The sequence below is a fragment of the Carassius auratus genome, chromosome 8 (genome assembly GCF_003368295.1).
Source record: "Carassius auratus strain Wakin chromosome 8, ASM336829v1, whole genome shotgun sequence".
NCBI lineage: Eukaryota > Metazoa > Chordata > Actinopteri > Cypriniformes > Cyprinidae > Carassius > Carassius auratus.
In genome coordinates this window covers 20,551,825-20,623,913 of record NC_039250.1, presented here as the reverse complement: position 1 = coordinate 20,623,913, position 72,089 = coordinate 20,551,825, and the positions used below count along the sequence as shown (strand labels likewise).

Sequence of the window (72,089 nt, the reverse complement as noted above, 5' to 3'; positions counted from 1 at the left end):
AATATGTGCATAACGGTCTCTAGCTATGTTTGTTTAATATAGCAAAATGTATGAGACGTAATGAAATAATTACATAACATTAAAATTTAAATATCAATTTAATTCTACTAAATGGAATCACTCACAAAAATAGAGTCTAGTACCCACAAAAAACAAAATTATTTTACTTGTAAGTTTATATTATTAAGGGGACTTCTTAGGGCAGAAAGGAAGGATCTAATCTAATAAAAGGTTCACTCAAAATGAATTACATTTTTATAAAATCAGTTTTATAAAAAAATAAATAAATAAATAAATAAATAAAATATGGCTTTGGTATGCTGATAAAATGTAATTATACAACCGTAATCAGTACTGGTTTAAGCAGCGGCTCAGGGTTTGAATTTATGAGTTGATGTTAAGGTAAATGTTTACTAAATGTGTTAATGGATGGATCATTTTGTACTAACTAAGTGTAACAGTTTGTAACCAAAATAATCCTAATCAATGTTTATGGAATTTATGACTCTGCCGAACAAGAACCGAACATATCCTATATTTAAATTTTTAGAAGCACCAGTTAATAAATATAGCAATGTCATCCATTAAATCAATTAGTCAGGCAGAAACCAAAGCTGTACTAAAACACTGTAGGACAGTAAAGGACATCATGGTCAACTCGAGTTTCCGGTTTCTTGGACATCAGTCGTCCTCTGTCCTGATGACAGTCTCTCTCCCCCTCAGCATCAGTAATCGCTCTCATTCAACTCGTGAGTGCTGCATCTTGGTAAGGCCAGAGTGTAACATAAAATCAATGTTTCATTAACATTTAATGACTTGGACTGCCTTAACAGCACCAGGACCGATGCATGTGCGCCAGGTTTCACAGTGACTTTAGCTGCTGACTTGATTACAGTTTGAATGTTCTTCCGATGATAGTTGCAGCACTGATCCTTGTAGAAAAAGCTGATCCCAGTTCAACAGCGCTATTGCTGAGATGTGTTGGCATTGTCAGGGAGGAACACAGGACCGAGTCGCTTATTCATTCTGATTTGTGACTCTGTAGTCTTGTGTTTGTGATCAGAATTTAACAGTATCTGTCTAACAGTAAGAGGAACAGACTACAGCACCATTCTGCTAATGCAGGGGTTTTAAGCTGGGGTCAGGGTCTTGTGAGTAGGATCTAAAGCTCTAAAAGCATCTAAAAGCACTTTCAGTGTACGTTTCATACGTTTCATTTGAGAGAAGGTAAACATCTAGCCAAATAAAAAAGAGGCAACAGACTGCTTGTGCTATTGATTTTATTGTGTTCATAAACATCACTATTGGCCTTTACCCTTACATAACAGGCAAAATGTAATATCAGAACTGGAAAATCTGTACGTTTTACACAGGGAGGCAGGAAGATAGAGAGAGAAGGCAAGGGAAAAGAAGAGAGACAATCTGAAATCTCTCAAGGACCATATGGAGGGCTGTGAGTTGCCTACCATATGCTGAAGGCGCCTTAACAGCACCAGGACCGATGCATGTGCGCAGGTTTCACAGTGACTTTAGCTGCTGACTTGATTACAGTTTGAATGTTCTTCCGATGATAGTTGCAGCACTGATGCTTGTCGAAAAAGCTGATCCCAGTTCAACAGCGCTATTGCTGAGATGTGTTGGCATTGTCAGGGAGGAACTCAGGACCGAGTCGCTTATTCATTCTGATTTGTGACTCTGTAGTCTTGTGTTTGTGATCAGAATTTAAAAGGTTTCTGTCTAACAGTAAGAGGAACAGACTACAAGCACCATTCTGCTAATGCAGGGGTTTTAAGCTGGGGTCAGGGGTCTGTGAGTAGGATCTAAAAGCTCTAAAAGCATTTAAAAGCATCTAAAAGCACTTTCAGTGTACGTTTCATACGTTTCATTTGAGAGAAGGTAAATCTAGCCAAATAAAAAAAAGAGGCAACAGACTGCTTGTGCTATTGATTTTATTGTTCATAAACATCACTATTGGCTTTACCCTTCATAACAGGCAAAATGTAATATCAGAACTTGGAAAAATCTGTACGGTTTTACACAGGGAGGAAGAGATAGAGAGAGAGAAGGCAAGGGAAAAGAAGAGAGACAATCTGAAATCTCTCAAGGACCATATGGAGGGCTGTGAGTTGCCTACCATATGCTGAAGGCTTTTGTCATGGAAATAACTCTTTATTTTTTTGGCACTTCATATTATTGTTCAGCCAGGCTGGGCACTTCCACAAAAGAAAAAAAAAAAACAGGAGAGAAAAAAAGTGACCAAGACAAGAAATATTTGTAGATTCCTGGTGAACAGAAAGAGATATGGTTAGCATTGTTAATATTGCTGGTAGCTACAGCAAGTAATGAAGTCCCTGATCCTCCTGTTCAGCCTGTCCGGGGTTAAACGGCTCAGAAAAGGTAAAAGCAAAGGGATCTGCTCGCATGCGGTGTCTCATTATTGCTGAGATCTATATACATACATATTTACACTGTGCTTCAGGAAAAACAGGGCAAAAAGCATTCACTTTCTCATTCTCTTCAGTTATCTCACATATCTGCAATATTTGTGGAAAAATGATTTTCTTAAAACAAAGAGATGGTGGTAGTCCTTTGGAATAGTATTTAAAAGAGCTCATCTACATTACATCAAGCTTTGCATAATTAGAATTGACTCTGAATTCAAGCCTTATTACAGAATGGATATTCATTACTAGTCTGGTGATTCTTCATAGCTGTGGGTGTGTCAGAAATATGAGAGGAATGATTTAGGGAAAAAAGCAGGGTGAATGTCCATTAAGGTCAGAAATATATAGGATTTGTAGCAAGATACCATAAAATGTGCTCGTAGATATTTAAAATAAGAGTGACACATTTGCACAGTGATCGTGTTAGATAAACCATTTGTTAAAGTTTTTTTCAAATACGCTACCATTGAAAAGTACGATTTCTCTTAGTCTCATTATTTGAACAATAAGACTGTAAATTTTTTATTGTGAAATATTTTTACAATTTAAAAGAACTAGCCTATTTTCAATTTAATATAGGCCTATTTTCAAATGTCATTTATGATGGCAAAGCTGAATTTTCAGCAGCCTTATTCCAGTCTTCAGTTTTCACTTATTATCAGTGTTGAAAACAGTTAATATTGCTGCTTAATATTCTTGTTGAAGCCATGATATATATTTTTTCAGTATTCTTTGAAGAATATAATGATTGTTTATTGAAATAGAAATCTTTTGTAAAATTATGAATGTCTTAAGTGTTATCTTTGATCAGTTTAAACCCCACACCTTTGAATGGTAGTGTGTATGTATGTGTGTGTGTGTGTGTGTGTGTGTATATATATATATATATATATATATATATATATATATATATATATATATATATATATATATATATATAATATTCTACTTTATTGGTCTGTCTAGTTTAGAATAAGGTACTATGAAATAAGATGTCATGTTATCTTATGTATTTATAAAATATTTGTAATGTTTATGTATTAACATTTTAAATAGTGATCACCATTTTAATCATTCTACCAGTGATCAAGTATACACCTGAAAATTTCAGTTTCAGCAGGTGCATTTTTTAATAGTTGTTATTATGTTTCTGACACTGATGTCCATCAGCAATGAGTGTGAAAACCAAGAACCTTGCTTGCTAGGACATTTAGAGACACAGCGTGCCAATGTATTAGGTCAGGAATGGGTGGAAAAGAGGCAAAGAAGAGAAGAAAAGTGGGAGGAGAAACTCATTATCCATTCCCCACAGGTTTTGGCCCATTACTGAGATTGTGGCATACTTTTTTTTACAATATGCAAAATGCTGACAGAGCCTTTGCTGCTGGTGCTGCTCGACCTTCCTCACAAGGTTAAACTCAGACTCAGTTATGCTCTCAGACTACTGTCTGTCCAGCAACACCTGTTTACCCTTTAGTGGAGTGGACACAGCTTCTTTTTACTCTGACATGAGCTGCATCATATATGCTGATGCATATTGTCCTATGCGAGGTTTCTCACGATGGTGCTAAATTTAATTTTATTATAAAATAAGCAGTTTTTTTTTCCGCTTTTTCTGCTTCACAGGAGAGACAGCAAGGAGACAGCTGATTTACACTGTCGCATTCTGATTGCACATCTCATCCTTTCATCTCCAAACATCTTTCAGATCTTTATTATGCAGGCAGCGGCACATTGGCGCCATATGCTCAGCTATTTCCATCAATGCTGCCATTAAGCCTCTATTTTGTTTCATCTCTGTCCTGAACCCAGCACTCTTTTCTCCCAAACAATGAATAATCCATCCTGATTGGCCATTCTGGGGGGTCATTATTTCTGGGTCTAGGATTTGGGACTTCTATTTTACATGTCACTGAAATTCTAATAAAAGCTTATTATAGCTTATGATGGGATTTATTTGGACAGCTAAAGCCAAATACATGAAATATGTCATGCTGTGGGTTAGTCTTTTTATAATTGCATTCAAAACTATTGCTGAGACATAAGACAGTTATATTAAGTCTGTGATAATAGTAAAAAGTCTGTTAGAAAAAGGCTTATTGCTGCTGATTTTCTTATTAAAATGTATTTTTAAATGTTTTACATTTGTAAGTACAAAAAGAACAGTAATTGTATTATCTGTCGAGTTCGATTCATTTATTAATTAGTGCTGTCAAACGATTAATCACGATTAATCGCATCCAGAATAAAAAGAAATTGTTTATGTAATATATGTGTGTGTACTGTGTATATTTATTATGCATATATAAATACAAACATATGCAGTATATATTTTGAAATATTTAACACTTATATATTTATATTATTCAATTTTATGTTAAATATAAATATATATTGACATATTTAACATATTTTGACATATTAAATATATATGACATATTAAATGCATGTGTTTGTATTTATAAACAAATACACACAGTACACACACATATATTACATAAACAAAAAATAATTTTGGATGCGATTAATCACGATTCATCATTTGACAGCACTAATATTAATGTATGTTTTGTTGGTTTTAGCATATAAAAGATTTCTCGATAACTAAATTGTTTAGCATTTGGCAATGAGATGAACTGTGATGTCACAAATGTGGGTGGAGTCACACATCACATCATACTGTATGTAGACATTCTGGATGGTCTTAGCAAGAAATGGAGTTCTAGAAACGACGAAATGGAGAGAATGACCTTTGAGATATTAAGGAGTTTTTTGTTTATTGCCCTACATTGACTGCTAACAGGACAGCTTTGATTATACAAGTTGCTGTTCCTAAGAAAAATTATTGCCCATTAAACAAAGCATCACACCTGAATTCATCTGCTTTCAAACACTGCATACCATCCTCTAAAAAAACAAAAAAAGAATAAAATCCCTCTACAGCTGAATCATGCATATAAAGATTTTCATTAAGAGCAGCATCTTAAAAGGTCAACGGCAGTTCAGTATCCAATAACACAGAGAATAATCAACCAAATAAATAAATAAATAAGTAGATAGATAGGTGCATAAATAAATAAATACACATGAAATAAATAAAAAATGAAAAATAGTGCATTAATAAATACATAAATACTCAACAAACAATACTGGAATGGTAGAAATGAGGTTTGTGTGATGGTGCTTTAAGAGCGTGGACAGAGCAGAGGTTAGAGGTCATACCTGCCTCTGGGTGAGGTATTCATGGAGCAGGAAGACAAGGGGCGGAGCTCCAGGCATCTGAAGCACACGCAGTCTGTTCTAGTGTGAGGAAGCTCAGCAGAGCGAGCAGAGATGTTGTTGAAAGTCCCTGTCGTCTGTATTTTGAATGTTTCGAATGTTTGGAGATCATTGAAATGTTTAGTTTTGAGTGCTGTTTCCTCCGTATGGTAAACACAGAGTGATGGTCGCTCTCCTCACATAGTTACTGGATATGATTGGCAGAATAAATAAATAAACAAATAAATAATGGAACCTAGAAACTGCAGGAACACTGAATATAAAAATAACAATTATAAACAAAATACCAAAAGTGTAACAAAAGTTTTTGTACCTTTTCAGAGGTCTACAATCTTTTTTCTTTTTTTTTTTTGCAAATGCTGTCGTTATTCACATTTTCATAAAAAGTTCGTGTTGGCAGTTGCAAAAGAATTCAAAATAAAAGAGCAGCATAAAAATACAAATTGATATTTCATTTCTCAAAAAGCACAAACCTGTTGCTGTCCTTTTTTTTATGTCTTTTTATGATTTACTATAAAACATCAGGAATCTAAATATATTAATATCATTATTAATAGTATTATGTTCATAAAAATTGCATGCCAGGCCTCATAATTGTACGCGTCTATATGAGAGGGTCTTTTTTTTACCAAAGAAAAAAATCCAGCATCTATTCATTATTGTCTTCTTCTTATTGGATTGGTTTGGTTTTTTTTCTTTGTGAAATATTGCTTCATAAAAAAGGGAGGCTGGGGTCTGTGAAGTTGAGTCTGAGTCTGTGGGGGGTTTTTTGAGAGGCGTTGACTCATCTTCATCTTTCTCTCTTTTGTTAAATCTCGGAGCCAGACTCGTCCTCGTCTCCGGAGCCTCTGAAGCAGGCGGACTCGTAGTGCTTGTTCAGGTAGGACTTCAGCGCGAAGGTCTTATTGCAGCGCTTGCAGCAGTATTTTGGTAGGTTGCGAATGCGAATGCGTCTGCATGTGCGCCCGTAGGTTGGACCGATCAGCGAAGGCTTTCCCACAGTGGGCACAGGCGAAGGGTTTTTTCTCCTGTATGTGATCTCATGTGCCCCTGAAGCAGCCAGGGCCGGCTGAAGGCTTTGCTGCACACATGACATTTGTGCTTGAGGTCATGAGTGAGGATGTGCATGGCCAGAGCCGGCATGGACACGTAAAGCTTGTTGCAGGTGGGACACTTGCGTGCCATCTTGCTGTCAAGGCTGCGGTGGGTCTGCTTGTGTCGGCTCAGGTTGGATGAAGTGGCGTAGGTCTTTCCGCACTCGTTGCAGCTGTGTCGGGGACCTCCGTTGTTCACCGCCGCCACTTCTTTCTCGTCATCGGCAACTTTACTTGCTTCCGCGACCTCTCCCTTCCTCCTTGAACGGCCGTCAGATATGAAGAATGCATCCATGGTGTAGCCCTCGCTGAGAGATTCGCTCTCACTACTGAAGTATTCGCGGGCCGTGAGGCCAGATTGGGGGCTGTCCGGGTGCTCCAGGTCCGGTTGGCAGTACTCCCCTCCTCCGCTGCTGACTGGGGAGTACAGTGGATCTGAGCTTAGCTTCATGTCGGCCTGCTTCTCCTCTGTGTATTCAGAAGAGCTGATATAATCCTGGATGTAGCCTGCAGCAGAGCAGAGAACATGAATAGGTTATTAACTCATTGACCTAGGGTGTAAAGCAATTTAAGACACAGATGAAGTACATTACAGACACAACGTGAAAGTCAAACACAACAAAGAAGTGCAATGAGATAGACTGTTAAAAATAAAGGTTCTTTAATGGCAACTGTTTCCATGAAGAACCTTTAACATCCATAGAACATTTCCATTCCAAGAAAGGAAGACAAACGGTTTCTTTTGATTATTAAAATGTTCTTCACACAAAGGAAAAAATGGTTCTCTTAAGCACCAGTCACTGAGAGGATCTTTCAGGAGCCCAAAATAAAGTGGCATTGCTGCGAATGTTTTCCCTTTTGGAACTTTATTATTAAGAGTGTAAATACCTGTTTCAGTGATATAGTTTATTTGGTGGGAACCAATTTTCTCTACAGGTTTTTTTTTATTTATTTACAAATAACATTTTTTTTTTTTAATTCATTTATCCATTAATTTCTTTTTATTAATTTGACATAAAATACTTATTATTTCAACATTGCGATTTTGTTTTCACTCAGACGCATTTTATTGCCATTGGAATTCCACCGACACAAAACACCTTCCAAGGTGCCATGTCTTCAACAAAATGTTTATAATTAAATCTGTGTGCTAAAGGGGAAACCGAAAAGCATTTAATGCAGTGCAGTACCTGTGTAAGCTAGTTATACAGTGAGACTAAAGACAGCAATGAGCAATAAGGACACAGCTGGCCATGAGAAAGATCAGCAATATCAGAGAGACTGAGAGGATGTTATTTGGGATATGTAACTACATTGTCCACACGTTGTCTTAGGGATTTTTCAAAATCATATTTTCTGTCAGAACATCTGACTATAGGTATTGTTACTGTGCTATTAGCAAAGAAAGAAAGATGCTTACACAGTTTAAATAAATAGCATAAATAATCTGAATATAACTATAATCTAGTAATACACTCAATAATATAAAATAAGTAATTCAGTAATGCAATATTCCTAATAAGATAACAGTATCATTATTTTATGATATACAGCACCAAATTGAAATAATAGATATGAACAGAATTAACTAGATAGAATTAAATAATATGAATATAATTATAATTCAACTGATAATATGATAAACTATTCATAATTGAGTAGTATTAATAGAATCAACAATACTTGTAGAAACCATGACATTTTGATGTGACATTTTTTAGGGTTATTATTATTGGCTTGACAGGAAGGTTGGATGTTGTTTGTCCTTTGGTTTGAAAGGGACCTTCAAGGATGATGCAAAAAATGTCTTTATGTATAATATTTATTTAGGAACTGTATTGCAAATATTATACAGAAACCATAAGGGGGAAAATTATTAATATGCCTAAAATAAAGAAATGAAGTGTGTTTCTGATACTTTTTTATTGGCCTATGGAAATACACATGCCAATCCAAATGTAAATAACAGCATATAATGTACATTTTTAATAGGAGCAGCACAGCTTTAAAGTTAATGTAATTTGCAATGGACCCCAAATCAGATTAAACGAGTGCTGAATGGGTTTTTTTTTTTTTTTTTTGTAACAGGTGGGAAGATATCCCTCATGTCTTATCTCATTTATCTGTGAAAAACACTAGGGCAGGACAGAGAGGCCACACATCTGCTGTTGAAATCTGTCTGTGAGGACACAGAACTCTCTGGGACTCCCTTTAGGTCTCTCTAGAATAACCAGTTTAGCTCAGCCTGTCCCATCATGTCCGCTCAGGGATGCTGGCTTTAGTCTGTGTGCATGATGCTATTTGCCCTATTGTGTGTGTGTGTGTGTGTGTGTGCGTGTGTGTGTGCGTGCTGCTGCTGCATCATGTGACAAAGTGAGCACTGCCTCCAGCTTCTCTTTCTTTTTCATCTCCCTCATTCCCTTCTAGCCGATACAGTACATTCCTCGGATGTCTCCAGTGGCGTCAATGATGCTGAAACCCTACCCTCCTCCTCCACCACTTAGATTCGTGTACCCCGGAAGCAGGAGAGTGAAAAAGAGAATAGTGAGATGAGCTGAACAAGGAGGATGGGGGAGGAGAGTGAGAAAAGAGAGAGGTGCTGCTGGGAGGGGGGAGGGTTTGGACCGAAACTCAAGGGCAGTATCAGCTAAGGACAAACACATCAGCCCCACAAAGCATGGTGTTAGCGTTAGCATTAGCTGTTACACACACAACAAACTGGTATCAAACCCGCTTCATATGGCTTCATTCGTATAAGCTGATTGCGCTGCATGACCTGATTTGTGTCGGCATGAGTCAAAAAAACAAAAAATAAACCAAGTCTGGGGGCACAATGAAGGACAGGGCTTGGGGTGAAAGGATGTAGGCTTTTACGGATTAGTTCGCGACAGAAAGGAAAGCTTTATGTAACATCTGTTGGACTCTACGCACAATGTTGGAAACACACTACAGATATTTTTTGTAAGCTAACCATTTGGGAACATCAAACACATGAAGTGAAGCTACTGTATCTGTATTTAAAAATATATTTAGGTATCACACTCACCATTTTCGCAAAGCCGGACGCCCAGGCTGGAGCGAGAGCGTGTGAAGGAATCATTGAGATGATGATGGTTAGACGCTGACACGGGAGACGAGGAGAAATCATCCAGTTTTGATTTTCTTCACCCAGAATGAGCGAGGCATGGTTCACACGGACGCGACGCACCAGAAATCCTTCACATCGCCGCAGACAGAAAAAAAACCTGGTGAAAAATCGTCCTGAATGAAATCCAGTGTATAAAAAAGAATCCACGTCCCAAAAAAAAAAAAAAACACGTGACTACATAAAGAAAAAATGAAGAGCACGCAGGAGAAGAGAGAGATGTCTGATGGTACAATACTGTGTGTGTGTGCCTTCTACTGTACACACACACAACACACGCTTACGCTGCTGAAAAAAAGAAAAAAATTCACTTGTTCAGCACTGGATAGCTCCTGGCCTGCAGTGGAGGCGGCAGAGAGGAGGAAGAGAGAGAGAAGAGAGAGAAGAGAGAGAAGAAGACAGAGAGAGGAGAGACTGAGAGACTAGCTGAGATCAGCAGTCAGGCAGGTTTTATTAGAGGCAGACGGTGGGAGTGAGATCAGGTGGTACATCGCAATGGAGCTGCTCAGCATTAATCCATCAAATATCCCTCGGGACACACATCACATTACTACTGAAGCGTCTGTGCGTTCACACATGCAGACAGACAGACCCCCCTCTGATACGCTCCCTCCCCTTACAAAGCGCCCCCATTCTGTTAGAGAGAGAGAGAAAGGGAGAACGAGAAGGAAAGGCCTGAAATGTCACAGTCTTAAAAGGAGTTGATACAACAACCAGCGTACATTCTGTTCGGTTCCGTTCCGCATCTTCTGTCCCGTCTGTCTCGCTGACAGTCACGTCAAACGCTGGCGAGCTGTACTCACTTCATTTTTCTTCTGTAAATCTGCAGTGTCAACTACCATTTGTTTGTGTTTATGTTTATATGCTTTTGGCAGAAAGCAGTGCATTTATGTGTTTTCTGGGTTTCGAACCCATGACCTTGCCATTACAAACACAATTATTATATATCTAACTCAATGCTAGCTTTTATTTACATATTTTTAGGTTTCATTTTAATTTGTTTTAGCCATTTTGTGTTTCTTCTATAGATTTAGTTCATTTTTGTTTCAATTTTAGTTTTAATAAATTTAAGTTTACAGTACTTTAGCATTTCAGTTATTTGTCAAAGCAACATTTCTCCTTTTTATTTAAGTTTTCCAAGTTTAAGTATTATTATATGAAAGTTGTTTTGTCTAAGCTTTATTTCAATGTAAAGTTTTAGTTATTAATAACAATAATGTTCTAACTTGGTGCAGATTCTTGGACAGTAGTAAATGATGATAGCTGTTATGTGGAGAAATGGTAGACTTTATGAATCAATGCAGTTTTGGAGCAGATCTCCAGCACAGTATGTTGTACACACACACACACACACACATATACATTATCGGTGTGCACAATGATGATAAGTGCAGGCCACAGTTACTGTGAATGGAGCTTCACAGGACAGGATGATGTCGGCATCTGCCTGCATGCTGCACTCTTTATGTTCTTCATGTCTTTGTGCTCACATGTAAAGCAAGTGGGAGTCTCTCACACCGGCCCCCCATTCACTTAATGAAGTGTCTGAATACACCACACGCCACTCTCACTCGTTCTCTCTCTCTCTCTCTCTCCTCTCTCTCTCTCTCTCTCTCTCTCCCTCTGTTGTCTAAAATAATTATTACGTACACACACATATTCAATATATTAAAGATAATTTTTATTATTTTTATTATATTATTTCAGATCGCAATAATATTAAACATTTATTTATAATATTTTGTATATCCACATGCATTGAAATATAAGTATTAAATACAATACAATAAACAATTATTTTAACTATTTTATAATAAAAGCAGGTTAATTTTTTTATGCTTGCAAGTATTATATTATTATAAAAATCCACTTTCTTCATAATTATATTTATAAAAGGTTACATTATATTCATATTGTTAAATCACATTAATATTAATGTTTATATATACATATATAAATTAGGCTTGTTTATTTTGCATATATTTATGTAGATCTGCATACTTTATATATGAAAATATATTGCAGATGTTACTTATATATATTATATATTTATATATTATATATTTATATTTATATATTACAAATATTAAATAATATAAAAATAAAGAACAGTATGTACTTACATATGCTTAATTCAGATTCTATATAATATTATAACTATTGATATAATATTGGCTAATATAAATATTATTAATGGTTTGCATATATAGAATGTTTATATGTAATTGCTAATTTATGTGTATATATTTACAAATATGTGATATTATTAATCTTACTTATTAAATTACTTATTTACATATTTATCTGCGTATACATTAGATATATTAAAATTTTTGCATTTGTTGCATTGATCTTAATAATCTGTCAAAATCACTGAAATTATCAACAAGTGAACCCACCCCCCAACCTCGTTCACACAAAGAGAAGAAATCCCAATCTTTCATTTGAGCATCTGGTCAGGGCCCCGGGACAGGCGGTTCCCTGCAAACCCCCACCCCAGCGCCTGCGGGCCAGAGGGCCAGATCAAGTCTGCCTGCTGTGTGATATGAAAGGCTTTGGGTTTCATCCAGTGATTATTTTTTGGGGGATTTACTCAGTATCTCCATCTATCTCATCCTCCTACTTTTTCCTCTCTCTCTCTCTCTCTCTCTTGCACCATCACTCTCTTTGTCTCACTCTATCCCTGTTTCTTCCTGCATCACTCTTTCTGGAATGCTTCCTGTTTCTCTGATCGCAGGTGTCTGATTCTCTTTGCCTCCGTTGTGGTTTCATTTATCCGGAAGGTTCTTCTTGCCCTGCTCCAAGGAGAAACACAAAACCCACTGTGGGAGATGCTCTCCTCCTCTTTCCTCTTTCTCATTACTCTCTCTCCCTCTCATGTTCATTCTTCATATCTTGCATTCTCTCACTGTATTGTGACATGTAATTCATAAAACAGCACGGTTCCTTTAAATGTTTCTCAGTAAAAAACAGATTTTTTTCTGCTCATAATAACATTTTCCCCTGTTGAGCAGTAAAAGATCAGGACTTTGTGAAAACTCTTTCTTTGATATTTCATCATCTTGAGCATAGAAAGTAAAGCGCAGGCTATGTTGACCCAAAACTGTCTGTTTTTGCTTCTGCTTTCTCTGCTTGTTCACCATGATGAACCATCATGAATGTTTCATTGCTTTTAGCATCTCATTATTGACCAAATAGAGACAGTTCACATTTTACTTATTCAGCCTTTATTTTTAATTTGACATGAATGAAAATGAATATATTCTGAAATACAGAAGTGTTGGAGGAGTGTGCATTATTGTAAATGAATGGGATAACAGAAATAATTGATCTTTGTGTGAAGGAGAGGTCACTGGTGGAGAAGAATTGACACCTGTGGAAGGGCTTTACCTCTCATCACATCACTTCCTCTGTCTTTCTCTCAGTCTTGGTGGATAGTAAACCCTCTCTGGGGCTGAGCGATACGAGCACAGGGGTTTAAAGATAAAGAGAGAGAGTATAGAAGTCCAGGATATTAGAGAAAGAAAGTGTCCCTCAATCCCTCAGTCTCTAAAACAGGCTCCAGAGATGCCATTTTGGGCCAGATGACAAATGGCTCCTGTCTGCATCGCTGAGGGAGAGAAGCATGCTGGGAGACTGCTCATTTCCACATAATTACCCTCCTTCTTTCTCTCTCAAGATTCAAGTTCCCTCTTTCTACCTCTCTTCTCTACATTGCCCCTCTATCTCTCCTTCTGTATTCTATGTCAGTACTAAGAGAGTTTCTGCTCTTAGGCTGCATCTGCTCAACAAAAGCATGTAATATTAATTTTTCTCGTTTGTAGAGCACTTCAAGTCGGAAGCTCTTTGACAGCATCATGTCCATCATCTAACTGGTCGAAACTGACAGACTCTTGGGTTTCAGTGCAAAGCAACAGGTTTTGGTGAAATTAAAATAATTCAGATTTTAAATTTCTGTACGCATCGTTCTATAATTTTGAATGGTTTCTGGTAATTATTCAGATGCTTTGGTATATATATATATATATATATATATATATATATATATATATATATATATATATATATATATATATATATATATATATATATATTATTGGTTGGAATTCTACTGAAATTGAAATCATTTTAATTGATTTAGACTTTTTTTAAACAGTGTAGGTAAACGTTTAAAATAATCTCGTTAAAAGAAATTCTAAATACATTTTTAAACAATTGAAAGAATGAAAGAATAAAAGACTTGCAAATTTTCAGTGAATTTTATAATGGATCAAAACTGTCATTCACAAAGTAAGCTAACAGCTACCGACATCTTGATAAAGAACAAAAATGCAGCTGTTTCAGTTCTTTTTTGTGTTGGGTCTGAGATGTTACATACATAATTGATGCCGTTAGTTCCTTCTCAAAACGTCTTCAGAGAATGAAGGACCCTTCAGCAATGCCTGCACTCAGCCAAATTACACTTAAGTTCCTGCTCAATATTTTAACAGGACTCTGGAGTCGGTTGGGAGGGAGTTTAATGACGGGGTGCCTTTATGTATCACAGAAGCACCAGGCAGAAGCACTTGATGGCACGTCTAATGGGCCTCTTAGTTAAATATGATCTATTAAAATCCTAAACCCTGAATAACCCATTTAAACGACACTCTAACTCTTCCCACACACTAGACGCTCCATTTCATTACATTTCCTTCCTCTTTCATAGCTGTACATTTACACAATATTTAGTTTTTCGGTGTCACCCATCGTCTCAACTTTAGCACCTAAAGGATCTCAATTTTTAAAAAGTAGGGCAGAATTTTGTTTACCAACTTCTTTCTTGCAACTTTGAACCATCAGAAGCACTAGATTAAGTGTCTGAGTCTGGAGATTCTTCTCTGCTCAGCCAGCCTGCAAAGAGAGCGTCGTCATTACAGACCCACAATGCGGTCCAGAACAACTCTTCTAATAACTAGAACTCCCTCAGGGTCTGGAAGGTTATTTAATTTTTCTCTGAAAAACATCTCACCTCAGCTCATAAAAGCCAAATAGACTTGAACCCACATAATCTGTTCAAATTGACTGTTTTTAGGTCACCAATTTTGACATAAACTTCATTTTTGTCTCTTAATTTGTACTTTTGTAAAATCAATATACACTATCAATTGAAAATTAGGGGCCAGTAAGATTTTTCTAAACAAATTAATACTTTTATTCAGGATTAAATTGATCAAAAGTGACTATTTTTTAATATGCATGTCTTATATCATTGTTTTGAGACTGTTCGGTGTCAATTAATTAATACGGTGTTGATTAATCTCTGCTTAAAATAACACTGTGATCAGACTAGGGACCTGGTGGGCTGTTTCTGATCCTCTCAGTTTTGTTCTGGTGTTGATTTGCAGATTGTCAATGAGCAAACTGACTTCAGTCTTCTTGATTTTATTGGAGACTGACCCACTGAACTTAGAGATCTATACACCTGCTACCCATAGCACACAATCTCTCTCTCTCTCTCTCTCTCACACACACACACACACACACACACACACTTAAAGAGCTAAATAGAGGGAAGAGAGAGTGAAAGATGGTGTAAGCGTCCAGACAAGAGTGGTGCTGTTATCTAGTAAATCGGTCTGAATTGAAGCATCCTGCAGAATATGTGATGAGTGTGTGTTGTGTTTGAGTGTGTGATGGGGGTAGGGTGGATAAGAAGGGGGACTCTTTGTTCCCACATCCATCTGCTGGAACCTAACAAAGGGTAGTAAAGGAGGAAGAAAGAGAGGCAGACGGGTTTAGGGAATGAGAAACACCACACAGATTGCCTGATGTTGAATGCTTGTGTGTAAATGAAAACAATTTAATCCTGTGCTAAAGGGATGGCAATGTGAAAACCCTCAACTGTCTGCTATATTGTTGTTGTGGCTATAAATAATCTTGAGTATTAATTAACACTTGTAAAAGAAGAGAGACATAAATTGTCTCTGAAGCTCTGTGTCCTTCACTACAGTAAAATATAAATGTGTCCATTAGCTGCTGTGAGGAATTTTATGAATGTTCCTTTAGTAATTTAATGGGTTATAACAGGTGCCTTTATGCTTTTTTCATCAGCATTCTCACCAGATTCTGACATGTGTGACTGAGGCTCAAATGAACCTGATTATGACCCTGGAAACAGTGATTTGGCCAGGCATAAGATTAATTACCACACCACCCAGGAGCACATTAATGCGCTTTATTAGTCATATTTCCATGTTCTATGTGAAGTCATTGACAGAGGAGGAAAAACATCCTATATTGAGCCGTTATTTCAGATTTGTCAAAAAAAAAGTATTCAAAGGCTTTCCAGAGTACATGGAGAAAGAAAGGTCAGCGCCTCATTTCTGATCTAAACCGTTTCAAAGCCTCTCTTTTCAATCTCTCAGCCACTTCTTCTCTCTCCCTCTCCCTGCCTCTGAAACATTAAGGTCAACCTTTGTAAATGTTTTCATATCTGTGATTTCTTTGTATAAGGAGGTATTTTAGGCTTTAGGCAGTTACATTAAAGCTGCAGTATGCAATTGCGAAAAGTAGACCAATCGCTGAAAACCAGCTGGCCCATAACCTTAATCCAGAATGAATAGCCTTGTACAGGTTTGTGTGTGTGTGTGTGTGTGTGTGTGTGTGTGTGTGTATGTATATACATACATACATATAGATGAAAATATGAGCAAAATTAAGTTAGAATGACATTTATGTTTTGTTATTTTGACCTTGGAAGCACTGTAAATATGGCAGAATGACATAATTACTACATCAGACAGATCTCTCTCTCTCTCTTTCTCTTTCTCTTTCTCTCTCTCACACACACACATATATATTCTTAGTACAAGCTTAGTGTATTCTGCCTAGTTTTCCTCCTTATCTAGTTAAGGTCACTCTGTTTCTTTCTCTGAAATGAAAATGGAAATGTAGCTTTATAAATATGTATGAGCATGATTGCCTTCCAGCACTCAGAGTAAAAATATTTAGCATCTTTGATCATGTTTATTCAAAGGTTCATCTTTCTTCACAACTTGGATTGTTTTTCAGCGCATAAGCTGAACTATCGTCTGTTTGGGCTCAGGGTGACCTTGCGGAGTACGACAGCTGTTGTCAGATCTGACTGTGTTGCACAACTCTGCTGGACTTGTGCTACATGTGAAAGCTGCAGCCAGCGCAGCAGAAACATGACGAATGCTAAGTTTAGACTCACGGTGAGGACAAGCCCGTGGGGGAGCGTGATGTGCTGTCAGCCTTCAGCTCCAGGTGAGGAGTTCGCGTGTTATGGCATGACAAAAGAGCAGTGAGCTAGAATAAACAGCAGTGGATCAGTGAGATCAAGCCCAGAGGCAAATAATGGCCTGAATGTGAAAATCCCTCTATTCTCAGTGTCCTGAAATGTATGCATCGGTTCTTTTTTCTTTATTGACCTTGCGATATAACATTTGTTAAGGAAAGTCAGAAGTAATTAAAGGGATAGTCATTATTTTTCTCACACTCCAGTTGTTACAAACTTTCTTTCTTCTGCTGAAAAATGTTACTAACTAATCATAACAATACAACTATGCATGAACTAAATTGTCATTATGTTTTACATAAACTGTTCACCTATGATTGAAATTGGGTGATATTACTAAAATGTATATTTTATCAAACACTTGCAGGTTTTTGTAGGCATATAGATCATCATGATTCATTAGTGATTAATACAATTCAAACTTCAATTAAATCTTCAATTCTATTTAATTTATAAACTCTTAAAATCCATAATATAACTCTTAATTTATAAAGAGTTCAGGCAATTAGAGATCAGGATCTTTAATATGATTTTGTGATACTTTGAACAGTATATTGTTCATTCATTCATTCATTTGTTCATTTGTTGCTTGATTGATTGGGGGCTTGTGCTTTCTTCAAGATAAATTTGAACAGCGCATCTAGATTTATTAAAATAAATGTTCCTTAATTGAATATTGTCATCTAATGCATGTTGCCATTTATTTTTAAGTGTGGCTTTAACAGAATGCAGGGAAGAAGAGAGGTGTGTTCAGGACACCTGTTTAAAATGGGTTCCACAGAAATTACACCCTTAACCTTTAATGAAGTGAAATAAACTTTTCTATGCCAGCCTGGCATGTAGTTACTTGTTATGGTTCAGGGGTCAGGGCTTTCATGGCAGCTTGTTGATTTGGTGCAAATTACCTTGTGCTGTGAGAGAGAGTGGAGTGAGAGAGAAAGAGTGATGAACATCATAAAGCTCAATGACAGCTGAAGTGACTTGTGAAAGGTGAGGATCTCTCTGAAGGTCACCACAGTGATGAGCTCATAGTGTTTGGCTGGCTCTGGTCCAAATGGACACTCTCTCCATCCTTTCATTATGTGAAAGCTGCTAGTGTCCTTTCCAGACGTGGGTAAAAACCATAAATCAGCAGGATGAGATGGAAGGAGAAGAAGATTGGAGGAAGAAAGAAGAATGTTGGGAAATAAATGGAGGAAGACAGACATATATATGTAAGATTGAAAGTCAGAGACAGAGAAGTTGAAGTTTTTTTTTAATGCTAGTGATGATCTTGTGAATGTGGGAGTCTTAGGGGTTATTTGAGGTTCAGTTGGCTGAACTTGTTAAGTCTTCTCCTGTCATTCTCCCTGTATTTGGCTGTTTATTTGTCCTGTAAAAGTGCATTAGCTGTATTAACACCACAGTGCATAATAATGGAATCCTTCACCGGCGTAACAGAGAGATAACTGGTTCTGTGTAATGTGGTGTTGACTTGTGCTTCATTACCTGTTACACTATCATGAGCCTCAGGATTTAAAAATATTAAGAGGGTAATAAACATCGGTTCCATCAAACCATTTAGTTTCCATATCATTATGAGTTTGACGAACGTCAGCAACAAAAACAAAAGTTAGATCATTCACATTTATTTCACTGTACATTTTTATATTCACATCATATACTGCCCTTTTGAATGAAGTCTCTTAACATTTATTTGTCTTCAGTGTCACCAGATCCACCAGAAATGATTCTAATATGCTGATTTGCTGCTTAAGTAACATTTATTTACCAACAATGTTGAAAACAGTTGGTTTTGTGGAAACTAACACTTTTACCAGTTTTCTTTTTTACTGAAACCCAGACATAACAGCACAAACAGAACTGGAAGGAACTAAGAAGCTTGCAAATGTTTTGTCATATTAGTTGGTTTGTTTCACTTCAGAACTGCATAATTTGGCCTGATATTATCGGAATATAAAAATATGGATATAAAAATAACTTTAAGGTGACACGCTCATGTAACTTTCAAAAGCTATGCTGTTTTATATTGAATGTCTGTCAATGTCTGTACAAACTGTTATAGAAATGCTTCGCTAAATGAAAGCACATAAACATCAAGATTGAATATAGTCAAATGAATGAGAAATTATCAAGATTTTTGTATTACCCAGATATAAATTTTTTGATAAATGTTGTATTACCTCTAAAAATGCCCTCATAACACTTTTCCATGAGATTGTGGCTAAATGCAGCTAAAGTGACTGAAGTTCTGTTGCATTAATGTGCCATGCTCATGCTAATACACTTCACACGTTATTCTCCAGATGTGCCTGTCGTCAAGGTCATCCGCACCCACTAATACAGTTTTAATTAGTATTCAGGCAGCCTTGAGGGGTTTTTCTTAATTCTAATCCTCCTTAGTGACAAATAAGGCTACTGATGAAGAATGTATCAGGTGAACTGACAGAACTGCAAGCAGTATTTATCTCTTCCATCTTTTTTAAATCTCCATTTTCTACAATGAATGATCTTAAAAACCCTCAGAAAAGTCTGTTGAGGGTCTCCTCAGACAATGCACGTCAAACAAAGATTTACTGACTTCAAAAATTTACCGACTGCAACAGACCTCAGACACTTTCAGCCATAAGTGAGCAATAATGAAGTCACTGCTACAGACTAACAGCCTCTGACTTCCTCACTGTGTTTCACATCCTAAACAGTCCCCATATGTCCCAACACACACACTCGGCAACTAAAGGTTCCCAGGGGCCTTAGTTGACCCTCGCTGAACCTCTCTGGTACAATAAAGGGGAGGAAACATTTACATCTGCCAGACAGTGTGAATGACACAGAGCGCAGTTTATTAAAACGTAATGTTCACACATGGTGACCTTGCACAGCTAAGCACAGAAGAGCAGACAGCTGATTCGGATGCAGAGGAAGATACAGAAATGCGTTATGCCCGTGTGCCAGTGTTTCATAATGATGGATTTTGTAACATATCTTAAATTATTGGATGGCAGGGAAAGTATTGTTTTGCATCATTACAATTACTTCTCCTCTGACAGGAACAGAAAATGACACTTTAACTTGCTGTTCATTGCAGGTCTGAAATTACGATCAATCAAACTCTGCATTAGTTTGGTGCATATTCATCTCTCACTTGGTATACTACAGTTTATTTATTTTAAAGTACACCTATTATGTGTATTGAAAAGGTTCATAATTTGGTTTTGGGAGTCCCCCAAAACAAGTTGGCATGCATGCAAGGTCAAAAACACTTTTATTGTCTTTTAATATGCAAACTACCACTATTTATTCACACTTTACACTGAATTATTACTAATTCAACAATAAAACCCATCAAGATCAGTTTTTTGCTTATGGGTCTTCAAAAGAGTGGTAAAGAAAGCTTTCTCGTTGTCTTCCCACCTTTGCATCCCATGTTCTCTCATTCTGGAGAACTTTTCTGTTCACAGGCAGCGTGTTCAGTGAGTTGAGTCTCAGCTGATGGGCTAGGAGACTTAAGGGCATGTTGATGTTGTTGAAGTTTGGTCCAGAGCAGATGGAACTCGCAGCAGTGATTTTTAAAGAGCCCTCAACCCTCTGCAGCTCTCACGTGACCGAAAAGAAGGAAACCAGGTGGCTATGCGCTCTTGGACCAGCTGGAAGAGTGAAAGACCATCTGACACTCAGCCAGAGAATCAAACTCTCTCATCAGCAAACACTTTGCATGTCAATACCACAGTAGCACAAAGGGACATAGAGAGAGAGACAGAAAGACATAGATCCAAGAAATTGAGCTAATTATCCTGGTACTCGGCTATTTCTACTCCATTTTTCACAGCTGAACAATTGGGCCCTTAAGTGGATAAACCAGCACAGAAAGTGGTTTTTGAGCATCTTCAGCTCGTAAAGTCACTCACAGTGAGTGTTTGAACAGTGTGAATCAACAGTTTTCCTTTATACACACACATCCGAGATGGAAAAAAAAATCCAGATTTTTTAAAATAAAACTTGATTTTACTGACTCCTTGCGTGATCTCCTGACCTCTGACCCTAAGGCTTTGCATAGGGGGTAATTTAGGCTTTTTACGCCCCGTTAGGATCAGTCAAGCATTGGTGAGTGCCCAAGAATCAGGGTCAGCAGCTGACACTACTCTCTCCTTTGCTCTCCATGCCTCTCTCTTTGTCTCTTGAATCCCTCAGGACGAGTGTTGTAATACTGCTCATTTTTTTTGTTTCCCTTCATTAGTTAACAATTTCTGGCAGTCTGATCACCTGTCAGGACTCAGGCATACAGTAGCAGGAGATCTGACTGTATAACCTAGCCGAAGGTCAGGTTTTGGTCGATTTCTCATACAGGGTGCATGTGTAATTTTGGGTTGATTTACATTGTTGGATTTTGTATTTCGTCTCTGTGAGGATGTTGAATCAAATATTGTCACTGGCACAAATGCTACAGCAACCCATTTTGGCTTTTGAAAGCTTGACTAAATTAGTCAAAATGGTAAAATACTGCAAAAAATAAATTTATATATTACTACTTTTTTGTAGTAATAAGCAAAAAGACACAAGATAAAGTCTTTTTTATGGAAAATGCATCAAGTGAAAATTAGGAAGAAATCTCTGCCAAAGGTTAGAAAAATAGTCTAATTTTCCCTTTGAATGTATTATTATTATTATTATTATTATTATATTTTACCTCATTGGTAGGTATTTTTCTCACTTAATTTTGATATATTTTCAGAACACAAAACGCAATATTTGACGTTATTTTGCTTCTCATTTGGTAAATGAATCTTGATTTAAGAATGTTTAGTTATTGGTGCTGAAAAAACAAGACAAAAATGATTTTATTTTTATTTTTCTGCAGTGATCATGTAAGAGGCAAGATGGGTTAGAGGCTGTGATTAGTGCTTTGTATATTTCTTTTTATTGATAGCAGTTGGTTGGCTCAGAAAAGTATGTGGGTGGTGGACGTCTAAGGATACAAAATCTAGACTTCTAGCTCAAGAGATGCCAGACTGATTCCAAAATGTGCAACTCAAGAGCTGGGGATTTATTCAGATCACAATCACAATTTGTGCCCTTGAGCAAGACATTGAATCCAAGGTTATTACGTATCTGCAAGTTGCTCGGGATGTAACTCAATAAAAGTTTCCACTAAATGGCAAGGATTTGGTTGTAACGAATTTAAAAAAGTGTTTGCAAAGACCTGAGGCTTCTCTCTTCCTAAAAAAAAAAAAAAACTGTAGTAAAAATATTTATTACTCAAAGCTTTTCAATGCTATGAATCTTGAAGTCATCTAGTGGTCAATATATGAAATAGCACCTAACAAACGGATGTGTCCTATTACAATTGCTTCACGTTTAATTCTGCAACTGATTCTATATTTCCGTTATTTTATTTTATCTATTTAAAAGTTAACACATGGTATTATTTTAGAAATAAAAATCACTGTCAAAGTTAATTAATTTGTGTCTATTTTAACCATGCCCCAGTCCTTGCTTCAATTGTTATTTCATATTCAGATGAACATTGAGCTTCGTAAATACATTCATACAAAAAAATCATAGATCACATTTGTCCAATTTGTTTTTGTCAAAAGTGAATGAATCTCCAATACAATGTTTTAGTATGATTTGGTTGCTGTAGAGGTTTGGGGTGAAATGTTTACACCACAAACGTTTGGCTTGGTTTATTTATTTATTCATTCATTTTTAAATATAATTTTTGGAGCTGCTGTCAGTAACACCCTCCTCACTCTGAAACCTCAGGCTATCTGCAAAAGAGCATTACCATAAAAAAATAAATATACAGCAAATTAGCGCCATCTAGTGATGACATAGATGTCATGACGGTTGACGTTCTGTTGACTGACACAAAAATGTGTCTCTCACTTTTTAAAAACAAACAAATATCATGTGTAATGCAGTGCATTTACAGGAGTAGTCTATGGGACAAGAAACTGCATTATAATAAATGTTAAAAAAGGTTTTGAAAGTATAGCAATGAAGCAAGAAGTTAAATTAGATAAAAAATGCTTAATTAGTTTTATCGAAAACTCCTGCTGTGGCCATGTAAAGCCATTAAACCACGAAGCTTACACATAATAGGAACAGAAAGGGACAGTTTACACAGAGAACAATACACCCACATTAATCTAGACTTCTATTGTGAGCGCTGATTGAGAGAATAGCCAAAATTATTATCTGTGATAATTGACAACACACCACAGAATCTAAATAGTGCTTTACTCGTTAGAGAACATTCATTCAACAGAAAACATTAATTTAGTAGTAAGCATTTACAATACTAAATAATGTATTGATATAATTAGTGCCGTCAAATGATTAATCATGATTAATCGTATCCAAAAGAAGTTTTTGTTTAAATAATATATGTGAGTACTGTGTGTGTATATATATATATATATATATATATATATATATATATATATATATATATATATATATACACACACACACACAACACGTACATGTATATTTAAAATATGTTTATATTAAATATATTTTTCTATAATATAAAATATAATAATATACATTTATAAATGTATATACAGTACATGTAAATATTTTCAAAATATATACTGTGTGTGTGTGTATGTGTATTTATATATACATAATAAATATACATAGTACACATACACATATTATGTAAACAAAAACTTTTATTTTGGATGTGATTAATCGTGATTAATTGTTTGACAGCACTAGCACTCATAAGATGTTGCTATAATATTGGACTGGTAATCCATAATTGATCCAGAAACACTTGTAGATATTTCCAGATATCACAAACTCTCAACATAATAAATAATAATCCACAATAATTAACAAAAAAGTACAAATGTTAAGTTAATGTGAAAAGAAAATTAAAGGAAAAAAGAAGCAGTAGTTTATTCCCCGCTATTCTTTTTAAATCCTTATTATAATGGGCATATGGTGTTGCAAGCATCTCCTGATTGGAAAAGATGATAGATGTTAACCAGGGGAAACATAATGACGGAGCCCAACAAAGAGCCCGCTTGAACTGCTGCTCCACACCAAACGAGGGCGCTGTGACCGCGGTCCCTCAGAATCACACCCACCATCACCTTCACATAGGATAGCAAACCGGTGTAGAACACCCATGACAAAACCTTAAATAAGTTCAAAACACACAAAAAAGAAACAAATGGGTCATCAGTGCTCGTCAGATTGGAATAAAAAAATATTTTTAGGTCAAACAATAGAAAGGAACTGTCATGTCTGTAACAGTAGATCTGGGGCAGGTTGCATAAACTGTTTTAGTCTTCAAGACCAGTCATAACTTTTTAAATTCCATTATGAAAAGGCAGATTGGTTTTATTTGTATTGAAAGAGTACGATTGAATACCCCTTGGCAACTGCTAGTTGGTCAAATTAGTTCGCTGCATCCGAAAACTTACACTGTGTCTACACCGGACGCGAGTGGCACATAGTTGTTTAAACACTACAGTACTCATTATAATCAGTGTGCTGTTTACACTGGATGCCGTGTGGCGTGACATGACAAATCCCTGACCGAAAACTGTCTTAACATGGTGGCTAAGTTTATGCAACTGGCCCCTAAAGTGGTCAGTTATCAGGGTAATTATGCAGAGGTGTTGAGAAAGCACCAGTATATCTCACCCCAGCATTACTAGTGATGCAAACACTTGACCTTGAAACTAGTGAGTTGTTTGCCACATAGGTCTGAATTTCTCTAGTGTTTCAGGATTATACCAAATCCAGCATTAATCATTTTTGATGTTCACTAGGCTTCATTCGTATTTGGAATATAAGTTATTTATGAGTGATTAACATAATTGTTTCTTCATGTATGCTGTATTGGCTATGACTATTTTACATTTGATTTATTTGTTGCTTCAGGAACAAAACTTTTGACGAGCCATTCACATTAATCATTTAAGATTTAATTCCGAATAGAATCAATAGTAGATTCATTTTATGCAAAACATCTGGAAACGGGCTGATTACATTAAAAGTAACTCACTATTATAGCGTCCCCTAGATGTGTATCTTGGAGTAATGGGCAGGGACTCATGGCAGCCATGGACATATTGTAGCCTCCAAAAACAGAGCCCAGTAGACACAGGACACCCAGAAATACTAATGAACTGCAAGAGAATTATATACTCACTGTTAGTCAAACTGCAATTCAAAACCTTGAAATGTGCTTTACAGAATACAGAAAATAATGTAGACTCATCCCACAAATGTTAATGTAAATGCACTTAGAATAGAAGACTAGCGGATGATAGACAGCGGGATTAGCACAAGAAACATAAAGATAAACTTTTGGTTAAAACACGTCACTATAAAAAAAAACTTGTTTATGCACTCTCTATGAATAAATATAATAATGTGTATGTTTGTATATCATGTATACATAAAATATATATATTTTTGTAAAGCAATTTATACATTATACATTATATATATATATATATATATATATATATATATATATATATATATATATTATTATTATTATTATTATTATTATTATTATTATTTATAATTATTATTATTTTACCGTTTGCTAGGATTTCATATTTTTAATGTATTTTGATATGTATTTGATGACAGCAGGCCTCAGATTTCAAAGCTGTATCTAACCTGGAATATATCTTTAAATGCAGAATGAAAAAAAAAAGATAAATAAATGTAAGATTATGAGATTGTAATTAAAGTAGAGATACCGTTTAGGGTAAAACATGGCAATGATGCAGGCCACTGGATTGGCTACCGCTGACAGAGCAGCTGACAGGTGATAGGCCATATTTCCATACGGCATACAGGAGAATGTTTGCACTGAGGGCAGCAGTCCGTTTGTCGCACCGTTCACCCACAAAACCATAAAATAGATAAACGCCAGCTGATAGCTGGAGTGCAGTGGTTTAGAAAGCAGCACTGTACTTCTCATCTTTTCCTCTTCCTCTGGACTTTTTGTGTTTGGACTGGGGTCCATAGGGTCTTCCAAACCCCTGCAGACGGTTGCAACAGCATCTGAGTCCGGGATGAGATTTTCAGTGGATAGTGCAAATGTACGAGGCATGCGGTTTAATATGATGAAGGAGCCCAGGCTTATTGCTGTCATTACGGCCAGGAAGGAGAAGAAGATCTCAGAGGAGAAATTAGGAGGGAGGTACTGGGTCTCCACAATGAAGATTGGAGGTCCGGGCTCTGTGAGGTTATCTGACACATGAGAAACATTGACACATTTTGACATCCCGACCCCTTGTGCTAGTGCCACCAGGCCTGGAACCAGTCCGCTCAGACCTTCTCCAATGAAGTATGTGGTGATGTATTTGGCTGGAAGTTGCATCATGAATGGCAGGAAGGTGACGGATGAGGTGCAGTCGACTAGAGCGAGAAAAAATGTGAGAATGAAAAATGCTGTGCTACGCGGTTGCCCAAGGATCACAGTGGTGTTCTTCCAAAACACAGCAAGTAGGACGCAAGCTACAACACCGATCGACAGGAACGCATAGATGACCAGATGTTCACGTAGTCGTCCGGGACAGAATTTGTGTGCCAGGGTCACCAGCAGAGGGCCTAAGTTGGCCAGCTGAATGATGACAGTGAGGTACGAGGGCAAATCCCAACCCTCTGGCAGAACATTGACGATCAGAGGAAGCTCCACCCACAAGCCATTAATGGACACCCAGGAGCCCAGACCGAAAGCACATGCCAAGGCATGGATGTACAGAGGCATGTTGAACAGCTGCTGGAAATGGGGTAGTTGAAGAAATATCTGATATCAGACAACTCCTTTCAACTTTAGTATTGTAAATGGTCTGATGGCACTTCAGTTTGGCTATGTCTGGATGTCTTCTCTTCTTTCCTCTGTGAAGACATCTGATTACCTTCAGTGAGAAACAGAAAATAAATATTCAAGGTCCAGACCAAGTAATTAAATAGCAATTAATACATAGATAGATATATATTTTTTATATATTTTAAAATGTAATTTATGATCCTTCAGAAATAATTCAAATATGTGTAAAATCAAGAAACATTTATTATTATTATTATCTATAATTCTTTCAGGATTATTTGATGAACAAAAGATTCAAATGAAGAACATTATGAATTGTTTTTAACAATACTAGTATTTACTGTCAATTTTATATATAGAAAGAGCGAATTGATATATAGAATTGTATTACATTAATCATATAATAGGTTTCATACAATGCAAAGTACATATGCAACATAGCAATAAAAAGATCAGAAACAGATATTACAACAGTAAAATGTGAATTGCCGGATTAATATGGCTTGTTAATTGTAATATATATATATATATATATATATATATATATATATATATTTATATATATATATATATATATATTATTTAAAATTATTATAATATTATAATAATGCATTGTATAATTATATAATCATTTTTTAAATTCTGTAATATTTAAAATTCAAATATGAATTGTTAAAAAACTATTTTTTTGGGGGGGGGGGTGCTTGTGGTCTTATTTTTTATTTTTCACAATCAAAGACGTAAAATTAAAATGAACTTGAACTTCTTCCCCGTTTTCCCAGCAGGGACCTTGATATCAATTTTATGTCAAATATTAGTCAAGACTTGATCAAGATGCTGTAACATGAGTTTAAATTCAGTTTGGACAGCAAATGGTGATTGGGTAAAAATAAGAAGTTAATCCCACACTGATTGGTTTAATGTTTATGACAATATGTTTGATGTTCAGTTTACATAAAATGTAAACTCCATGTCAAGTTTTTGACATCAGTTTGATTTGCATATTTGAGCTGTTTTTTGACGTAAATTTTGATGTCTTTTCAACATCAATTGTCCAATGGGTTAAGTCAAAGACAACCAGATTTACACAAATGTAACATGATAACAGTGGCGACATGTTACAAATATTCAATCTGCATTTTTCAGCTCTAGCAAAAATCTGATGCCAGTAACTCAGGACAAAAGACAGATTTATGTGCTACCTCACTGAAGAAGCATTAAACAAATACAGTACTCACATTACTGCTGAGGCAATGAGCCGGACTGAACACGCTCTTCCTCCTCAACAGACATTAGTGCTATGCAAAGTCATAAAAACAGCTGTCACTCCATCTGGTGTCCTGTATTTCTCAACTCGGTCTAAAAATGTCCACAATGATGTGTGATTTTTAGCCTCAGAATATGGGTGTGGGTGGGTCTGCCTCCCTCATAAAGGTCATCCCGCTCTAATAAGGTGCATTAGTCTTTGGTGACATGACAGGCTTCACAAAAAAGCCATTTTATCTGATCCAGTTTTTCTGTGAAACTCATCATACTACAAAATTGACATCAAGATGTAAAGTGTGCATCCACAGTGTTCAGTGAATAGTAAACATTTGACTTGTAGGTCTGTCATGCCTCCGAGATGTATCATGAAAATGTAATTGTGAACAGAATATTCTCTCTTTTGTAGCATGTACTTTGACCCAATTCAGCAATCATATCTGTCTTCAAGATGAAAAAATGTAGGTCACATTCACATAATATTTGAGCTATAGTCCTTGACTCTGAAGTCAGTTTTCAATGGAATTTGAACACTCATAAGAGCACACTGAATATTTAAACTTGTTTTATTTTCTTGGTGAGGTTAACGAATCAAAACAGCACAAGCCATTTTGACTTTAAAGCTGATTCAGGCACAGCATACGGTAAAAGTGCAGCTTCCTATGGTGTGGCCTACTTTACATGTACAACCTCTATTACTGATTAACAGCTTTGGTTTGGCTTTGAACTTTTAACTAAAAAAGAAAGATTTAATAGAACTATTACCACATTAAATAAAAGCATCAAGCTGTTTAGATGGGACCCATGAGAACATTTCACAAAAATATTAAGCAGCACAAGGCTTTTCAACAATAAGAATATACCTCAAGCACCAGTCACATCACAGAAATACAGTTATTTTAAATATTTCACAGTACTACTGTTTTTACTAAATCTTTTTTTTTTTTTTTACAGTTAATTTTATTGGCTTTTTATGCTTTTTTATTAAGATAGGACAGTAAAGAGACAACAGGAAATTATTGGCAGAAGGATCAGCAAAGGACCTCGAGACAGGAATCCAACTAGGGTCGGCGTGACTGTAGAGTTTCACTATATGCCCAGGCACTAACCACAAGGCTATCGGTGACTTTACTAAATGTTTTGATCAAATAAATGAAGCCATAGTGAGCATAAGTAACTTTTTTCAAAAACCTTAATAAAACCATTAAAAAAAAAATTACAAGTTACAAAGGTACAATTTTCACTTTTAACAAACCATTAATTTTGACTTTTACCTTAATAAACATCTAATTTGCTGCATATTAATAGTTACAGTAGTTGTTAAGTTTGGGTATTGGGTTAGGGATGTAGAATATGTTCATGCAGAATATGTGCTTTATAAGTACTAATAAACAGACAATATGTTAATAATAGACATTCTAATAAGAAACTAGTTTATAGTGAGAATTGCTCCGTATACTAAAGTGTTCTCAAAAACATTTATGAACTTTGAAAATTGTGTATAAATTAAAATAATTTTTTATGATTTTTTCATCGCCTTCATTTTTCAATACTGTGAAAATCTTCCAAGTGCAGCACACACGCATAGATTGTTTAGCTGTATATCGTACATTGTATAATTTTCATATATCATTATGAAGTTGCAATCTGTTCTAGTGTTAACCACCTCGATTTCTCTTTTGGTTCAATCACAATGGGAAGTCATAACAAGGATTGTAACAGGTGTGTGTGTGTGTGTGACATATCAGGACTCAACTCTATATAATGACATGGGTATAACACAGGTATTACGAGGAGAGGGTGACTTATGAGGACATAACCCATGTCCCCATTTTTCAAAATGCTTATTAATCATACAGAATGAGTTTTTTTGATAAAGTAAAAATGCACAAAGTTTCCTGTGAGGGTTAGGGTTAGGTGTAGGGTTGATGTAGGGTCATTGAATATACAGTTTGTACAGTATAAAAACCATTACACCTATGGGATGTCCCTACTTTTCAAAAAAACTAATATATGTTTATGTTTGTTGTGTGTGTGTGTGTGTGCTCTTGTTTTTGTGACATATCAGGACACAACTCTGTGTAATGACATGGGTATGACACCGGTATTACAAGAAGAGTGTGACTTATGAGGACATAACCCATGTTTCCTGGGTTCCTTTTAACAAAAACAAATGTGTGTGTGTGTGTGTGTGTGAGAGAGAGAGAGAGAGAGAGAGAGAGAGAGAGAGAGAAAGAGAGAGAGAATGAGTGAGTGAGTGATTGAGTAAGTGAGAGAGAGAGAGAGAGAGAGAGATTGGAATGAAGTTTGGAACGAAGTTTGGAACTTTGAAATGAAGGTGAAAGGTACAAGAAAAAGAATAAAAGGAATGTGTCACATGAGTTCACAGTTTTCCAAATAAATGCTATCATTCTAATAAGTCAACTTACCCAAAATATGAGTGGGTTGTTGAATGCAAACATTTAGCTGCAATGAGCAAGTCAAAGGTGAACGGAAAGGTCCATATTTGTCCTTTAATGGAAATCCAGTTATAATATTAGTTGAAATCCCTTGAACCTGTTGTCCCACCAACAACAGCCGCCTGATGAGTAGCTCAGTCAAGAGCTAACATCTCCAATGCCCCGACATAAACAGAATTAAGAACACAAATCGGGCAACACATCTTTCCAATTCTTTATTAATTTCATTATAAATATGAACTAAATGATAAGTTTTCAAAACAGGAAACAACAAAAAGGCATTAAGGCGTTATTTTCAGTTTTGAACAAGAAGCCGTCCTACAAAAACATACTGAATGTGAGACTTTGAGGTGAATTGCAAAATCAGCCAAGATAGTGTTTTAAAGGCTTCTTCCAATAAATCAGTTAGAACAAACATTCAGTAACAAGTGTGAATGCCAAAGGTCATTGATCAGATGACCCCTGTGAATAAGCGATTGGCTTTGCTTTGTTATCTAAGAGAAATTACAATATTTTTGAGCAAGCACAATGTGATTAGTTCAGTCTCCTCGTAGCTACATACTACTGCGTGGAAAGCTAGGAGCCTCAGAGGAATGGTTTTTAACACTCTAATCTTGCATGTTTGATAATACAATCACTCAGCTACCACAAATGCACACCAAATTAGTAACATTTCTTAAGCAACATTTCTGAGGGTTTATATAATATTTAGCCCTGCAGAACAATCTTCACTGCTTCACCCCATCATGATCACCTCACCTCTTCCACCATTTTAATCAACAGGAAATAAGCTTAGAAATGTTACAGCTGGTGGAGTCCTTCACCATCAGTATATTAAAAAAAAAAAAGAAAGAAAGAAAGAAAAGTAGAGCTATGTAATATGATTTGATCGTCCACAATGTGGAATGTAGGACAAAATGTCATAATAAAAACTTACAAATACAAAATTAAGTGGAGTCCAATGACAAATGTAACATTTTACTAAAAGTAATTGGTTTAAGCTCCATTTCCCTGTAAAGGTGAAAATCACCACTGGAGTGTCCTCTTCAAATAAACACATCACAGCAGATCTATCAGCTGAGCAAAAATAAGTTTGGCATCTTGTATAAGCATAGAAATATAGAAGATATCAGTCGACTGTCAAAAATACTTCAATATTCCACTAAACATTTCTTTCTGAATTCAGAAAAGGAGGAAATTTAGATGTAACAACACATAACATTATGAATCAGCTCAGATATCCTTTTTTACAGTTCTGGCTGACTCCTTTGTAACAGTTTTACAACTCGGGACAAATGAATTGGCTCTCTAAAACACATTCTCTGAGCTTCTGTCGAGCTGACCCATCTAAACAACACATACGATCACCATACTGACCACATGAAACACAACAACCGCTACATTGCTGCTGACAGTAACAAGGTTTTGGCATGAATATTAACGCAAGCACAAAACTTAAAAGCTTTATATTCATTAGGTTGACCTTTACAGTTTTTAACTTTTGAAGGCTTAAGAATCATATTTGCAAACTTGGTGTAACAGTTATTGTTAGAAACATAATTAAACTGATTCAGAAAATTAAAAGTAAAAAAATGGCACAACAAAAATAATCACAATTATGTTACATTTTGATATAAAATATGAATTATTCATTTCTTCTCCCATTTCCTCCTTTTTTTCTTTTATTATTACTGATGAAAGATTTCTTAATATTTCTATTAATTAAAAAACATGACTAGTGCTGTGTTTAAATATAAAGTCAAGTAAATAAATCTTAATCTTTTTCTAATCCATTGTGATTGCAGTTTTCTAAAAGAAAATGTGTATAACGCTCATTAAATAAGCAGTTAGCAGTAGTTGTAAGTCACTAGACGGCTAGATGTTCTGATGATTCTGTTATTTTCATCATGCTGTAACTGCCTTAAACATCTCATATTATTATTATTAACTAAGAACTACAAGCTGTGTGATTTAACATGCTAGTGTTAAATTGTACATTAAACTGTTAAGTAACAATGTATGCAAATCCAAAACTCAAGCAATGGAGTGTTAGTTTGTGTCAGTCGACTGGTTAAGCTCGCATCAACCTACCCTATGATGAAGTTAATACAAAATAAAAATGGATGAGGCCTTTTCTGAGGTTCTGTTGGGTTATCTCAGTGTCGAGCAGCGAGGACACCAATGTGGATCTCATGGCTTAATCACACTGAAACACTAAAGACCTAAATATTGACCTATGTGGAAAAACTTCTAATAAACTTGGTCAACAGCTGACTTCTGAATTTGCAAATGTGCTTCAAAAGAAAGTATTAATAATGAAAAGATGAATGAAGTGTAAGGATGAGGCCAAGCAAAGCAAGTTTCTCGTGATTCATCTTTTAAGGCGTACTGAAGTAAGACTGCATATGATGCTGCTCTGTCCGTTCAGACACAAGCAACAGATGAAGACACGTGTTTTCAGCCCTCTGTGGTCAAAGAGCCAAAATGCCTTGACTTTACTGCACTTTAACCCCAAACAAGAGAAGGGTGAGAGCAAGAGAGATCAGTCCCAAAGGCCAAACCCAAGAGCAGATGCAAAAATGAGTAGTCAGCAAAGAGTTGTGCAGTTGAAGGATGAAAAGGTGTCCAGGAAATAGCCCAAATTGTTCAAGTATCTGCATTTTAAATTTGCTTGTTTTTTGCACTTTGAAGAGTTTTTAAACATTTCACAGAAGTCTCTAGTTTTCAACAAGGATTTAGATGTTGGATCTTTATAGAGTGGGATATTGCTTTCAATGGATGGCTTTCTAATTTAGGGTTTGATATCTTGCCGTTCCTCTTGTTCTGTCTGAGGGAGGACAAATAGACGGAAAGATTGTTCTCCTATGAGCAGGTCTGAGGTAGGGGAGGTGGGCTGGTGGCAGAGGAAGATTACTTGGATTTCTGGGCCCATCTGAGATCATCTGATCTGGGTTTCTCTCCTGTCAGGCTCTGGATCAGATCTTCCAGGTTTCTCCAGAATCCCAGTTTTTCTAGAGGATAGTTCAACCAGCCTGCACATACAAAGACATTTAGATCAACAGCTTGTTATAGTATGACTGACTTTAATTTGTATATAATTGGAATTTTACAATTTAAAATACGAGTTTTATAAAAAAAAAAAATTACACTGAATACATGTAAATTGTACACTTTACTGGGAAGAGTGGGGAAATGCCATCACAAAGGTATAAATTGCATCTTAAAATATATTATAAAAGAAAACAGCTGTAAAAAAAAATTTAGTTGTGATAACATTTTACAATATAAAAAATACTGTATTTTTTGACTTTGTGAACATAAGAGACTTCTTTCAGAAAAACTTACTGACCCCAAACTTTTCAACGAAAGCGTACATAATACAGACCGTAAACAGAGCACTGATATGTACTGCCACAGAAAGTGTGATCAAGCGAGGAAGATATGAGCATAAAAGTGCTCATTGTTTGTGTGCATGTACCTGTGGTAATGCAGAAGTAGGTTTCATGAGGTGAAACATGGTGAACTCTGTGGTGTTTCCGTGGTAAAATGATATGACAATCCTGAAGAAACGTCACCCAGCGTGGGAGCCCGAAATATGTGTGCGACCACTTGTGAATCTGATTGGTCAATGTAACGAAAATGGCTAAAGCAAAGACGTAACAGTACCAGGGGTAGTTCCGATAGATCTCCGCTGAAGACAGATTTAGAAAGAGAGCAGCACAATATGAAATTAATGTGGTTCATCATTTGTCTTTTTCTGATTAACAGATAATGTATGTGACGTCTTACCTGGTGAGAGCATCAAAAAGTTTGCAGCCATGTTAGCCAGAGGGATGATAGTCAACATACAGTTATCACCATTAGTCTCAATGAAATCATGGCGTGTTATAGCTGTCGGATCGATGTGGTGCTCTCGAAACGGACGAATGAAGGCCTGGGATGAAGAAAAAGTTCATTTTTTTTAAGAGAAGTAACTGTGCTTGGACAATTTAGTAGATGAAACTATTTACCCGAGATTCATATTCCCTTTTAAAGATGTTTAGAAGACATTTAAAAGATGTTTAACGTACAAACACAAATCTTAAAATATCTATTGCCATTAAATGTCTATCTATTAGTTCTCAAATTATATTATTCATTGTTTTACCTTAAATCTGGCAACACTTAATAACATGAAAAAGACTGTTTCACTCCTGTACCTTCCCAACGATGGGCAGATCCACTGAACCCCATGTGTCAGCACCCCAGTGGACCAAACCAGAGGCAAAGTCTGCTGTCAGGATCCCTGCCACTACACACACACACACACACACAAACAGCAGAATCTGAGAATAAACTCAATCTCGAAATCCTATTATAAACCAAAATGTCTTTTAGTTCTCATTAAAAAAAAGTAGGTTTTGGTTGTAGCAAGTCTAGCAGATTCTAGCTTTCTTGAATACTAGGAAATTTCCAGTACCTACCAGTACCTAAGTACCTAATACTACTTTCTTAAAAACTGACGTGTATATGTGGGTTTGTTTGTTGTACCAACCGATGGCCAGGAGGATGTACCAGATGTGTCCTAGGTGGAAGTATGTTACCAGGTAACAGAAGTTGAAGGCCATGAGGGTAAAGCAAAGAAGCACACTGATCCATTCCTGACATCTTTTTCCTGTGAGGAAGATATAGAGAGTCAAGACCTTTTAAAAGGCAAACTTAGTCAACAGAGTCCAAAAATAACAGCAATGCACCAAATCTGAACAACAAAAAAAGGGTTTTAACCATTAGGCTACTGCAAATCAACAAAATAAACCCAATTTCCTATAGAAAACTAAATCTACCATGGTTTTCCAAGAAAACACGTGACTGAATACAAATCAACATTAAGGCCACATGAAGAAAGTAACCATACCGACAGCTAATATTCTGATACAGCTTCATATCACAGATACTGCAGCGTAAACATCTATTATTTGAATAGACGAATGAGACCGATAGATATGCTATAAGTTTTATTAAAGCAATCTTCTTAGTGTCACATTGTTTCAATTCACAGCTACAATTACGCGCCGAGGGCAAATTCACCTTTCTCCTGAATTCAGTGCAGAATCACTTTGCAGAAAATATCTGAAGTGGCCAAAAAACATGATTCACACCACAGCGGACAGAATCTAGAAAAACACTGCTGTGTTTGTTCCTAGGTGACTGATTCATTCAGAGTTAATCCAAGACAGAAATACTCAAAACACTCCCTGAATCACCATAGTGACTGTAAACAGAACAAGACTATCAGAGCAGACTGATGTGAATTTAGAGAAGCACTAAATCTAATGCTACACAGAAATCCACATCAGTCAAGCTCTATTTGACATTGAACTGCAGCACCCCACCCACACCAACTCCAAAAAAACTCTACCACACCCTCACACTGCTCTGCTTACTGTGACGTTTTGTTTTGCTTCCGTTCCTGTTCTGTTCTTGTGTTCGTATACATCATTTGTCCCCTACACAATGTGCACTGTTCCCTGCTGGTACTGATGGAGTTCCTCCTCCCGGGGAACACTCAGGCTTACTGAGCACAATCTATCCATCTATTGAGGCCTTTTGGTTTTGTTTGAACCTGTTGTGCTAATACTACGAAATAGCATTTTGTTGTTGTTGTTCATATTTAACACATTCCTATGAAGATAAAAACAAAGAGCCAACTTTCAATAGGATTTCAATATTCAACAGTCCCAGTTTAGGACGTATACATATTGACTTGGATGTTAATGTTAGACACCAAACCGTTGACGGTAGCCATTGACTTCAATAATTTGGGGAAAACATACAATGGAAGTCAACGGCTAACATCAACTGTTTGGTAACCATTACATTTCTTGTAGGGATGGTATCCCCTATAACGGTTACGTTTATGCTTGGTAAATCACATTAAACACTTGCTAAATTAGCTATAGTCCGTTGCTTAGCACAATTAGTCATGTGATGTAAATATTAGCGGCACCCATGAAGGGACGACTCCGCTCCTTGTAGAAAAAGACAGCTTTTATTCTGTAAATTATTATATTGTTATTTCTCAAAAATACGATATGTTTTATGTGTACAACTCTTTAAAGTATAAAATAAATTAACGTACTGAACGCATCTATGTGGTAATCAAGAAAAGAAAGCTATCTCCTGTCAGTTTCTGACAGCTACAAGTAACGTTACCACAACTATTTCTGGAACAGAATTACTACCACAATGCATGATTAATAACCTATTCTGGTCAAATTCGCCACAGACAATGATGTTTGACTCGTCTGATAATAACTGGCGTCAAGAATGGGGCGCCACATAAACATCACTCATCAATCCAGAAGCCTGATAACTGCGTCGTGTTTACCCTCACAGAGACCCCAGACTGAATATGAACGCTGAATATTTACGTGCACCTTAAAAACACACTAACGTTACTGTAGATTACGAGGCGAATGCTACGGCTCCGTGACCGTGCTGTCCAGGGCTGTCCACGGGAAACTCGTGGCTGGCAGTCCGCTCAATCCTCGGTGTGGGCAGTGGCGGGCGGATACCGGCGCCGACGGGAACCATAAAGAACCGGTTTAAATTCTCACCTGGAGAGTATAACTCCGCGAGCTCTCTAGCACCTGCATGCTGTGGACCCCACCTCGCACCCGGCTGGGCCGATCCGTTTGACTCGGGTGTGTGAAAGTTTTCCAAAGACCCGCTTTTGCTCTCGGTGCTCGCCATATTCAGTCCGGTTCGGGCGCCGCGGATGCGTTAATTCCGCATCTAAAACTCCACGCCTCTGTCCGCCCTGTTCCGCGTGTCTTCCTCTCCACCAATTGCCTTCGTCCTTGTGCAGCATTCATCCAATCAGCAATTAGAACACGCATAACAAACGTGACGACCAATTAAAAAGCAAGAATGTTCTGACCCCACCCGGATGCAACCAATCAGAAAATAGGCTACACTGATGGTGATTCATTTTAATTACTCTGATGTAAAATTGTGGTATTTTTCTGTGCTTTGTCTAAAATATATTTTTTCTCCTAATGTTATTAAAAATCTAACTAAATTTAGTGTTTTTAGTTTGTAAAGCAAGTACCGGTTGTAATTTCATTTCACAAGTCAAAGGAGTAAATGCGAAATACATGGTCTATGTAACAAAAACAGACCCTTACAAGACAAATAATTAGTTCGTTCGAAATTAAAATTTTTCTTCAAAATAAAAAATATTTATTTTGGTACATGCAGTCCAAACATATACGTTGAATACAGTCTTCTGTAGATTTCTGACAGGGGACAGTCCAAAATCACAACACAAACCTTTGATGTAGGATCTGCGCTCTATATAAAGTAACGGAATGTGTGCAATAAATATTATATAATGATAATAAACCATACGTTAAATAATAATAAATACACAATATTCAAGATATTTGACATGACAATTTAAACAGTTTCTCAAAGTGCTGGCAGCTTTAATGAGTCAGTTCTTGCAAGACGTTGCACTATGATGGGGGATGTTCAGGAACTGAATAAGAAAAGGAAATATTGAGAGAGAAGGTGAAGCTAGAGGCCTTACGAAATTAAGTTCATCAGCTCTTCCAGTGCAATGCTTCACATAGCCACCACCAGATGGCAGACTAACCACATCACTCAAGAGGCATAATCAAGTTTATTGCAACCAATGCCTGCTGTCCCTGGAACATGACTGTAATAATCAAATTGAAATTGAAATTGAAATGACTGCTGAGGGTACTGAAGGTTAGGCAATGATATTGATTCAGTAATATAGTAACAACTTTGACATGCTCAGTCCCTATATAAAATCTTATTTGTGCTGTTATATCAGGCCTATTTAACTTTAAGAAGATATTTAATGAATAATGAAAAAAAAATCAATTTTTGAAAAAAATAAATTTTTCAATCCTAGTATAATTATTATGTGCTAACCATATACCAGAAAAGGCAACATTCTCAAAGTTGTGTTATATTGTAAATATAGTCATGGCTAACAATTGCCTTTAGGCATGACTGACTGCACATCCTCAGGTGCCTTGTATTGATGAATAATGTCTGTTGTCCACTTCAGTACATAAATAAACCAATAAAATCAATTATGCATAACTTTTACTTGATGTACTTTATATTATTAGTTGTGTACATGCCCTATTTGTAAATAGCATTTGTATATGTGTGTGTGTGTGTGTGTGTGTGTGTGTGTGTGTACATTGTATTTATGCATATATGTATATTCTTTTTAAGTGGTGTTTTTCTTTTCTGTTTCACCTGAAGCTTCAACGAGACAAAGTCCTTACAAGTAAAAACATACTTGCCAATAAATCTAATTCTGAATCTATATTTGTTCCAGAATCTTTTGGTAGACGGTTAAGCATGTGTTCCTAGGAAAGCCTAAACTCATCAAATTCGTATCTGTTTATGCCGTGTTTATTTTCTATTGTTATTCCCTCGTGTGTTTAAAGACCCCAATTGTGAGCTCTAAGTGTGTCTGCGGTTAAAACCAGAAAAACGCGTCACACCAAACAGAGAATCGCCGCCCCTCTCACACCCCTATAAACACCCCTTTCGGAGGCATGGGAACTGACTCGAGCTCTCCAGCAAGCGCTGGGCAAGCAACCTATCACCTACATCACTAGACAAAAGTAATCCAGTTATTGCTGCCGACGGAAGACTCTCGAATTTTTGCGTGAGTTTTGCGCTGCTGTCGGTGACACTTGCGAAGTTGTCAGGGGAAGGCGAGACCCTGATCTCCGTCCTGCCGCAATCCGGCGGGTGTTAAGATCCATGGAAGTGGCCGGTTTTTACGAGGGGGACTACCTCGCTTTCCACAGCACTAACGCCAGCAGCAGTCCGGTCAGCGACGGCATTTGCAAGCAGCCTACGAACGGCTCCATGACGAAGCTTCATGACATTTCTGAGCACGAGAAAGCCATAGACTTCAGCATCTATTTGGACTCACCCCAGTACCAGCACCTGGCCAGCCAAGACGAAGCCCGGCACCGCGCACTGGGAATCTACAGCGACTTTCTCTCTGAGGAAAACAAGAGCAAGAGAGCGGCGTTACAGAGTTACAAGAACTACATCTCGCTGACAGAGCGGGACTCGAACCAGCTGACGTATCCGGAGCTCCAGGAGACGCGCATAGACGCCGTGTTCAGCCCAGACTTTCTAGGCAGCTTTGCCAAAACTAACTGGCGACACGAAGAACCGCCAATGGATGGTCCTGGGGGCTTTGACATGCGCTCGTATCTGCAGTACCAGAACGCTCCTAGCGGCAGCCTGGGTAACATTTCCACCGCGTCCTCCTCCTGCTCGAGTCCGCCAGGTACACCTGCGCCGCCAGGTAAGGGAAGATCACCTCAGTCTGGCGGCAAGATGGCCTCTGGCGGCAAAGGGAAGAAGAGGCTGGAGAAAGACAGCGAAGAGTACAGACAGCGGCGCGAGAGGAACAATCTCGCCGTTCGCAAGAGCAGAGACAAAGCCAAAATGCGCAACATGGAGACGCAGCACAAAGTGCTGGAGCTCGCGGCCGAGAACGACCGGTTACAGAAGCGCGTGGAGCAGCTGTCGCGCGAGCTGGCGACGCTGCGCAACCTGCTCTCCGCCACCGGCCAGTGCTGACGGGACTCTCGCGGTGCTTAGTGACTGTCAGTGACTTTCAAGAGTGCAAAATTTGCAACAAAAGTTTTCTGTGATTCGTTTAATAACGGGCGAGCGATCGCTCGTTCGACGCGTTTACAACCGAGAAAGAAAAACAGTAGTGGACTGTGCGCCTGGATTGCGCAATATCCCACCGTGTGCTCGGCATAACTCTGGTAATCTTGAAACCCTGTCATGTATTTCGTCTGTAAAGTATTTTTGTACGGGTTTTAAAGTGAGATATCTGCTGTTTAATATTCTGTTATTTAAATTCTTTTCGCCATATCTGGGGCAGCGGTTGTCATGGGAAGAGTTGTACTGTACTGCAGAGGTATGATGCAACTCATTGTAACAGTATTGGAAACGCAGTGAAGTAGTCTTATGAAAATGATAAAGATACAACTGGTCTACTGCTATATACTATTTTATTGAATTAAAAAATGTTTTTACTGTACTGGAATCCTGTGTGTCTGATCACATTTTATTACTGCTTTCAAAATCATATTAGTACACACCCATCCATTCACCCACAGCTGCTGAGATTCGTTTTCCATTATGCAGTGAATACTCCTGGTTTCACTTGAGCTGGCTTCTTTTAAACAGTGCATATACATGTCAAACTCTATACACATCAAGACATATTAATCATTCACATTTACTTGATAGAAATCTCCTGTTTCGTGACTGGAATTTCTGAGATCTTTTGAAATCTGTGTTCATGAGTCACCACGGTAAAGAGGTACAGTTATCTAAAATACACAGCCAGGGTCCACAATCCAAAGAGTCCAGCGGTCCGTTAAAGACTCGGGTCCAAGGCTAGATAAGCACTGAACTTTCTAGCCCTCTCAAAACACACAAACACTCAGTTTACTCAACAGAAAGATTAAACCAAATATTAAACATGGACATGAAATCCAGATGGGACGTGCAAGCACCCTCATGGTTGGATTTGATTCAGATAAGGGAAATGATGAATGATCAGTATGAGGTCGGTTTAATCAAATATACAAACTCATTTTAATCGAATTCAATTATTTATTAAAATGATTAAATTAAAAATATTGTATCCAAACCACAGATGAAGTTATGTAAATTTATCTGGAATAAAATAATACACTCGGAAGGCTGCTACACACTACTTCACTCAAAACTCTTTCTATTAAGGGGAGACACTGCAGGGAAAAACACTGTTTGGCTTTTTGGTTTTTCATAAAGTGTTTTTCAAACTAGTGGAAGTAAAACATCCAAAATACACTGTTAAGTGTTTCTTTTATAGCACTTTATCTATTTGATTTTAAAATATATAGCCTGTTTTTAAAAGCTGTTTTCTCAAAATGAGTTTTTTTTTTTTGTCCTTGAACCATAAATATCCACTTCAGTAGCATTTGCACACACCAACCTTTACATTTTCTATATCCTTAAGGTTTTTACAGAGGTATTTGTTCACATTTAATTTGCTTGATTATATGCAACATTTTATTCCCCCCAAAATTGTGAAAATAGAGTGTCCATTCTAAGCATTTTCTGAATTATGGAGTGACAAAAATGAGATACCCAGAAATTTCCTCTGTAAAATCTTTTGACTTTAAAATGTCAAATAAAATAAAAAACATTTTGAAATTGACATCATCCAGTATTTAGATTTTTGTACTAGAAATGTATGCAAATTAGTGCATATTCCATTAAACAATGGCTCATTTGCATATTTAAACCTAACATTTCAGAAAACTTGAAATACAAAAATGTTTTTGATTATCAATGTAATCAATAAGCTGGGTAAGGCCACCACTGTTTTTTTTAACCCTATTCAGCTACAGTGTCTCTCTTGAATAAAAAAAAAATGTGTGTGTGTGAGAGAGCGTGAGAGATATAGAGAGAGAGTGACTGTGTACAATATATTTTAAAAGTATAGCCAAGGTAGACTTAAAAAATATCTGCATCAGTCAACTCATCATACATTTACATCATACACCAGAGGACACACTAAATCTATCGTTTATTAATTTTTTTGGATATTTATTGTTGGATTTCATCATTGGTAACAGGGAAACTGAACTGTTGAGGTGTGACCATTCCTGCTTGCGTCCTGCGGGAGGAAATGAAACCTGATGGACAGGTTGAATGACCTGCCAGTCAGGGAGGAGAGTAAGTAACAGGTAGACAAGGAATAGTTCATCATCATGACAATAGAAGGTGGGAGAGTGAAAGAGAGAGAGAGTGTGTGTGTGTGTGTGTGTGTGTGTGTAGGAGAGAGAGAGGGCTTTATCGCTGGGAGATTCAATTAAAAGCATCTAAACTAAATCTAATTCTTCTGTGTGAGGAAGACTGCTCTGTTATGTGTACACTTCTCACACTATGAACACTGCTTTTACTATGTGTGATTTAACTTGTCTTTCATAATTAAATGCCTGCATGATGATTGCACCACACTCAAAGTTTTCGTAAGAAGTTTAGTTTGACATTTTGTTTGATGTTTGAAAGAGAACCTGTAGAACAGTGAGAAGCTGATCGGTAAAGGAGGAAAAGGGTGTTGTTTTAGAACAGTGATATTTCACAACGTCGTCCTAGTGCAGGAGGATCTTAGTTGCTCAACACTTCCAACTTCCTTCTCCATCTGTGCATGCAAGTGTGCTTGTGTGTGTAACGTACTGCTGCCTTAGATAACCTACTCTCTTTAATACAACTGCTTTAGTCCAACACAGATTCCGTCTACATCTGAACATTTTTAAGAACCAAGAGCTAACAAAACGCCATATACCTTATGAATCTATTGAATGAGATTTCTTTACTTTTCTTGAGAAGTTTTCTTAACACCATACTAAGCAAATGTTAGCAAACAAATAATAACACTTACTGCCTGAGAATTACATTATGCATTTCAAACTAATGCATAAGTTTTAAATATGTCATAATGTGAATGAGTCTTACTGTAAAATACAAAAATCATATAGGCAAAGTGTGACAAAGTGTGTCCAAAAAGAGTTTAATGTCTAAGAATACTATACTTTTTCCCCCTAGCCCTGTAAATTTAAGCAACAACACATGTAGGTCGGTTTGAATACTATTTCCAACAATATTTATACAAATTAAAGCACAGATCTGTCAGGTGTCATAGCAAATGGCGGTACAAAACTATTTTCAATCTAGCTACATATACTGATGAAAATGATTATGTGGTGAAGTAATTAATACAGAAAAACAAATGTAATTTCTACGTTATAAATTAAATATTAGTATTTAATTTAAGATTGTAGAATTTAAAGTTTGAACTTATAAGTATATTTAACTTGGAATTGTTTGTTATTTTTACAAAGGATGTTTAAGTAAATATCAAAGTCATGAACCCATTTTTCCCATCATATAGTTGGACAAGAAAAATTAATAAGGTCAAAAAGTATTAGCTGTTTTCAAGATTACTCATCTAACTCTAACTGGCCATGTCAAATTGACTCATTTCCTTTGTTAATTTTATTTAACTTAGTTAAATAGATTTAACTTAATTCCATACTTAAATTTTATCAATTAAAAAAAAATGCGTGCAAAAACTTGCTAAACAAAAATTAAGTACATTTTACTTATTGTTTTTTTTTTCCAGTGTATGTGAAGTACAGTTTCATCATACAGTGTCTATGACAGTGATTCATGTACACATCATTGCCTATATTTCATCATACAGAAATGACCCATGGGCATTGTCCTTTTTTCCTTAAGGCAGGGGTCACCAATAAGAATACAGAGTTTTGGAATCCAAAACTAAATTAATTCTGTGAATAATTAATTGCTTACAGTAATTAAAGTATTTTGCTGTGTTTTCAGAACTCTTTATGTGCAGAAAAATAAAAGGGGCTTGCTTATTTTCAATCACCTTGTCCTAAGGCAAGTTTTGTTATTTAACGCTTATTTTGCTTATTCTGTCCAGAACAAAGGGGTTGTATGTTTCCGTTAACTTTGGTGACGCAAGTCACTTATTTTATGCTTATTTTTACTTATTCTCTCCAGAATAATTGTTTGGGCTTATTTTCACTAACTTTCCCTGCATTTATTTTACACTTCTTTCTCCTGCGAGATCTGGCGACTCTAAACTGGGTCAGAGACGTAGCCTACAGCTTTGGTTCCAGTTCGCTTTGTTTATTTAGTTTGTCCTAGTCTCCTGAGGACCGTTGATTGCTAACACAGGGGTTTCCAGTGTCAGGATTACAAGTTTCTTTTCCCCTTTTACTAGAGAGCAATGCCCCGCCCACTTCCAGGCTGGACTTTACCGTCAATAGTGTTACGTCTGTCAGTAAACGAATTGCTGCGTCACACTGCCAGCGGACCTGCTGATACTAATACGATCCAGACTACACTGGATTGTCAAACCCTTGCACGTCTTACCTCGAAACAATTAAAGACTGCTCATAAGGCCTCCAGCTATTCTCTTGGTTAATACCTGCTTCTTAAGAATCATTGTTCACGTCAGCCGTGAAACCCTAATCATACCCAAATCAAATGTTTTCAATTAAATCAAAAACACACTCAAGCTTTCTTCTGCATATTTTTAGCATGTGGTTGTCCTCTCACTTCCTTTAAATGACCTTTTCCTTGAAAACACATTTTAAAAGAAAAGAATTTCTCTCAGTGGGTCCTCATTGTGAAACAAACTTCTCAGGCCTCTTAAAAAAGCTCTCCACCCTCTTGAAAAGCCAGCTGATACTGTCCCAATGTAAAAACACTATGGTTAAATATTAACAACATCCACGGCGGAACAAACAAGGCCAACATATCAAAGGTGAACAATCTCTGGCAGACACATTTATAATCAATGAGTTTCTGACACCTTCCCAAGTGGTTAACATCACCTTTTAAGATGGTGTTACTTCTTAAAAGGTGAAACTAGAAAATGACTTGTTTTTGACTGAAAAGTGGTCAAAAGATGTCAGGTCAACACACTGTTGATGAGAGGAATATAAATCTTGTATTCATTTGTTTTATGTGCACACTATAGTGCAGAAGCTGCAGGAAAGTACAGGAAGACAGTGAAAACAGAACTGAGACGTGGCCTATATGACTTGAACCTGCAATCGAATGAGGCTTATTAAGACTCCAATCATACCATTTACTCCTCCAAAGTGTTTATGAAAAGAAAAAACACAAGGTGACTATATAGAATCGTTGTGGTCTACTTGGAGTAGCAAGTGGGTTTTGGGTGGGGATGAGGTCAGCAGTTTGAAAGTGCTGTGATGTACCAATGGCAAAACCTTTCATTCATCCACCACTTCCCCGTTTCTTGACTGTTTTCTGACCGTTCTTCTGTTTCTCCTGGGCTCGAGTGTATGACGCTGGCGGTGAACATCCGGGGGTCCTTGCGGCACGGCTGCCGGGAACTCAGGCATCCGCAATGGCCGTAAGAGGTGGAGCCATGACCCAGCAGGACACTGGCCCAGATTTCGACACTGTTGCACTTCTGCTATTCTGCGTTCTGACGCTTGCGCAGTGGCTCACGACGACCGCCACGACATTGAGTCGTACCGCTCGCATCATGCAGGACAGGGTTGAGTAATCGACAGCCTTCCTGTTGTTGCAAAACAACAGAATAGAACAGAACAGTGTTCAGGCCACTCTGACCATCACTATAGCCATTTTGAGGCATTATAATTACCTACTTTAATCATCTTTAACATGCCATAAAACTAGTCCTGTACAACGTTTTTATAACCATGCTTCTACTAACTTTTTTACAATTAAAGGGATAGTTCATCCAAACACTCTCAAAACCTTACTTTCTTCTGCAGAACACAATATTTTAACTGGGTGAATGATGACAGAATTAACATTTTTGGGTGAACTATCCAATTAAGCATCAGTCCTGTTACTTAGCACCATAAAATATATATATATATATATAAAAAACGGGGGGGAGGGGGGTGTTACATTTATCATGTACATTAGTCACTCTTTTGTTACACGTTTAGTTGTTCGAAGGTAATTTTGGAAATTGATCTGATACTTAAACATCAATCACAAACAAGACAATCATCCCACTGTCACAAATGTGACAGCATGACAGAGTGTGTGTAATATAAGCTTGAATGTGGAAAAAAAGGCTAGTTATAGTTTTGGTTTCTTTTTTATTCAGAAAATCACACTGCAAAACACATAGAAATCAACAGCAAATTAAACTAGATTTTTACAGTTGCCAAGATAACAGGGAGCTGTGGGTGGTTTTCAGTGCATTGTTATATGGTTGCTAGGTGTTTGCATAGTTGAAAAAGCCCACCTATAAATCCATGTGATATTCTCGTCTCTAGATATTATGTCGGTGTCATCTTCAGTGAACAGTATACTGTGCAAAAGTTTGGGGTTAATAAGTACATTGTTAGAGAAGATTTCTATTTTAAATAAATAGTTTTTTCAACTTTCAAGTTTCAAAACTTTCATAATAACTTTGTCAAACTTTCTTTTCATCAAAGAATCCTGAATAATTCATTGTTTCCGCAAAAATATCAAGCCGCACAACTGTTTTTAATTGATAATAATAAGAAATGTTTCTTGAGCACCAAATCAGCATATTAGATTTCTGAAGGATCATGTGACACTGAAGACTGGAATGAAAATTCAGCTTCGTCATAAAATCATTTCAGAGTATTCCTATATTTTTTATTTAATGAATTCATTGTGCATAAACCTGATCTCTTAAAAAGTAATAGCGCTCCTCTTCTAAGCAAGCAACGTGATTTGAGGTATAATTCGGGATTATTAATAAATCGGGATTATTACAGGACTAAAACTAAATATAAGAAATAATAAACATTTGCCTCATATTTTCGAATCATATCCAAGCACATGAATTGAAATAATTTGAGACTAAATCACATAAAGCATTCGTAAGACCATCATGCCTTTGATCTATTTTTTTGCTTGAGGCCTCAGACTTTCTGTTGTCTCTGTAGGCCAAAACGACTCGGTATTTCTGAAGAGATCAGTTCCTTGCACTGATGATGTCACTGTTTCTTCTTCACAAATGCTTATTTCCATCTGCCATCTCTGTATCGCAGAGCATGCGAGGGGCTCCAGCGTGAAGGTTGCATCTGCTCTCCTCACCTCTAAACTCGAGATAGGCAATCAGTGCGGGCGGTTCAAAATAGGCCACAGTAAGGTTCAGAGGGTACTGATATTGGTCGCGCGTGTGCACATGCGTAAGAATAACCCCTCTTAAACTCACGTGATGGAATCTTAACTGTCTCACAAGCACACCGTGGCACTCAACCCACATCACTACATTGGATCTCTTCCTTCCTGCAGAGATAAAGTGAACAAGACAACGCAAAAATGCAGAGAGCAAGAGAACAGGGAAAAAACATGCAAGTCAGAATTTAACTGACGAAAGCTTTTGATAACGTGGGAAAGGTTGCTGTGTGCACTTACTGACCAATGGACCTATATTAAAAATGTTCACTATTTTTTTCGCTCACACTTAGGGCAGTAAGTTTAACTAATCAACTGTGATACAACTTAGTTCCACACAACATAAAACCGTGCAGCTTGCTGAAGTAAAAAGTGCTATAACTTTTCGAAAGGGACTTCTAGTTACAATAAAATAGCTGGGAAAATGAAGGAAAGATCTGATACATATTTTACAACCAGAATCGAGACTTGGAAGTGGGCTCAGCAACTGCATAGCAAAACTGCAAGAAGTTTCATGGACGCAAAAACCACACCATTATAAGATTTTTTTTGTTTTTATAAATATCTTTTAAGTTTCTTTATTTCGACAACTGCAATCAAAAATATATATTTTTACTTAAATTGAAGATTTATTGCCGATAAAATATCAGTCCGTACAGTTTTAACATCTATTTGGTTTTATTTAAATAATCATATTTTTAAAAAATGCTTACGACTGTTCAATATGACCACAATTACTTTTATGTACTTACAAAGCATGAGCATGGTGAAAAACAATATCTGTGTGGAACAAGTGATATTCCATTATTTAAATATATGACATTCAAACCAATTCGATCGATCGGTGATAAATATAGAAAACAGAAATCTCATCTATTTTCATTTATGTATGATTAACACGTGTGTCACATGAGCTTAGCTGGTCAAAACTGTGTAATCCAAATCGACAGAAATTTTATATGCATTTCATATACATCAATCTTAAATCTAGGCCTAAATATTTGTTGAGTGTAAATGTATGTTCACATAAAAAGAAACAATGCAGTCCTGCTCAGAGTTGTTGATATGTTGGTCAGTAATGAGAGACTTCACAAACATTTGACTGGACTTTGGATAAAGACCACTGAAGACACAATTGGTCACATATTGGCTTGTTAGGTTCTTGGATAATGAAGAGCCCTCCCTCTTTACAATCTCATGTATGCATTTGAACTTTTAAAACCCAAAGAATGATTACACACATAGCGTCAGGCCTTGACTTTGGGTTATCTCTGTCTCTGACCCCGGGTAGACTCTAAAACGTCCTGCAGTGCTAAGCAGTATCGTGTTTTATGATGCAGTGTGCGTTGTGAGGAAATGTAACATTTAAAAATGTGAGCACGAAATCCCTGTGATTACTTACGTTTAATCTCCCTTTGTCTGTAAGGAGGAAAGACTTATACAACAAAGCTCAATCAAAGCATTTTAACGAAAGATCCCACAAATAGACTGGTCTCTGCCCTACTGAACACTCCTGACACTCCAGACACACCCTTTACAGCCAGACACATGACTCAGAAATTAGCTAGAAGAATATTCTTCAAAGTTGACAGGACTCTATTGCATGCAAACAGAGCTATACGTTATCACAGCATTTTTTGGAAGTCATTCAAAGTAGAGTAACTTATCATAGGCTGGGATGAAAGACTAAGATGAAAGATCCTGGAATGATCTTTATTTTTATTTTCAGATGCTTGATCTGTCCCTTAGTTACCTTGACGTTTACTGACTATTATTAAGCATGTTAGCTGATCTCGAAGCTCCAAACTCAAGTAAACACTAACGAAGGAGAAAAAAGAAAAGTTCATTACAGGAAAGTTCATTACAATCAATGTATTTCCATTTGAACTCTTAGTGTGGCTAAGAGATGACCGGATGACCCTGATGCAATCTGGGAAAGATCCCTCAATTAATTACATTGGAGGAGGAAACCACAGAACACAAGATGATTTTATGTTGGACAGTTGTGGGTTCCCTGTCATGGTGCTGCACCTGAGTGAATATCTGCTGAGTCACATCTTCTCAAAGAAGTTTGGTCTGTAACAGTGTCAACCGAAAGCTAACAGACTTTTGTACACACAAACACACAAAACAGCGATCGCACAAGATGTGGTCTAAAAAAAGACCAGAGAACCTTTTTGGCTAAAACATTAAAGACCAGGTTGCTGCTGCATTCCAGAGGGCCAGATCTTAGTGCCAAAAGACCCTTAAGGCATATCCGTCATTTGCTCTACGCTCAAGCAGCTGTAGTAGTGACAACAATGGCTCACAAACAATGTAGGTGTTTTGTAGTTGATGTAAAAGTGAACATAATGTCTTCATTAGTGAAGATGCAGTGGATTAATATTGTTTTCTACAAAACATATACAAGAGGGGTGGGGTGAACTGTACTCATTCTCATTTAAAGAGAAATGCACCAAAATGGGTTGTTGTGCACGGTCATACAGAGTAAAAATGTTGTTGTTTTACACAGCCACTGAGGAATTTTAGCCAAAGTATGTTGCAGATATTTCATGAAGACCCTAAATAATCATACCAACTTGTGGAAAACAGGCATACAATGTCCCCTTTAAGGTTGTGACACCAAATCGATCATCATGTGTTTCACAATGTTGACACTAGTCGTTCCACTTTGGTGGCATTCTGGTCTATTGAGCTTATTGAATTGCTGTTGGACAGTCAGTGAGAGAGACCACTCTGTTTTTTTTTATAGCTGAACCCATGCATGACAAACAACAAAGTCAAGGGGGCACAGAAATGGCTCTTCTAATTTTACATCTTCATCTTACCTGACCTTTCCAATATGCAAATGTTTTCATAACGACTTGTCCACCTGAATGAAGAAAGTGAAAATGGTCCATTCCTAGTTGCTGGCATCGGCATTATTCCTGTCACACATGTGTACATGCTAGTTGGCCATTGACTGTAGTCTTTGCAATTTGTTCAAGCACAACTTTTTGACCCAAGCACAGGCAATGCGAGGTGACAACACATCTGCTTTTGTCATCGCTAGTTCTTTGGTGTTGGTTTGGTTTGCCATGCATGTGCCTTACCCAACAATGTCAAGAAAAATTTGCAAAAAGTGTGCCTTACAGTTAAGGTTACAATCTTCTACCTTATCTAGCCTTAAAAGGTGCATTTTAGTACATTAGACAACTAATATGTACCTATGAGACATTTTTACAGTCCCTTCAAGGGTACTGCATCAGTGACAAGCTGTTGTGCAATTTTTGCCCAGAGTGTGTGTTAAAATGACATGGACATTTTGGTTAATCAAACTAGGAAATGCATGTTTCGTTTAAGCTAACATTAGAAAACTAATAATACAAGTCAAAACTGTCAGCTTTTTCTAAATGTTCTGAGGGGCCCTAATGATCAGTTTGCATTATTTGTGCTAAGTACTCTGGTATTTAGGTTTCTTTGACCATATCTAACTGTGCAAAAGGCCCCTGGCATTTCGAGGGCCCTATGGCCTTTAAGAATTTAAATTGCACCAAATTTGGGAGACAAGTTTTACTGGAATCAAGCATATAAAAATAGATACACAGTTCATAATGTATACTGCTGCTGTTTTTTTGCATGATTGTCAGCAGGCCCTTTTTAATAGTGAGAACAACACAGAGTACTATGGTTGGGAACGTGCTGTTTTGCAAAACATCCCCCCGTCAATCGCATAAAGTGTTGCTATGACGACTGTGATGTAAAGGTGGTGAACGATAGGCCAGTTGTTGTGGAATATTTTTAAACAGGTCATGGTACAGCGTATACATCGAGAGCTTTTTTTGTGTCTGCGTGCGCGCGTAAATGCATTTGCAGGAGGAAGGAAGCGCTAGTCGTAAAGAAGGGGAAGCACCGAGCTTGGCTGTTTACGTACTCTGCAGATCTGCTTGAGGTGTAATGAAGTGCATGCGCACAGTGAACATCGAACAGGAAATTACAGCGCACACGCTCGTTGCCGAGGAAACCAACCTCAAAAAACAAGATGCGGTTGAGGGGTGCCCTTAGACCAGATGCACAATGGCCAGCACAACTTTTTTTCCATTTACTTGAGCATAAACATGTGCAATCATGGAACCTGAGAGAGCGCTTAGCTGGTTTACTCCAGTCATAATGGCAAAATACTTCATGATTGTTTTGAATATGCTGAGGATAACCTGAAGGTTATAGAGTTCATGCTGAGTTTCAGTGGGTTCTGTTGTCTACTGCCAATATCAACTGCGGCATCCTAAATGTCATAAAATGCTTAACATAGGTGTCAACTAGTGTTAAAGACAGGCACACATACTGTTTCAGGAACTAAACTTGCAGTTGATTTCAGTTGAGTTTAAGATGCGGCTAAGGTGCTTGTGGCAAGATACGATAATAAGCAAAAAAATACTTTATTTAAAATTTTGTTTAAAAAATTACAGAAAACATTTATTTTGCTCTGTTTCAAACCAGTACTGGGTTACCAAATACTGATCTACAACACATTTCTGAATTCCACTACTATATTTTTTTTTAAATAAATATGGTTTATATAGACATTTTTAGCTATTCCATTAAAGTCTTGTGTATTTTTCTGCTTTACATGTCATTCTCAATATTCAGCGGTCAAATCAAAAGAAGTCCTAAAGTTTTTTTAGACTTTGCGTCTTACAGTTTTAAATGCAAAGCGCATTTTTTGAATGGCCCCTAAGGGGCGGTTCACACAGGATGTGTTTTTGTGTAATTATATTTTTTTTTATGTAAACATGCATTATAATTGTGACTGTTACATGTACATATTTATATGCGTCTCACTCATGACACAGGATTCTTAAAATTTGATTAAACTTTGAATAAATGAATCTCTCAAGTTTTTTAAAAAGAAAATTCAGTTCAACTGTATTTTTCTAAACGGCATGAGTTAGATGGATGTGTTTGACTGTTGTGCTTGCACATAAACACAAACAATTGAACTTATAGACCTTACGTTTCCATTCCACTGGCCTGCATTTCAGGTTTTTACAAAAAAAAATGTGTTCGTTTGAATAGCCCCTAAGGCAGCATCCTAAACGTCATGTCAGTCTCTACATAGACAGTAACACAAATATTATATATGTAACAGAAGGTATAAGTATGTTACAAGGCCAAAAGGCACGATGCTCTATTAAGCTTAAAAATACATTGCACATTGTCTTGTGATTTGAAAATATGCTTAAAAAAGGCAGTAACTTTGTTGGCCACACAAAAAGAATCATGAGATCATTAATTAGCAATTGCTAAAATAGAGTTTGATTCTAACCTGACTGATGCTAATCTGACATATTGCTATTCTTATAAAGATAAGCATACATAGCACACACAAATAATAGGGAAAATGGTCAGTTTTTAATTGCACAAGTTTAAATGATACTTTTATTAATGCTCACTTGGTCTGAGAACAAAGCCTCTGTAATTTAATGAAATACTAATATATATATAATAATTATTAGTGGTTAAGAATCAATTTAATGATTAAGAAATCGCATCTGTGCTTTGACACTGATCAGTACTGAGTCAGAACATGAGTCACTCTTTTTTTTTCTTTTCTCTCTGGAGTTTCCTAAAGCTCTTGCTCCCAGGAAATATTCCAAAGGCAACGGAAATGGGAGGAGAAAGGACAGAGGGAGGTACATACAGGAAATAGAGCAAACCAATACCATTCCTCACTTATGTTGTAACACACACGCTATGCACTTGCCAAAACTCGCACTTGTCCAATCCAAGTAATCAGTTCACGGTGTATATACAGACCCAATAGAGTTTCATAGATATTATGTTTGTTGTCAGCACTCTTAAATTCCAGAATTAATAAGGAGCAGCTGCTTGACACCTGAACCCACAACTGACCCCGAGCCCCAGCAGGACTTTCTTGTTCGCTGTCTTTTTAAATGCACTTCCTGCACCAAGCCCCGCCCACCAGTGTTTTTCCCAAGTAGTTGGATCTGCCTGTCCTGTCTTGTCTGTTTTACGTCAAAGTACCACGAGTGTCAGGGAGTGCCCTGACTCACTCACACACACACACACACACACATTCCTGAACAGTGTGAACCACATGCGTGCACATAAACGCGTATTTGAGAACACACTCACCTCTGCTGTTAGTTTAACCCACAACAGAATGTGATCACACACATATGGACACAGACTGTCAGACAAGTATACAAACACTTCAGTCTCTAGCATCTGCTGAACTTTCTGGAACAATACCAATCATTCCTGTGATGACACTACACATCTAGTCCAATCCTTTATACTAAATGATATAGCTTCCTGTTGGTTTACACCCAAGCTCATTATTTAAAAAGAGTCCTAGCGAGTGTATACTTCATTTGCAGCACTATTTTGATCATATGTAATATAAGCATGTGTGTGTCAGCGTCAGATGAATCAGTCTTATCACAGGATTTATAATGGCATTTCATTTCAGCACTTTTTTATGTGTGGGTGTTGGAAGAATGGCACTGTTTTTAGCAATGTGTGATGAAATATGTTTTTCAGAAATACATTTAGAATTTCAAATTGAGCGAATCTGTTTTTCTTTTCAACAAGGAAATAAAAAAAGTTAATAAACTGCTCCCCGCTCCCCGAAACGTGATTCCAAACTGCTGAGACAGATGAGGAAAAATGAGTGACATTAAAAACAAGTTAACAGTTGAAAGAAGGAAGGACATATTATAATGTTACATATAGGTTATGTCACAGGAAATGGGATGAACAGCCTGGCAGATGTGACATAAATCACCTCTAATTGATACATTCCAGGAGTCTGTGTAAGCACATGAAGAGACAAAGTGACTATGGACCTTCTCAGACCAGTAAAAACCGACACAAACCAGTATGGTAAAAACAGGTTAAAACAACCACAGACGTGTCGCCTCAGACTAGTAGCGTCAGAGAAAGCGTCACTTAGTACAAATGAAACCTGCTCAAAACCAGCACAGTGTCCCGTTTACTGTATACAGATGGAAACATATTTATGACATCGGAGTTGTAAAAACATTTAAGAAATCTCTTGTCACAGAAGAAGTCTGTGTGGGATCGTAAGACTGCAAATGTGCTCAAACTTATTTATTTCAAGGTGTGAAGTTTTGTTATTTTGGTAAGGTAATGCTACAGGAAATGCCTGGGTACCAGCTGTACTTGTGCTGACACACACTCAAGCACGTACACAAGGAAACATTACAGCTCAGGACTCAGGACTGACATGACTAGAGCATCACACAGATACAGATGTGTTTTCAGAAGGCCTGTGGATTTAGAGCGGCATTTTGCACTGTGGACATGCTTGCATGAAGATTGGTTTCATTGAAACATCCCTGTTATATGAATTTTAGATCCCAATCACACGAGTTCAGACAAGTTATATACATAAAAATAAATTAATACAAAAAATTGTTTGCTTACTGGGGAAAAACCCAGCTGAAATTAAGGCCAAGAAGCGAGTTACTGATCCTTAAGCGCCCTCTACTGGTCAAGTGAAACGTCACTTCTAACATATTGGCAGCAAAGGGATTCTATATGGAGTTTTTTTGTAAAATTCTGTGGGGAAAACAAACAAAAGGTATTTTTTGTGTAAAAAACAAAAATAGTTTTGTTACAATTTAAATTTATATAAATAAAGTATATTTTAATTTTTTTTTTAAATATAATTTAATGGTTATGGATTATGCATGTCTTTAAACGCTCTCCTTCATTGTATATAAAATATAAATATATACTGCCGTTATATGTCACAAGGTTTTCTGCAGAGGAAGGCTAACATTGGACAAGTGAAAATAGTTGCTGAGGGATTTAATGTAATTTCGCACCATAACACTAACTGGTTCACCTTTTTGGTCTCGGGACAGTCTGGCCAGAGGTTTGAAAGCCCCCGGCAGTCTGGGCCCCAGTCTATAACCCAAACCTGCATATATTGTATTATAATTTAAATGTGGGATCAAATGTGAGCTTGAACAAAATAGTAATGGGATGATGAAAACTGCACATGAAACAAGCTCAAACTCCACCATACATCAAAGATTTTTGAGTCTGTAATCTATGATTTAGATTACCTTTACAATTATAACACTCAGACAGAGCTTACATTCATATTAAAGTTTTCAATATGAGATTTTATACAAATCTGAAAAACTTCTCTCATCATCACATGATGGAATAACATCAAACAAACTCAAAAAAAAAAAAAAAAAATAGATTTAAGAATTTATGTTTATTACCACTGCTTTGTATTCTGTCCAAAAAAATACAATTTCAAATGTCAATACATCCAACTGGAACAAAGCATATGCTTTTCTTACAAAAAAACAAAAACACAATGAATCAACATTAAAAAGGACTCAACGGGATGCTGGGAGGGGGAAATAAATTCTTAAGCCTCATATACAAAGGCCGAGGAAGTCTGATGTCTACCAGTCCAAAGATAACTGAAAAAAGACAAACAATGACACAGATACATTTCTCTCTATATATGCGTGTGTAAATAAAGCCGGCAAGAAACTTTACATTCTGTGGTCCAGCAAAGGGACCGGATTCAGAGTCACTACGATGAATGGTGGCCCTCTGTTAAACAGAACCAAACCAAACCTCAACAGCTTCAGTGTGTGAAACATTGAACCTCTACAAGCTGGGAAGGAAAAAAAAACTCCTAGCGACCCAAAAATTGCCATTCTGGACTGGTCAAGCAGCAGTCAAAGAGTCACCACACAAAGCCGAGTCACAATTAAAAGCATTTCAGGCCTCAATACACGAGGCTTCATTTGTTTTGAGGTTACTGCATTAGACTTGTTCACACATTGTTCAAAAGTAACAGTTCTGCAGCGTGGTTTGATTCAAAGAAATTTATATGCCCGTCTGCTGTTAAATCTCTCTCGATAATAATTATTATGACAATAATATAGTAAAACAATAAAACACAAAGACAGCGCACTGTCACTGGTCGTTTCTCTCTTTGCATTCATTCAGTGCTGGTGTTTTGTTTTTTATATTTTTTGGTAAAGTCTGACCTCCTGCGCTCAACGCACACCATTAAGGACATGTGACAAGGGCCAGAAGCATGAATGTATCTGTATTGCAACAGAAAAAAAAAAATATATATATATAATTCAAACCCTGTCTCATGAGTCACCGTCCTCTAAAAGGGCAATCACAAGTGAAAAATCATTGTACTTAATACTGCCACCTGCTGCCACATTTTTGTTGTAACAATCAATCAGTCAGGTTAACTTGCTTTACCTTGATTTCCAGAGCTGGCATTAAGTGAAATGCATGAAAATTTGGAAACAAAAATCCATGAGGTCTAGTAAGAATGCTTGGTTGATTTGAAGTGGTTTTAGTATTTCAGTTTAATTAAAAAATGAAATGTGAGTTCTAGATAAACTAAATGGCCGTAGCAGGGCCCATAGAGAACCAACTGAAGTTTGTTCTGAATGTGGCATCCAGCTCCAGCATTTTAAATGGTCTGATCTGACAAAGGGTACGAACGAATGAATGAATGAATGAATGAATGAATGAATGAATGAATGAATGAGAGGCCGGTGCATCAGTCACTTGATCTTTGTTTCCCCTCACAGACAAAGTGCCAGTGTCATCTTTGGGGTATAAACAAAAGCTGAGGCCAGAAAAAAGAATGAAAAGTAAAAGCATTTGGGATGTTTTCTGCTGTGACAGAGCACTTGATGGTATCAGACATCCCGGACTACTCATGATCTCCCTTTTCTCCAAGACACACAAATACAAACAGGTTTTCAATCAGGTACAGCAGATTTGTGTTTTCAGCATGTATAAGAGGAGCTCACCTCCTGTGCAGCTCCGTCTGAGACTTAAAAATCGAACAGAAAAAATGATTGAGATACACAAACACACACACACACACACACACACACACACAAAAAGTTCCCTTACTTACTGCAACAACAACAGAGTCTTTTGGATTTTCTTTTACCTGTGTTTTACCTGTTTAACGTTGGGGTTGCAACACCTGAATTGTGAGGCCCTGAGGTTTTAAACGGACACACATTTATTAGATTGTGTGTAAGAGTGTGTGTTTAGAGAGAGGCGACAGCATTTTGGCAAAAAAAAAGTCGCTGAAACTCTTTCCCAAAGACATTCAGAAAGAGTGAGACGGGCCCAGCTGAGAGACACAGGTCCAGCTGAGAAACTATCAGTGTCTGTGTGTGTCTCTCTTTTTCTTTTCCCGACAATAGCCAGCACATGGAGGGATAGAAAAAGAGAAGGATGGAAAAAAAAGAGGGCATCAGTGGAAATAGGTGCGGTAACAGGCATAAGCACCTACAGCCAGTACCGTGCACATAAACACACTGGTCAGCAGGGGGCTCCACGCTCCATCGGCAGCAACAGGAGTCGCCTCCTCCGTGGGAGTCTTGGGCGGAGACCGTGCAGGTTTGGGAGGGGCTTCTCTTGCGACAATTGGGTCATCGGGTTCTCTTAACAACGCAGACGCTCCGACCTCACCGGCTGCCCGTTTGCGAAGCTCTGACCCGTCTGTGAATGTCTGGGGCGCACTGTAGAAGCACAACAAAATGTTTACATGTGGCTGCTGGATGGGTACTACTAGAAAGAGAGCGATATTGAGAAATTGACCTGTTCGCACAGATTTCTGCGCTGTTTTTTATTATCTCACTGAAGAAGAGGGTGGTGTCAGAGTTCACCAGTTCGCCTTTGCCATTGGGTGGGTCTACTCGAGGCCTTGGTCTGGGAGGAGGAGGAGTTAATTGAGGGGGGAGATCCTCCTCATTTGATAACTCCTTCCATGACTCCTACTCACACATGAACACAAACATGTCACTGATCAATACAGCATACTAAAGGTGGGTGGAATGAACAAAAAAAATTATTATCACAGCAGGAGTTTTTTTTTTATATGACAGTGAGGTATATCATGAGGATATATTTGCTAGAAATTCAATACAAAAATGTTTTATATAATAAATTACAATTTAGAGGTAATAGTATTTTTCCAAAAATAAAATAATCTATGATTGTTTTTAAAACTTAATTATAATGATTCAAAATAAAAATCATATATATATATAAAAAGAATAGCTCAAATTATATAGCAATGACTATTAGTTGATATTTATACTCATGCACTACCCTTCAAATGTTTGGGGTCAAATTTTTATTTCCTGAAAGAAATTTATACTTTTATTTATGCATTTAATTTTAAAGTATTTATAGTGACAAGAAAGATGACTAAATATTTATATTTCTTAATATTACTATTTTACTGTGTATTTGATCAAATAAATGCAGCATTGGTGAGCGTTTTTAAGAAACTTTTCATATTAAGAAAACCTCACCAACCCCAAATGTTTAACACCATCATTATGCTCAGCTTTACATCCTATTATACCTCAGCAAAGCATCCAATAATTGGTTCTTTAACATGTCTTTCCTTACCTGTACAGACGTGTCTCCCATTATGTACTTGGCACCCTCTATGACAGCGAGGTAAGAGAAACGCAGCTGGTCAGCTGTCTGGATCAGACCCATGCGGTATCGCCGCATTTCCAGCAAGACCTCCTGGATGCGCACTGACGTTGGATCCTTCCTCTGAGACATCTGAGAACACACATAGCATTTGTTTAGAGGATGTGTGTGTGTGTGTGAGTGTGTGTTTGTGTGGGTGGGGGGGGTTTGACCAAATCTGCCTGTGCTGGTGAAGTACACATGAGAAATCCTGACATCCAGTGATGCTTTGATTCAGATTAATCTCATAAATTACAACTGTTTTCTATTTTAATATACAATATTGACAATATTTGAATGGGATCAAAACCTTTCATTAAAGTTGTCCTAAAACCATAATGTGTTCTTGTCTTAGGACAACTTTTTTGATCCACTTCAAATGTTGACTACTGTATTTAAAAATGTAGTTTATTCCTTTTTATTAACCTTTATTCCAGTCTTTGGTATCACATGATCTTATAAGAAACCATTCTAAATTTACTTTTTTTTTTCTTTTCATTTAGTCATTTTGCAGACAATTTTATCCAAAGCGACTTACAAACGAGGGATACATAAAGCGATTCTTCATAAAGACGCCAACAGACACAGGAAGTGCTTGTAATACCAAGTTTTAGGCATTGTTCAAATGTGAACAAGCTAGAAAGAGAAGGAATAAATAAAAAGGAAAGACAATTTTTATCAGTCATATTTCTAATATGATGATGTGCTGCTCAATTCATATCCATTATATCATTAATGTTAGAAACACTTCTTAATATCTTTTTTTGTGGAAATCGTGATTTTCAAGATTCTTTGATGAATACGGAGGTCAAAAGAACAGCATTTGTTTGATGCCATTTTTGTAGCATGTCTGTCACATTTGATCAAATTAACACATATTTGATTAATAAAAGTATCTATTTTAAAGAAAACCATCTTACTGACCCCAATCTTTTGAACAATAGACTATATTTTATTTTTGAAATAAAAGAGTGCTGTGGTACCAATAATCATGAAATTGTATGAATATATAAATGTCATGATTCTTGAAATTTAATAATATAACCCAATATATGCTGTTGTACATGCTCCATTATTTAAAAAGATTAAATATTAACCAGCACTCTTGTCCGGCAGATCTGGCATTACATACAAGCGGTCAGTCCTCTCACCAGAAGGAGGCAGGTGTCTACAAGGCAGAACGTCCCAGAGCGGCCAATACCAGCGCTGCAATGGACCACGACAGGACCGTGCTCTAGACTCAGACAGCCTGACTCACGCACTTTCAAAAGGAAGTTGAGAAAAGATGCAGGCGACTCTGGCACGCCAAAATCTGGCCATGTGGTGTAGTGGAAATGAAGAATCTCCCGTGTTTCCTGTGTCTTTAAACAGAAGTGACAAGCATTAATCACCACAAGCACATGCTTGTTAGAAATAAACCTCTGGCATCTGCAATATCCTGAAACTGTTGAGTGAAGTCATCAAACCTGTCCAGAAAGAAGTTCTGAACAACACATTAAGAACATGCATCATATTTTGTTTAAAAAAAAGAAAGATTTTTAGCTAAGTGGAAGAAAGTGACTAAAGGAGGACCATATAAAAGCTCAAAGATGGACTGGAAGAGATGAAAGGAAGTTCAAGTGTCTCACCGACAGATTTTCCAGCTCCAGCTGTCGTACTGTATAGTACGATTTCACATCCTCTGAGATCAGAGTAAGTCTGAAATTTGTGTCTTCAAAAACAGCCTCCCCCTCCTCTCGCTGAGGCCAATACTGAGCACACTTTATCTGTACATACACACACACACTTCTTCATTATATCCACACAAAAAAAAACTCACACACACAACCCATGTTCACACTCCATATGCATGCTAGAAGCATTGCAGACAGGTATTCATATTGAGTCTGTGTATCCATGTGGCAGATACAGGTACTGTGTGTGTTTCTCTCACCGAGCCTTTCTCTATCACACGATTCAGCATCACAACCCCTCGGCAGCGCTGCTCCCACACCATCTCCCAGAAATGACCACAGGTGTTTGGTAACGGACCCTAAAAAGACACACAAGCATTTAAACAAGAACATGCATTATACTGTATTAATAATACATCTTAAACACATGCATAAAATTAATTTGTCCTGCAACAGGGTTTATAAGAGTAATATATATATATATATATATATATATATATATATATATATATACACACACACATATATATATATATTAAATATTGCTACAATTAAAAATAACTGCCTTGTATTTTAATACATTTAAAATGTCTATTTATTTATCCGATGGCAAAGCTGAATTTTCAGCAGCCATTGCTCTAGTCTTAAGTGTCAAGAAACATTTATTATCATAAAAGAATTTTGTGGAACCCATGATACTTTTTTCAGGATTATTTGAATGGAACGTTCAAAAGAACAGCATTTATTTGAAACAGAAAACATTTGTAACATTATAAAAGCCTTTACTGTCGTTTTGATCAATTTAATGCATCCTTGCTAATTTTGATTAAATTCAAATCTCACTAAATCATACACAACATATAAAATCATCTACAGTATATACAAATACATTTTTACATTCTATTAAATTAATTTGGTATTTTTAATTAGACTCAGAGTGGAAACTCCTGCACTCTATGACCTTTATCATTAGTCTGCGTAGTAAATCACACATTAGAGCAGGCGTGATGTACATGATAGTGCGGGTGAGAATGTGTGTGTGTGTGTGTTTTGTGTGTTTGTGGCTATAGCTGACAGTGCTCTGACTGAACAAGGCTGACAGGTTGAGACGAGTCTGCTGCCGTCTAAGAGCATCAGTGCACTAATTCATCTGTACAATAAAGAAACGTCGTGCTGACGCAACTCAAGATTTCACAACATTTCCCAGTGTCCTCTCCAGACAAATGAAAGGAAAATCTCTCTTGCAGATGCCAAGAGTGTCCAAATGGAACGTCAACACAGTATATATCAGTGTGTGACGTCGACTTGGGTGTTGGCGACCTAATAAATGCGTAATACAAATGTCAAAACAAATGTTAAAACCAGGATGGGGAAGAAACAGGAAGTTTCCCCATTACTTGCTTAACCTAACATTGTTTTAGAGTAGCTAACCTTTTTGTCTTATGTATACCCAAAGTCCCACCTGAAACAAACCAGAATTATTAACTAATAACTCATATATTAATGGATCATTTAGCACTAATATAAGTAAGATTACCGTTTTTGCAGTGGTTCACCTTTAAACTGTAAAGCAGTTAAAATCTGTTATTTTATAACTGCATTTAGTTTGATACAAAGTGCTTGGTTTGATATACTTTGTCTGACAGAGCTAATGTGACACAAATAATGAAAAGCATTTAATTTTGTTTTGTTTCAATTTTTATGTGGCCAATCAATTAAAAGCAATAAGCCCTGTGGAGCCGTGGTTTACAGTGAATTAACAGCTAAGGGGCATTGTTAAGCATGAAGCGAAGCCCCTTCACAGAGCTTATTGCTTTTATAAAATCGTTATTCCATATATGTAGTAAGGTTTTACATAATGAAACAGAGGAAATAATAAAATGTAATGATATAAATAAAAAACATATTCTTCCAACAAACAATGGCCATTTCTTAATAAGCGTTCTTGTCTGTACTTGTGTCCTTGTGAAATGTCATCAGTCATCATCCAAGTACTGTTCCAATTTAAAGTTCCCATTTAGCCAAGTAAAGTTTAAATCCCCGGATATGTACTTGCTCTGCCCCTTTTATCGAGGATGCATCCAGAGGTGACGTGCAAAAATGAGACAACCAGGTATCCCAGAATGTAATTTGCACCAACAATCGAGCATTAATGTCGGAGGAGAAAACCCACCTTGTTTTTAAAATTATTGTGCTATGTAAATTTAGTTTTAAGAGTGTTTCTGGAACTAATTTTTTTCAGCTATTAATATGTTTAAATGAAAACGATATGAAGCAGTGGTGTTTGATATCATATTTGGTCGTATTGTAAATGCCTACAGTGAAGATAACCGGAGTAGCCAAGGCGAGCTGACTGATGTTATCAAGTACACTGCTGTTTCACTTGCAGGATTAATGGACTTGCATCCTACCGTCCCCGGGAGTTCACACTCCTGAGTAAAACTTGCAAAGTCCGAAACTACAGAGGACACAAGTCTGAACCTTGCATACTTGGTAGGGCTGGGTATAAATTCAGATGTCCTGATTTGATATAGATTCTCCATCTCTCGATTCAATTCTTTTTTTTTTTTTTCATTATATTCAGTGAATATAGTTTTAATAAATTCGAGTAAACATCAGTTTACAAATCGTGAATTAATTAAAAAAATAATAATAATTAAGAACCATAGGCCTGTATTTTAAACCTTTTTTTGTATAGGGTCCTTTTTTAAACAATGATATGGCCCTATAAAATGTTCTTAATTTCAGATGAAGGCATAAAACATTAATTTAATTTATCAGAATCAAATTATAACTAAACCGTTTTATTTTTTGCCAAACAAAGCACTCCACAACAGAAAACAAACGTTTATTAAATTTATAGATTTATTAATATTTATTCTTAAAACTTAATTTAAAAACTGCTAAATAGTAGCATAAATAGTAGTTTAAATGTTTAAATGTTAAACTTAACTTTTATTTTGACAGGGTGCCGTGAAAAACTTGCAGCTGCTGTGTGTTTGAGATTAGTTTTCTCAAATAAAACAGTAAAATGCTAATGATGTGACTCTCAGAGCAGCTGGAGATGATATTTATTCATATCATCATAGTGAGATGACAGAGGCTGAAAAACAAAAGTCGAACATAAGTAAACAAAACAGTGCCCCCCGCCATTCATTCACTGATAGCGGATATCATGGCGCCTTATGCGTGATAACACATGGTTCCACAGATTTATTGTATTACCGTATTTTTTGGACTATAAGTCGCACTGGACTATAAGTCGCATTTATTTAGAACCAAGAACCAAGAGAAAACATTACCGTCTACAGCCGTGAGAGGGCACTCTATGATTTCAGTGTAGGCTACAGGAGCACTGCGCAGCATAAAGCGCCCTCTCGCACCTGTACACGGTAATGTTTTCTCGATTCATTTCTCTTGGTTCATGTCAAATTAATTTTGATAAATAAGTCACACCTGACTTTAAGTCGCAGGACCAGCCAAACTATGAAAAAAAGTGCGACTTATAGTCCGGAAAATACGGTACTATTGCATGGGTATTGTGAATCACACGTATGGCTTTGTTCATGGTTCTCACCAACAGTATCTCCGCCATGATAAGTGCTGAAGGAATAACAGGCTTTCCGTTGTAACATCGTGCAAGGTAAATAAGGGTGACATCTAGTGGAGAAGAGTAACTATAAGACTCAAGTTAAGGCTGGTTCACACGGCAGGATAATTAGGCCGATTTTAGCGTCGGTTAACCCCTTCCGACAACCTTATGATGCTCCAATTATCGTTAAATAATCTGATCAAATATTCCTGCCGTGTGTGGTGTGTTAAGACTGCTCTCCTCTGCTCGGAAGAATGTCGGGACCGCTCCGATCTCAAATCGGGGATATCCAACATGTTGGATTTATTTGCCCTGATTTCTTCTCGTGTGTGGTGTCCCCCGAGGACAAACAATCACGCAGCCAATGGACTGTGGCATGTAGCCAATCAGAAAGCGAGGTGAAGAGGTGGTGAGGAAGTACCGGGAAACAAAACAGCCGGCGTATATAATATAACAAATATAACAAATACAAATAAGTCAATGGGCATAACTACATCCACAACTGCAGTCCACCAGAGTACATGGAAACGAATATATGAACGTTTATTTCAACGGTTATTAATCTGTGTAGTACGTAACAACATTTCTATGAGATAAAACAACAACTTTCCTCCATATCATGATGTAGCAAGTATAGTCCATGCTCGCGTTGTGTCCACCTCTTTGACCATCGCCTTTTCTTGTTTTTCTTATGTTTTTTTCAGTTAAAAACAAAGCACAAACTATGGCCACTGCATCCTCTTCGTCCGCCATGATTGTTTACTCTGAAGTCACGTTTGATCTCGAGGGATTTTGCGAGATTTCCCGTCTTACCTGGGAATGCTCAGGAGTCAATCGGTTCGTGTGTGACACCACACACTGAACGACCAAAACTGTTAGACGCGTGATTTTTTAAATCGCCGTGTGTGGGGTCTCTCAGGTTTGGAAAATCGGTCGACAATTTTAAAATCGTCCCGTGTGAACCAGCCTTTAATCAGACATTGTTTTAAATGTGTGCTGAAATAAATACCGGAAAAGATCGAATCACTGCTTTCGAGAATCGATATCTAATCGACATTTTAAAAAAAAACGATTGTTCGAAAAATTACAATTTTGCCCAGCCCTAGTACTTGGTTTTTTGAGAAAAGCATTAATTATCACATGCGATTTATCCTGCAACCCTAGTTTCACAAAATATAACAAAACAAATAAAGTGTAACGATATTAATAAAAACATTATTTTTCTGCCAAACAATAGTTCCTCCTCAGAAATGGTTGTGGTTGCAACAAAGTGGTTGCCAAGCAAAACACACAGTTGTAAAACAAAGGTGTATAGCTTCCCAAATGATGCACTATACATTATGTACTCCACCATGTAATGTATGAATTATATAAGGTTATTTTGTCATTTATAAAATGAGTCTGATAGCCCCTACACCTTCATTAGATAATTAAAGCTGCAACAGTTGAGTGCATGAAGTGTCCAACATTCCACACTTCATTTTCTCGGTTAAGCACATTATTTGGGTTTTTAAAGTGCACTTTTTCTTTTAGGAATTTTCTGTGTGGACACCACTCTCACTATTTATACTACAAAACATCATAGAATAGTGCATAAGTATTTGGGCATAAGTATTTGGGACGCATCTTATGTTTGTAGAGTCATTCACAACAGCTTAGAACCCAGCTCAGCCAATCAGAATCAAGGATCGGAATTATCCGTTTTATAATAAAACTTTTGTTGTGAGCCCCGTGAATTTCAGTGATGGCCTCAAGGAAATTAATAAAGAAGTCTCCCATGTTCAGGTTTACCTGGTTTGAAATCTCTGTTCTAAGTCACGTCAGATGAAAATAAATGGCTAGATAGCAAGACAAATATTTGTTGTGAAAATTCAGCATGATATAAACATTTTTATCAGAATAAACAACTGTGAATGCATCTGTTAAGACAGGCACAAACATTTGCATACCATTTATGTGACAGGGTTTTTTTTTTTTTTAACAGAAGAGTTCTTATCTTTTATCTATTGCACTGCAAAGAAAACTAACCATTAAGATTAGCTCTTTTCTAAAAGCGCCACGTACTGTCAGAGATTGATTTAACGTTTTCATGCAGCTTGTCTACCATTTTATATGACAGACAGAACACATGCAAAAATTGCACCAAACATTTTGTTGATGTGAAGAGGCTTAAATATTTCAGGAAAACTTGACAAGAGATTTTTTTTCCCAGGATATATGCTCCAACTACCATGCCAGTGAACTCTTCAGTTCCTTTATTGTGTCCGTATCATCCTCAGATGTGTCAGGTGGTGTGCAGGTGCAGATAAAACATCAGATTCAGAAGATGCATATCTGGGGTTAAAGTGTCAGTGGGTCACCTGAGTTAGTATGTAGTTTCTCTGAGCTTCTTCCACTGAGATCAGGCTTGCATTGATGTAGTCATTACTGCCGATCTGTAGACGAATACGGCTGTGGTCAACTGTGAAAAGAGAGAGCGATTAAGCTGTGAGGCGCATCACCCATGATGCTTTGCAAGTGCAGTGGTGGAACGACTCTTTTTCAGGTCCTGTTCTCAGTTCCCCACAAGAGAAAAAAACATGTCCCTGATGAAAACGCTCAACTGAATCAAATAAAGCACAGTATCATTCATTTAATGTGGTGTTTTGTGAGCTGAGGACCTTTTCAGGTTGTTGTGGAAAAAGAAAAAGACTCAGAGAGAGAGGAAACCACAACAGCTCTTTAAAGTCTTTGTGACGGAAGAGTTAAAAAAGGGAGAGAAAAAAAAGACATGACATCTTCAGTGTGAAATGACTTTAACAGCTCGCTGATAACAGGCCCCTTCCGTTAGGTGTCACTGACTGTGTCGAAGAGGGGAAGCAGCACACTTACATGGACTGACGTCTCTGTAGCGATTACGACTTCTGTTTTCTGGAAGTTTGGCGATCTTGCATGGTAGGTCACTGGACTGCTGCTTAATCTCCTACGGTAAAACATAAGTCTATGAGATGAAAATGCTTCTTACTGTAAGTGAAACAAATGTGTGGTAAATGGTTTGCTGGGGGAAACTATAAGGCACACAGTTATGGGGACCACGAGCATCCAGATAATGATGCCATTAATCCATCACTCATTAAAAACTGCAAGTGAGCCAGATTAGTAGATAAAAGTGTCAAACTAACTAATAGTAGATTCTCTCTCATAAAAGATGAACTCATCCCACTCATCTCTATATTGGTCACTGTTTACAAATGACGAATTCAGGTCATCTCTATGTAAATTGTTATATCATTAATTCTGCGAGTTAGGGAAGAAGCAGCGGAATTTAAAAAAAAAAAATAAACATCACATCAAAAAGACAAAACAAACTTCTTTCGGATCGTTATGAATATTTAGAACATTATTATAAAGTATGGAGAAGAATCAGTCCTTTAACGTTACCTGGTAAACGGCGTTCCAGTTCCCGAGCTCATCGATTTCCCGAAACTCGGTTTCCATGGCCGCGTGTGTTCCGCGTCGCTCGATAGATGACCCCCTGACAATACAATTGGTTTTAAAGTCGATGTCGAATCACATGAAATAAAACTGACTTTTAAAGTCTGTTTTAATTTTATTACAGAATGTCTCTAATGGTACTGTTGTGTCGTTCTTACCGGAAACACGCCGCTCGCTCCTCCCGTAGCACGGCTCTCTGCTGTCTGTAGTGATCACACCCCTCTTTCCTCACATTGACCAATGGAATTCCGTGAGTGGCCATTAACTCCTGGTTGAGGCCAATCAGCGCAACGTAGTGGGGCGTGTCAACCCCTTTGGCCAATCATATCACGGAGCGTAACAGTTCTTATTCTGGGCATTGTAGTTTTTTGTAGTTCGAGGTGTTTACACAATACGCATGTGTGTATTGAGGTTTAGAAACGTGTATGAAGTAAAATGGCTCTTTTTTTACTTTGCAGTTTTAAGAGTGGAAACAAATAATAACGTTATATCTTCGTCAGCAGAATTAAAAAAATTAATTGTGATATTTTGTACATCTACTTGTGAATTTTGGCTAACTTGCACTTTGAAAATATTTATTATTTTTGTGTTTTGAGGGCATAATGCATCTTGTATTTCGATATAAAATAATACAAATGTTATAACACAGTTGTTCTAAAAAACAGGTACCTGGGCTTCATCTAGCGATATGTAGAGGAATCACTAAATTAAATATAAATTCATGTTGAAACAAAATGACCTGGTTTCACAGACAAAAAGAAAAAAACATGACAGACATTACTTATTCTAAACCAGTATTAGGCCATAGTTCAATGAGGATATTTTAGTTTTAGTTTAGTTTAGTTTAGTTTTTTTAAACATGTCTAAGACAAAACATTCCTGGTGTGCATCTTGATACAAAACAACGACACTGACATATTCACATCAGTACAAGTTTCTTTCAGTTAAAATAGCTCAGGCTTACCCTGCTCATTCTGGGACTAGGCTTAAAGCTTGTCTGTGAAACCGGGGGTATACATTTTACTTAAATCTTTGAGTAAAGTTTTTTTTTTCTTTTACATATAAGTACGGCACAGTTTTTATTTAACTTTTAGATAAAATACATTTTAATCGAATCATTATTTATGTTTTTATTTACCTTTTTGTAAGCACAGTGCAGTGTTAATGTTCAAACTGTGTATGTACAATGCTAAAATGGCTGACAACAATAAATACTCTTATTAGGAATAAAACTGTCTCGTTCTACAACTGTGCAGAGCTGTAGCTGAAAAGTCAGGCTAACTACACTACTGTATTTTAATGTTAGTCATTACTAGGAGATCCAAATATTTTCTGAGGTGGTACTTGGTATAAAAAGTTTGAGAACCGTTTGAGAACCACTGCAGTAGGTTTTTTTTTTTTGTCCTGCTTTCTTTCTTTATTTATTTACTCCAGTTGAAGACACTATAACACAGCACAAAACATTCAACATGTGAATTTGTGGGCTGGATAGTATGGATTCGTCCAGGGCCGAGTTTAACGACCGTCCAGCACCTGGCCGCACGTCCGCAGCTCACAGTCACAGCCCAGCGGGGTCAAGTTGGTTTTGTTTTCGATATTCGTGACACATTCAGCGGTAAACGCCAATAACTCCAAAACGAATTGCCCTAAAAAAATCTAAGCAGTGTGAACGCCAAAAGGGCAAAGCTGAACATGTTTCACATCCTTCTTTTTCTATATTTTCCCTCGATATAATAAGCACGGCCCATGCAAGCCGTAGCAATGTGCAAAAGCCGGGAGAGAACGCTCTCAGCAGAGCCTTCAGTTAGGGACCGTGGGGAAAGTGCAAACTTTCTTCGTTTTTTGCTATAGCTCAGTAGGTGTTTTTGTAATAGCTTTTTAGAAAAAGGGCATATAGACATGAAACCAGTGTCAATCAATAGTGGGGGACAGTGGACATTTTTAACAACCTTTCTTTTTACCACTACTGGTAGAAAAGGGAATTGCATGTCCAAAATTAACCTTCTTTTTGTAATAACTTTCTACAGAAGGAAGATAGAGAGATGAAACCAGTGTCAATCAATAGAGGGAGAGAGTGGATATTTTTCACATCCTTTCATTTTACCCCAAGTGGCTGATAAGGGAATTGCATGTCCAAATTTAACCTTCTTTTTGTAATAACTTTCTACAGCAGTGAAACAGGACTTGAAACGAGTGTCAATCAATAGTGGCGGACAGTGGACATTTTTCACATCCTTTCATTTACCCCAAGTGGCGATAAGGGAATTGCATGTCCAAAATAAACCTTCTTTTTGTAATAACTTTCTACAGCAGTGAGACAGATACATGAAACCAGTGTCAATCAGTAGAAGGAGAGAGTGGACATTTTTCACAACCCTGAAATTTTACCCCTACTGGTAAAAAAGGGGGAATTGCATGTCCCAAAATGAACCTTCTTTTGTAATAACTTTCTACAGCAGGGAGACAGAGACATGAAACCACTGTCAATCAATAGAGCGGGACAGTGGACATTTTTCACAACCTTTATTTTTACCCCTACTGGTAAAAAAGGGGAATTACATGTCCAAAATTAACATTCTTTTTGTAATAATTTCTACAGCAGAGAGACAGAGACATGAAACCACTGTCAATCAATAGAGGGGGAGAGTGGACATTTTTCACAACCTTTCGTTTTACCCCAAGTGGCTTATAGGGAACTGCATGTCCAAAATTAACCTTATTTTTGTAATAACTTTCTACAGCAGGGAGACAGAGACATGAAACCACTGGTCCAATCAATAGAGGGGGAGAGTGGACATTTTCACAACCTTTCTTTTACCCCTACTGGTAAAAAGGGAATTGCATGTCTAAAATTAACATTCTTTTTGTAATACTTTCTACAGCAGGGAGACAGAGACATGAAACCAGTGTCAATCAATAGAGGGGGACAGTGGACATTTTTCTCAACTTTCATTTTATCCCAAGTGGCTTATTAAGTAATTGGCATGTCCAAAAATTAACCTTATTTTTGTAATAACTTCTACAGCAGGGAGACATGAGACATGAAACCAGTGGTCAGTCATAGAGGGAGAGAGTGGACATTTTTCCAAACCTTTCATTTTACTCCAGTGACTGATTAGTGGAATTGCATGTCCAAAATTAACTTCTTTTTGTAATAACTTTCTACAGCAGGGAGACAGAGACATGAAACCAGTGTCAATCAATAGAGGGGAGAGTGGACATTTTTCACAACCTTTTTTTTTACCCCTACTGGTAGAAAAGGGAATTGCATGTCCAAAATTAACCTTCTTTTTGTAATAACTTTCTACAGCAGGGAGACAGAGACATGAACCAGTGTCAATCAATAGAGGGAGAGTGGACATTTTTCACAACTTTCATTTTACCCTACTGGTAGAAAGGGAATTGCATGTCCAAAATTAACATTCTTTTTGTAATAACTTTCTACAGCAGGGAGACAGAGACATGAAACCAGTGTCAATCAATAGAGGGGGAGAGTGGACATTTTTCACAACCTTTCTTTTTACCCCTACTGGTAAAAAAAGGGAATTGCATGTCCAAAATAAACTTCTTTTTGTAATAACTTTCTACAGCAGGAGACAGAGACATGAAACCACTGTCAATCAATAGAGGGGGACAGTGGACATTTTTCACAACCTTTTTTATTACCCCTACTGGTAAAAAAGGGAATTGCATGTCCAAATTAACATTCTTTTTGTAATAACTTTCTACAGCAGTAAGACAGGTACATGAAACCAGTGTCAATCATTAGAGGGAGAGAGTGGACATTTTTCACATCCCTGAATTTTACTCCTACTGGTAGAAAAGGGAATTGTATGTCCAAAATGAACCTTCATTTTTGTTAATAACTTTCTACAGCAGGGAGACATAGACACGAAACCAGTGTCAATCAATAGAGGGGGAGAGTGGACATTTTTCACAACCTTTCATTTTACGCCCAAGTGGCTTATTAGGGAATTGCATGTCCAAAATAAACATCTTTTTGTAATAACTTTCTACAGCAGGGGAGACATAGACACGAAACCATGTGTCAATCAATAGAGGGGGAGAGTGGACATTTTTCACAACCTTTCTTTTTACCCCTACTGGTAAAAAAGGGAATTGCATGTCCAAAATAAACTTCTTTTTGTAATAACTTTCTACAGCAGGGAGACAGACATGAAACCACTGTCAATCAATAGGGGGGACAGTGGACA

The 72,089-nt window shown here is 37.1% G+C and overlaps 4 protein-coding genes and 1 pseudogene across 5 annotated transcripts; 1 reads left to right on the top strand and 4 right to left on the bottom strand.

Moving 5' to 3' along the window:
- Positions 1-6,528: 6,528 nt before the first annotated feature.
- Positions 6,529-10,003, bottom strand: LOC113106766 (transcriptional repressor scratch 1-like; annotated as a pseudogene).
- Positions 10,004-23,960: 13,957 nt separating this feature from the next.
- LOC113106765 (solute carrier family 52, riboflavin transporter, member 3-A-like) lies at positions 23,961-28,413 on the bottom strand. The gene is made up of 4 exons (XM_026268793.1): positions 28,309-28,413; positions 25,992-27,158; positions 25,283-25,406; positions 23,961-24,407 (listed from the first exon to the last, which is right to left on the bottom strand). Exons 2-4 carry the CDS (start codon positions 27,005-27,007, stop codon positions 24,195-24,197), a joined length of 1,353 nt encoding a protein of 450 aa, XP_026124578.1. The 5' UTR covers positions 27,008-27,158; positions 28,309-28,413; the 3' UTR covers positions 23,961-24,194.
- A 2,579-nt stretch (positions 28,414-30,992) lies between these two features.
- LOC113107549 (transmembrane protein 189-like) lies at positions 30,993-37,588 on the bottom strand. Its single transcript, XM_026270145.1, has 6 exons — positions 37,389-37,588; positions 35,327-35,446; positions 34,992-35,083; positions 34,582-34,726; positions 34,271-34,483; positions 30,993-33,824 (listed from the first exon to the last, which is right to left on the bottom strand). The coding sequence occupies exons 1-6, from the start codon at positions 37,522-37,524 to the stop codon at positions 33,703-33,705; spliced, it is 828 nt and encodes a 275-aa protein (XP_026125930.1). The 5' UTR covers positions 37,525-37,588; the 3' UTR covers positions 30,993-33,702.
- Positions 37,589-39,371: 1,783 nt separating this feature from the next.
- Positions 39,372-40,900, top strand: LOC113107548 (CCAAT/enhancer-binding protein beta-like). Its single transcript, XM_026270144.1, has one exon. It carries the CDS (start codon positions 39,586-39,588, stop codon positions 40,420-40,422), a length of 837 nt encoding a protein of 278 aa, XP_026125929.1. The 5' UTR covers positions 39,372-39,585; the 3' UTR covers positions 40,423-40,900.
- Positions 40,901-55,839: 14,939 nt separating this feature from the next.
- LOC113107547 (tyrosine-protein phosphatase non-receptor type 1-like) lies at positions 55,840-68,122 on the bottom strand. Of its 2 annotated transcripts, none has more exons than XM_026270141.1 (10): positions 68,034-68,122; positions 67,822-67,915; positions 67,273-67,363; positions 66,762-66,862; positions 61,070-61,168; positions 60,765-60,902; positions 60,288-60,497; positions 59,068-59,229; positions 58,249-58,424; positions 55,840-58,169 (listed from the first exon to the last, which is right to left on the bottom strand). In XM_026270141.1, exons 2-10 carry the CDS (start codon positions 67,876-67,878, stop codon positions 57,902-57,904), a joined length of 1,302 nt encoding a protein of 433 aa, XP_026125926.1. In that variant the 5' UTR covers positions 67,879-67,915; positions 68,034-68,122; the 3' UTR covers positions 55,840-57,901. The 2 variants fall into 2 exon arrangements, with proteins under 2 accessions (XP_026125926.1, XP_026125927.1); XM_026270142.1 differs by lacking the exon at positions 68,034-68,122 and adding an exon at positions 67,998-68,022 and having other exon boundaries at positions 57,902-58,169.
- Between the last annotated feature and the right edge of the window lie 3,967 nt (positions 68,123-72,089).

What these genes read in the sequence shown, in the direction of transcription:
- LOC113106765 (XM_026268793.1), bottom strand. Translation starts at nt 27,007, where the DNA reads ATGCCTCTGTACATCCATGCCTTGGCATGTGCTTTCGGTCTGGGCTCC. An exon ending in GCCATGTTTTACCCTAAACG is followed by an intron (nt 25,407 to 25,991) that starts GTATCTCTACTT and finishes ATTCTCTTGCAG; the next exon opens with TTCATTAGTATTTCTGGGTG. An exon ending in ATCTAGGGGACGCTATAATA is followed by an intron (nt 24,408 to 25,282) that starts GTGAGTTACTTT and finishes AACTTATTTAAG; the next exon opens with GTTTTGTCATGGGTGTTCTA.
- LOC113107548 (XM_026270144.1), top strand. Translation starts at nt 39,586, where the DNA reads ATGGAAGTGGCCGGTTTTTACGAGGGGGACTACCTCGCTTTCCACAGC.
- LOC113107549 (XM_026270145.1), bottom strand. Translation starts at nt 37,524, where the DNA reads ATGGCGAGCACCGAGAGCAAAAGCGGGTCTTTGGAAAACTTTCACACA. An exon ending in GTACATCCTCCTGGCCATCG is followed by an intron (nt 35,084 to 35,326) that starts GTTGGTACAACA and finishes GTGTGTGTGTAG; the next exon opens with TGGCAGGGATCCTGACAGCA. An exon ending in CTACTTCTGCATTACCACAG is followed by an intron (nt 33,825 to 34,270) that starts GTACATGCACAC and finishes TTGTATGTGCAG; the next exon opens with GCTGGTTGAACTATCCTCTA.
- LOC113107547 (XM_026270141.1), bottom strand. Translation starts at nt 67,878, where the DNA reads ATGGAAACCGAGTTTCGGGAAATCGATGAGCTCGGGAACTGGAACGCC. An exon ending in GTGTGATAGAGAAAGGCTCG is followed by an intron (nt 60,903 to 61,069) that starts GTGAGAGAAACA and finishes GTGTATGTACAG; the next exon opens with ATAAAGTGTGCTCAGTATTG. An exon ending in TGGGAGACACGTCTGTACAG is followed by an intron (nt 58,425 to 59,067) that starts GTAAGGAAAGAC and finishes ATGTGTGAGTAG; the next exon opens with GAGTCATGGAAGGAGTTATC.